The sequence below is a fragment of the Pocillopora damicornis genome, chromosome 5, assembly GCF_964200805.1.
Source record: "Pocillopora damicornis chromosome 5, jaPocDami1.2, whole genome shotgun sequence".
NCBI lineage: Eukaryota > Metazoa > Cnidaria > Anthozoa > Scleractinia > Pocilloporidae > Pocillopora > Pocillopora damicornis.
The window spans coordinates 11,525,712-11,596,751 of NC_142674.1; the positions used below are offsets into that span (position 1 = coordinate 11,525,712).

Genomic DNA, 71,040 nt, shown 5'->3' on the forward strand with positions numbered 1-71,040 from the left:
AGAGTTTAAAATTTGGTTTTCTCTGTTCTGTAGAGTTTTGCTTCTCGCTCTTTTTTTTCCTACCTGTTTTTATTTCGTGTTTATTTCGTGGTGACGCATGACATAACTATTTTACCAGCGTCATCGGTCTGTGTAACCGATTGCTGTCAAAATTGGTCCTTTAAAAGCTCGGGAGAATTTAGTATTACAAACAGTTTGAAATTTGGTTTTTCTCTGTTTTGTTGAGTTTTGCATGTAGCTTATTTTTTCCGACCTGTTTTTACTTGTTCTTTTGTTTTCTTTGTTTTTTTTTTTCTCAGCAGTTATTAACAATTAAGAAGCGTTTGGCTATTATCTTTGACCGACAGCAAATATCATTAAAAAGGCCTACAATGCAACTGAATACAGTGCATCATGGTAAATGCCGTCGGCAGAATCGAAATAAAATGGATAAAGATCGTCCACAAAAATTGACAGCGAATCATCAACATTTTAACAACTGAATTGAACATTTAGTAGGCCTAGAATAAAAAGTAGTTTATTAAAACCGTTTTTCCCTTCTGGACAGTCTTGAGTTCATTGTAAATTAATTTCAACTCACTGCCAAAGCTCATGGAAAACATATTTTTTTGTTTTAATCATTACCTTTTAGTGATACCGCTAAATCCTAAGATCTCCTTTCTTTTTAATGCCAAAATTAAAAACTACTTTTGAATTTGTTTGCCATAATCGTGCCAAAAAAAACATCTCTTTGGGCATCATTATTATTTCAAATGAGTCAATCAAATAAGAGATTGTTAACGCTTGCAACCATCTGGCGACGAATGACATAACTATTTTCCTAGCGTCATCGGACTGTAAAACCGATTTCTGTCAAAATTGGTCCTTATAAAAGCTCTGGAGATTGCAGTATTGCGAACAGTTTAAAATTTGGTTTTTCTCTGTTCTGTCGAGTTTTAATTCTCCCTTTTTTTTCGTACCTGTTTTTATTTCGTGTTTTGTTTTGTTTTGTTTTGTTTTTGCAGTTACTGGCAATTGAGAAGCGTTTAGCCGATTTCAGCGACCAGCAGCAAATATTTGTAAAAACGCCTACAATGCAACTAAATAAAGAGCATCGTGGTAAACTCAATCGGCAGAATTTAAAATGGGTGAAGATCGTCAACGAAAATTGACAGCGAACCATCAACAATTTAACAATTGAATCAAACAACTAACAGGCCTAGAATGAAACTCGTTTTAGTGATCTAAACAATACCGTAAGAAAACAACTAATGATGATAATGTCTTTCTCACCTTTTTTCTTCTGTTGAAAATTTGATTATTTCCAAAGTAAAAGGAGAGTCGCTAGATATAAAGCCACGATCCCCGATGACACAAACAATAAAAAGGAGGGGTATAAGGAAGTATTTCACAATCCAATAGCTTTTATCTTTATATGTTTATGACCTCACCTCGATCGGAGCCAATAAGAGCACATCAAAATTGTCTCATCGCAACCATCTGGTGTAGAATTAAGTGCGTGTTAACAAAAAATAGTTTATTCAAACAGTTTTTCCCTTCTGAACGGTGCCAAAGCTAATGTTTTAATCATTATTTTTTAGTGACACCGCTGAATCCTAAGATCTCCTTTGCTTTTTATGCGCAAATTAAAACTACTGTTAAATAAATTTGCCATAATCGTGCCAAAAGGAAACATGTCTTTGGGCATCATCATTATTTCAAATGAGCCAATCTAAGAGATTGTCAACGCTTGCAACCATCGGGTAGCGAATAACGTAGTTATTTTACTAGCGTCACTGGACTGTTGTAAACGAGACGTGTCGAAATTGGTGCTTTTACTAATTCGGAGATTTAGCATGACGAATAGTTCAATATTAAGATTATCTTTTTTCTTTCGAGTTTTCCCTCTTGCTGTATTTTTTTCGCACTTGTTTTCATTTCGTGTTTTGTTTTGATTCGTTTTGGTTTTTTTTTCAGCAGTGACGAATGACATGAGTAACGTCATCAGACTTTTTAACCGATTGCTGTCAAAATTGGTCCTTTTAAAAACTCCGGAGATTTCAATATTATGAAGAGTTTAAAATTTGGTTTTTCTCTGTTCTGTCGAGTTCTGCTTCCCGCCTGTTTTTTTTTTCACCTGTTTTTATTTCGTGTTTATTTCGTGGTGACGAATGACAATTATTTTACCGGCGTCATCGGTCTGTATAACCGATTGCTGTCAAAAAAGGAGCCTTTAGAACCTCTGGAGAATTTAGTATTACGAAGGTTTTAAAATTTGGTTTTTCTCTGTTCTGTCGACTTTTGCTTCTCGTTTTTTATTTCGTACCTGTTTTTATTTCGTGTTCTTTTGTTCATTTAAACAGTTATTTACAATTGAGAAGCGTTGAGCTATTTTCAGCGACCGACAAAAAAAATTTAAAAAACCTATAATGCAACTGAATAAAGTGTATCATGGTAAACTCAGTCGGCAGAATCGAAATAAAATGGGTGAAGATCGTCAACGAAAATTGAAAGCGTATCATCAACAATTTAACGACTGAATCAAACAACTAATAGGCCTAGAATGAAACTCGTTTTAGTGATCCGAACAATACCAGAAGAAAACAACTAATGATGATAATGTCTTTCTCACCTTTTTCCTTCTGTTGAAAATTTGATTATTTTCAAAGTAAAAGGAGAGTCGCTAGATATAAAGCCACGATCCGCGATGACACAAACAATAAAAATGAAGAATTTGAAGAGTATTTTGCATAAGGATGTAATTTAGAATCCAATAGCTATTATCTTTATATGTTTAAGACCTCACTTCGAAGGGAGCCAATAAAAGGACATCAAAATTGTACCATTGCGACCATTTGGTGTGGAATTAAGTAAGTGTTGACTAAAAATAGTTTATTTAAACAGTTTTTCCCTTCTTAACAGTTCTGAGTTTATTGTAAATTTATTTCAGTTCACTGCCAAAGCTAATGAAAAGCTGAATTTTTTGTTTCAATTATTATGTTTTAGTGACACCGCTGAATCTTAAGGTCTCCTTTGTTTTTAATGCGCAAATTAAAACTACTGTTGAATAAATTTTCCATAATCGTGTCGACAAAAAACGTCTTTGGGCATCATCATTATATCAAACGAGCCAGTCAAGTAAGAGATCGTTAACGCTTGCAAGTAATTATTTTACTAGCGTCACTGAACTGTTGTAAACGAGAGCTGTCGAAATTGGTGCCTTTACTAACTTCGGGGATTTAGCATTACGAACATTTCAATATTTATGGTGAAACAGAGAATTAACTCTGAAGTGTAAATTAAAGTGCTATTTAAACCCATGAATAACCCACAGGGCGTTAGCCCTAATAAAGGGAAACAGGGAACCACACGAGGCAAAGAAAGAATCTTTTGACCTCGGTGGGAATCGAACCCACGACCTTCGGATTAGATCTACCGTTACTCTGCCGACTGAGCTACGAGGTCGCACAGAGAAAGTCGGGGACGATTTAGGATGGTGAATCGCGGCGAAGAGAAAGTAAGGGTACATATGAATGTAATAGTACTCAGTAGCTCAGCTCAGTCGGCAGAGTAACGGTAGATCTAATCCGAAGGTCGTGGGTTCGATTCCCACCGAGGTCAAAAGATTTTTTCTTTGCCTCGTGTGGTTCCCTGTTTCCCTTTATTAGGGCTAACGCCCTGTGGGTTATTCATGGGTTTAAATAGCACTTTAATTTACACTTCAGAGTTAATTCTCTGTTTCACCATTTGTGTTCCCAGTGCTACGCGGCACAACATTCACATTCATTTCAATATTTAGTTTATCTTTTTTCAGCCGAGTTTTTCCTCTTGCTCTATTTTTTTCGTACTTGTTTTCTTTTCGTTTTCGTGTTTTTTTTTTCAGCAGTGACGAATGACATGACTAGCGTCATCAGACTGTATAACTGACTGCTGTCAAAATTGGTCCTTTTGAAAACTCTGGAGAATTCAGTATTACGAAGGGTTTAAAATTTAGTTTTTTCTGTTATTTCGAGTTCTGCTTCTCGCCTTTTTTTTTCCGCACCTGTTTTTATTTCGTGTTCTGTTAATTTGGTTTGTTTTTTTGCAGTTATTGGCAATTGAGAAGCGTTTAGCCGATTTCAGCGACCGGCAGCAAATATTGTTAAAAACGCTTACAATGCAACTGAATAAAGTGTATCATGGTAAACTCAGTCGGCAGAATCGAAATACAAATGGGTAAAGATCGTAAACGAAAATTGACGGCGTATCATCAACAATTTAACGATTGAATTAAACAACTAATAGGCCTAGAATGAAACTCGTTTTAGTGATCCGAACAATACCAGAAGAAAACAACTAATGATGATAATGTCTTTCACACCTTTTTCCTTCTGTTGAAAATTTGATTATTTCCAAAGTAAATGGAGAGTCGCCAGATATAAAGCCACAATCCGCGATGACACAAAATAAAATAAAATTTGGTTTTTCTCTATTCTGTCGAGTTCGGCTTCTCGCCTATTTTTTTTCGTACCTGTTTTTATTTCGTGTTTATTTCGTGGTGACGAATGACATAACTATTTTACCAGCGTCATCGATCTGTATGACCGATTGCTGTCAAAAATTGGCCCTTTTAAAACCTCTGGAGAATTTAGTATTACGAACAGTTTAAAATTTGGTTTTTCTCTGTCCTGTCCAGTTTTGTTTCTCGCTCTTTTTTTTCGTACCTGTTTTTATTTCGTGTTCTTTTGGTTTGTTTCGTTTTTTTAACAGTTATTTACAATTGAGAAGCGTTGAGCTATTTTCAGCGACCGACAGCAAATATCATTAAAAAAGCCTATAATGCAACTGAATAAAGTGCATCGACAGAATCGAAATAAAATGGGTGAAGATCGTCGACGAAAATTGACAGCAAATCATCAGCATTTTAACAACTGAATTAAACATTTAGTAGGCATAGAGTGAAAAGTAGTTTATTTAAACGGTTTTTCCCTTCTGAATAGTTTTGAGTTCATTGTAAATTAATGTCAACTCACTGCGAAAGCTAATGGAAAACTTATTTTTTGTTTAATCATTACCTTTTAGTGACACTGCTGAATCCTAAGATCTCCTTTCTTTTTAACGCGAAAATTAAAAAAACTACTTTTGAATTTATTTGCCATAATCGTGCCAAAAAAAACATCTCTTTGGGCATTATTATTATTTCAAATGAGTCAGTCAAGTAAGAGATCGTTAACGCTTGTTACCATCTGGTAACGAATAACATAACTTTGTTACCGATTGCTATAAAAATTGGTCCTTTTAAAAACTGCGGAGATTTTAGTATTACAAACAGTTTCAAATTTGGTTTCCCTCTGTTCTATAGAGTTTTGCTTCTCATTTTTTTTTTCGTGCCTGTTTTTATTTCATGTTCTTTTGATTTAGTTTGTTTTTTTGCAGTTATTGGCAATTGAGAAGCGCTTGGCTATTTTCAGCGACCGACAGTAAATATCATTAAAATTGCCTACAATGCGATTGACTAAAGTGCATCTTGGTAAACTCAATCGGCAGAATCGAAATAAAATGGGTGAAGATCGTCAACGAAAATTGACAACGAATCATCAACAATTTAACAACTGAATTCAACAAATAATAGGCTTTCTCACTTCTCGCCTCTTTATTTTGGGTCTGTTTTTATTTCGTGTTCTTTTGTTTTGTTTCGTTTTTAGCAGTTACTGACAATTGAGAAGCGTTTAGACGATTTCAGCGACCGGTAGAAAATATTATTAAAAACGCCTACAATGCAACTGAATAAAGTGTATCATAGTAAACTCAATCGGCAGAATCGAAATAAAATGGGTGAAGATCGTCAACGAAAATTGACAGCGAATCATCAGTAATTTAACAATTGAATCAAACAACTAATAGGCCTAGAATGAAACTCGTTTTAGTGATCCGAACAATACCAGAAAAAAACAACTAATGATGAAAATGTCTTTCTCACCTTTTTCCTTCTGTTGAAAAATTGATCATTTCCAAAGTAAATGGAGAGTCGCTAGGTATAAAACCACGTTAAAAACTCTGGGTTTTGAATATTACCAGGAGTTTAAAATTTGGTTTTCCTCTGTTCTGTCGAGTTCTGCTTCTCGCCTTTTTTTTTCCGTACCTGTTTTATTTTGTGTTTATTTCGTGTTGACGAATGACATAACTATTTTAGCAGCGTCATCGATCTGTATAACCGACTGTTGTCAAAAATTGGTCTTTTTAAAACCTCTGGAGAATTTAGTATTACGAACAGTTTAAAATTTGGTTTTTCTCTGTTCTGTTGAGTTTTGCTTCTCGCTTTTTTTTCGTACCTGTTTTTATTTCGTGTTCTTTTGGCTTGTTTCGTTTTTTTAACAGTTATTTACAATTGAGAAGCGTTGAGCTATTTTCAGCGACCGACAGCAAATATCATTAAAAAAGCCTATAATGCAACTGAATAAAGTGCATCGGCAGAATCGAAATAAAAATGGGTGAAGATCGTCAACGAAAATTGAAAGCGAATCATCAACATTTTAACAACTGAATTAAACACTTAGTAGGCCTAGAGTGAAAAGAAGTTTATTTAAACGGTTTTTACCTGCGGAATAGTTTTGAGTTCATTGTAAATTTATTTCAAGTCACTGCCAAAGCTAATGGTAAACTTATCTTTTGTTTTAATCATTACCTTTTAGTGACACCGTTGAATCCTAAGATCTCCTTTCTTTATAACGCGAAAATTTAAAACTGCCTTCGAATTTAATCGCCATAATCGTGCCAAAAAAACATCTCTTTGGGCATTATTATTATTTCAAATGAGTCAGTCAAGTAAGAGATCGTTAACGCTTGCCACCATCTGGTGACGAATAACGAAACTCCATTACCGATTGCTGTCAAAATTGGTCCTTTTAAAAACTCCGGAGATTTAAGTATTACGAACAGTTTAAAATTTGGTTTTTCTCTCTTCTGTCGAGTTTTGCTTCTCGGCTTTTTTTCGTGCCTGTTTTTATTTCGTGTTCTTTTAATTTGGTTTGTTTTTTTGCAGTTATTGGCAATTGAGAAGCGTTTAGCCGATTTCAGCGACCGGCAGGAAATATTATTAAAAACGCCTACAATGCAACTGAATAAAGTGTATCATGGTAAACTCAGTCGGCAGAATCGAAATACAAATGGGTAAAGATCGTCAACGAAAATTGACAGCGTATCATCAACGTTTTAACAATTGAATCGAACAACTAATAGGCCTAGAATGAAACTCGTTTTAGTGATCCGAACACTACCAGAAGAAAACAACTAATTATAATAATATCTTTCTCACCTTTTTCCTCCTGTTGAAAATTTGATTATTTCCAAAGTAAATGGAGGGTCGCTAGATATAAAGCCACGATCCGTGAAGACACAAACAATAAAAAGGAAGAAAATGACGAGTATTTTGCAGAAGGATGTATTTCAGAATCCAATAACTATTATCTTTATATGTTTATGACCTCACTTCGAAGGGAGCCTATAAAAGGACATCAAAATTGTCCCATTGCAACCATCTGGTGTGGAATTAAGTAAGTGTTGACTAAATATAGTTTATTTTAATGGTTTTTCCCTTCTAAAGAGTTCTGAGTTGATTTTAAATTAATTTCAACTTACTGCCAAAGCTTATCAAAAACTGAATTTTTTTGTTTCAATCACTATATTTTAGTGACACCGCTGAATCCTAAGATCTCCATTGTTTTTTGTTATGCGCAAATTAAAACTATTAGCAACTGAGAAGTATTTAGCTATTTTCAGCGACCGACAGCAAATATAATCAATCAAAGGGCTCTTGGAGCCAGCTCATTCATGTTATGGCTTAAGTTTGTATTGATATCTTGGACTGTTTGAATAAGGTACAGCTGAATTCAGTTCATGTGAAATTTCAAGACTTTTGGGCAGTTGTGTGAGAAGAAAACGTGTTCATTTGTCGTGATGGGAATTGGAAATAAGGTTATGTGGGCTGGAGGTGGGATGGGCAGAGGTCATTAGGCAGACAGTGTCCTTTTTGTTGGTGCGTGTGTGTGTTTGTGGGGCGGAGGGTGGGCTGGGTGGGCATGATCAGGCATCAAATGTTGCTCAAGCAGCAAAATATTTATAACCCTCATCTTTCATGATCATTTGCACTATTGCGAAATATTCCTTGCTCGTTTCTTGATATCTTTTGTTTTTAATAAAGCGGTCGTTGCATTTGGTATTTAACAAAGCGGCCACAATTGTTCTTAATAGAATTTCAAGCCCCCATATAGTCTGATTTTCACATATCAATATTTGCGTAATCCCCAAACAGATGAGAGATAAAACAGTCAGAAAAGTAATCAAATGGCCAGTCACAAAAGCCACGCTTCTCTTTTCCCTATAAAAATTCGCCAGTTCCTCATGTAAGCCAATAACAATATAAGGCACATATGTGAACATAAGTGCGCGAACACCTCTAAACGTTAAAAATATATCAAGTCGAGGGAACAGTTTTGGTCCCGGCCCTCATTTTTGTCAACAAAGTGAACAAATATCGGTTAAAAAGATGAAACGTATGGACCACGTGCAAAGCTGTCAATTGTTTCTCGAATATTGCGCGTGTTAAATATTCGATAGTGACATTTCATTTACATCTACATCCACTTTTATTAAGTTGGTAAATTCTATACAGACATCACACCAACCAACTCGCGCGCAAAGTGAGAAGACTCTAGGAAGGCTTGAAATTATTTTAAGAACGTCTGTGATCAAGAAACGGGCAAGGAATTTTCCCCAATAGTGCGAATGATCGTAAAAGATGATCGCGGAAAAGCGATTGCGTGACACTCGGTAAGTTTTAATGATATGTTATCACTTATCAGAGGCAAAAATAGGTCCGCAATGCGTACGTGTGTCTAGTGCTGGGTTTTCGCGGTACTTCCGTGGGGTCTTGTTTTGTGTAGGTTTGGTTGCAAGTTCAATTCAACAATTTGAACAAGAATTGATTAAAATAATTTTAGCTACAAGGTTAGGTGGCTAAAATCTGGAATACAGAGTCTGGAACATAGACATCAGGGATGAACAAGTTTATTGTAAAAAACAGCCTGCATTACAAAAGGAACCGTAACTGTATGTATTTGATACAATAAGAAAGAACAAAACATGATTCAAGTTAGGAATTGTGATTTTTTTCTTTTACATCAGAAAATTTAATGAACATATAACTGTAATATAAAAAAGAAATAGAAAGTTAACAACAGGAGAGTATGAAGAAATGCGAACAGCTCTACTACTTGATAATTACTTAAGGTTTCAACTGAGACGGGTTACTGTTGTAATTGAAAATTTTAAGTGGCAACATCAGTAATCTGCATTAAAAGCCTCGAGTTCCTGTTGAAACTTTCTCTTCTCAATGTATAAGCATTAAAAAGACTGTTCATAAATGTACTTCAGTTGCAGTTTTCAATTGAATGTACAAACTCAATCAAATATATATCTAAATACTTTTAAATACAAAAAGTTACGTGGGAGAAGGGGAATGCTATAACAGAACATTGTCCCAGTGATAATAACATGAACATTTTTATCTTTAGTGAAAGATACAACAATGGCTTTCGTATCCTGATAAATGGTAATATAGAGTGGATGCATTCTGATCTTTACCATTATTTTGGTTCTTGCTGCAGTTTAGTTCTCTCAGCAACACTGACTGTAGCCACAACTTTAGTTTTCTTATGAAAGGTAACAAAGAGCATTGGTGTATTTAGGAATGCTTCAACAACAATATCTTCACTTAATGACTGCTTAGTGTCAATTTTAAACAACTGTAAGGCACTGAGCAAAGTATCATTAAAAAATGTTACAGTGGTGTTGATATCATCATGTCTCAGCAATGCTTGCAAGTGGTACTGACTGCTGCAAGCAGACACTTTCTGCCTGAGGCCACATGTTTCACACTTTACTACATTCCCTGGTGTTGCTGGAAGCTTTTTGTTACATTTGCAACATTGGCGATAGCACATGAAATTTTGAACACCAAGGACTTCAGCATTTGTTGATGTTTGGGTGAAGTAGTCTGGCAAATCACCTGGTAAAGCTACTTCCTCTTGGAAGGGATCAGCTGGTGAAATGGAACAGTCATGCTTTGGTGTAGTAAGGGAAATGGAGTAATTGTCATTATCCTTCGTCACTTTAAGGTTACAGAAGTTATATGTGTTGTCGTCTGCAACTTCTGTAATCAGGTGCTCCCACAGGGTTAGTTTGATTGATCCAGATCAGATGTAGTACAGGGCACAAAAGCAATAATCATAAAATAAACATACCTGGATATGTGTTGCATATCACATTTCTGCAGATTACCCCTTAGATGTCAATCACAGTGCATGATTGGTATCTAAGGTGTACATTTGAGTTAATTTCATTTTTTTTGTACTCATTAACTATGAATATTCTCTTTAAGACAAAAAGAAAAACACATGGAAGTTACAGTGAAGGTGACAAGAAAACCATGAAGGTCTATTTTTGAATCAATGCACAGATTGCTTTGTGATCAGAAAAATAAGTTTCTAAAATGTGTACATGGATTTGTGATTCAGGTAAATTAGTGTAGACATAGTCTATAGTGGTTCTGTTATCAATGGTAGAACATGATACCAGTTGTCTGGAACTGTGATCTCTTATAAATAGATTATAAAGAGGAATCTTGTCTTTTTCATTTAACCAATTGATATTGAAATCACCAATGAAAACTTTGAAACCTGAAATATCAAGGGTAAGAAGTCTGATCAATGCTTCACACATTTTTCTAATTGGTACTCTTGGTGACACTATCTGATCGTCATAATTCAGATTTACAAATGTCACTGTAGTGAACATTAACAAGTCTATCATTATTTTCCGGTCGTTTTTGACCAAGGAATATACCAGGATATGGTAATTCTTCAGAATACTGATCTTGAAATATGCTTAATGGTTCCTTTCCTTCCCTTGGTGCAACACTTAGAATACATTGACTCCCATTGTCTTCAACAAAATCTGTGTTAGTTAACATAGTGTCAGTAACTCCAGCAGGTATTTCTGCTTCATCCTCACTCCACTGATCTTCAGTCTCAATAACTTCACTAGAGGAACTACATGTATTATTTGTGGTATTACTAGTACTGTTGTGAATATTTTGCAGTTCTTCAGTTTCATTTTCAATACTTCTGTCATCAAATAGAAAGTTTGATGTGCATTCTTCTCCCCAGGCTTGATTAACGGTTATTCCTTCTTGTCTATACAGGGTACTGTTAGTGACAAGCCAGTTTACTGCTTGGACAACTTTATGAGGTCTTATGTTAAGGGACAATGCTGAACTTTTGTATTGCAATCTTCTTTTTAAATTTACCTTAATTGTACCTGTTTCTGATGGTAACCTTGGTAACATATTCACAGTCTCAGACACTTCTGCTAGTACATTTACAACATTTCCATGTATTTTGAATTGTCTAGCTCTTGGTGCCTGCATTAATTTTAAAAAAGCAAGTCTTGGAGCTAAAAGTCTGCTTTCCAATTCATTCAGGTCAAAAAAGTCTGGTTTCGTTGCAAATTGCATTCCATTTAAAACAGCAGAAGGGGGAACTTTATGTTTTACTAAATAATTATGGCATGTTCTACACAACCAGTCCATATTTTGCACACTTTTTCGATTAGATAAAAATTTTCAGCTGATGAAGGATATTCCTTTCTTATTTTATCAGCAAGAGAAACACTGTTTTTATACCATAACTGATCACAACAGCTACAGACATATACAGGACCATTGGACACCAGTTCATGAAACAATGAAATGAAATAGTCCACATTTTTTTGGTTTGTATTGTTACCTTTTTCAAGAGTTGTTCCTATTTTAATGGGACATTCTGTACCTTGATTTTCGTCAAGATAAGAATTTTGTTTTGCAGTTTCGCATCTATGGCTGGGATTATTTTCATTCAATTTCCCCTTGTGACTGCTTTTCTTTTTTTTTGCAATAATATTCCCTCGTGTAAGCTCTGCAGTTGCGTTTTGTGCTTGCATCATTAAGTTTGCTTCCTTTAGATGGTAAATTTATTCTTTCATCAACCTTCTTTCTTTTTCGATATTCCCTCATGTAACTGCTGTGCTTCCTTTTTGAAGTGCTGATATGTGAATTCCCAGAGACAACACTTTCTTCTATCATATTTAAATCACTATGACTTTTCTGACTTTCTGATGAGCTACTGCCAAACATACAAGGCACTGTTGACACATAGTGTACTTCACTTACATGACCTAAATATATTGATGTAACTGGCTCTTCTAATAACTGAACAGGCTGTACTATAGTTGTGTGACCAAAATTTTCATGGGATTCTATGATGTGAATTCTCAAATAATGTGACTCTGCAACTGCTTGAACAATGAGTGCATCACACCATGTACCTCATAATGACATGTTGGTCAAATATTCATTCCATCAATTCTGGGTATTGCTTTCAATGAAACGTTCTGGGTTTGCTCTTAGATAATCAATACCAGTTTGCCTAACATGCAAGTGATGGCATGGATCACCATATAACTGATGAGAAACAGCTCTAAAAAAACAGTCACCAGCACCCCCAACATCTAGGGGTCTCAATCCCAGCTGACGTAACCGAAAGTTTAACAATATGGTGGAACCAACTGATACTGTAGTTTCAGTGTTGACATTTACATGTAGTTGAGGGCCTGGATTTAATTCAATATCACCTGAAGTCATAAGCTTCATTCTAGATACAGAAAATCTTCTAGAATGGCTGCTTGATTTCTTCAAAAGGTTATTTACGGTTGGTTTGCTTATATTAACAAAGCTGGTGAAAAAACTGCAACACAACTTATAGTCAGTTGCAAAGATGTATAACCTTAAAGACTTAGGAATATATTTCCTAATGATGACCTTAAGTTTATACCTTGTTTTTCTTTTTTTCATAAACTGCACAATCCGTTTCATCCAGACCCTCGACGGCTCTCGGTCTCTACGTCGTTTCTTTTGTTTTTGGTCAGCTATTTTGAAATGTGTATCAATTCCATCTGTTCCACGTGAACACAACATATCCACATCAGTTGTTTTCAAGAAATCGCTTACATTACGTTTAAACGCATTTATACTGCTACTAACATAACTTTTTCTGTTCATATATACCACAGCTTTCGCAGATGTTTCGTCAGTCAAAGGAGTCTTTCCTTTAACATCAGTCAGGTTTCTCGCTCTTCGATATACATTTTGTGTAATCTCCAAACGGGCAGGCTCAATAATCCCCACAAGGGGCTCAATTTTCCCCACAAGGGGCCCAATTTTCCCCAAAAAGAGCTCAATGTTTTCCTTTACGGCCTTTTCTTTTCCCCAAATGGGTCTCACGAAGTTGAAGTTCTTTCCTTTACGCATCGTAAAAAACACCGCTGCATGACTGTGTTGGCGTGGAGAGCATCGATCGAACACTTGAAAACATCCTTTAAAGTCTTTTACTCGACCACATTGACTCAAACTTCGAAAGCTGTGGCATACTGAGAAACCAACGTTATAGAAGTTCATCATAAAGTTTACAAGAGCAAAAGGACACTCACCAACTTTCCGAAGTGTGATCCACAAGTGTGAAATTCCTCCTTTCCTCAAGGCACGGGTAAAAGCACATGATGGTCAAAGATCAGAGTCATCGTCATATTTTCGTCCTCGAATTCAATTGCTCCCGACTCTTCCTTGCGGTTTTCTTCTTGAATCCAAGTGGTCAACCGACAGTTTCCGAAATTATAACGATAAAATATCGACATGGTTACACATTCCACTGGTTGAAAATCAGTGTATACTTCATGTTATCAGTCACGTAAGGTAAACTATGAGTAAAACATCATATTTCGTGCTCAAATGTGGCGTATATAAAGTGCTTTTCGAATTCCGTACGCTCTTCTATTGTGTCTGCGTGCTAACGCACTAGACACAAAAACTATATAGTAAATTATTTTAAAAAGGCTTCTAAGTCAAGGATTAAACATACCCTAATTAAAAATTTAACCCTGGGTTAGCACTTATCAGCCTTCGAACAACTGGGCCCAGTGCTTCAGCTCATCAAACATTAGTTTTTCGAGCAGCTTGTTTATAAATCTAACATACCTTCAACCTTTAAAGAAAAAAAAAGAAAAGAAAAGTTTGAACTTTAGAGTTAAATAGTTGCAATGTACACCTCAAGTCTTGTATCTGAAACAGAATGCAAAAATTTTTCCATGGTACTAATTAATCAGAACATCCTAATGCAGTACTTATTAGGACATTCTTGCATCAACAATTTCCAGCAAAACACCACAGTCTGCAGCTAGGGGAAAAGGAGAGAAATTAGGGGGGATGGGGACAATAATGGATATAGTCTGGGTTTGATGGAGGAAGTGAGGACAAAATTTATTTGTCCAGTTCAGTCAACCCTGTATTAAGCTGTCACCCACGGGAATATGGCGTCTAATACAGTGCGAGTGCTCAATACGGTGTCACCTAAGACAGGTTTGACTGTAGTTCGTGAATTGACTGATTGAAACAGAAAAAAAAGAAAACAGTTCTGACATGAGAGACGTGGAGGGGGGAAGGGGGCGGGGATTTGATGATAACGTGGGCAGAAAAGGTGGAGGGGGGGTGGGGAGAACAAACTTTAGTTGTCCCAGAAACAATTTTCCTTGTGACAAAACTTATTTCAAAGAGGGAAATTACTTTGACGGATATGGCAGGTGTAAGGGTTTTTTTTTCGATGACCATAGCCTATTATCAACGTTCTCACGTATTACATCGTTAGAAGTGTATTTTGACACGCACGCTACTCAGCTAGAGTTGAGCTTCCGATCTGCTGTGTGGCGCGCGTACACTCACCTTCATGTTTGGGACAAAGCCTTTCTTGATGAGAAACGAGTATTCGTTTAAGCGCTCAATATAAATGCACTCCTTTTTCAATGTACGGTGTTCTTTCGCCATGTTAGTCTTTTCATTCACGTTTCACAAAGGTTTCAGCTAAATCGGCGAAGGGAGAAAAGCCATTTAGCAATAAATCAGCGAATGACTACCGTTTGAATATGCGCGCAGTACAATTTCTTATCCAGTCCTTCTCTGGCGGGTAATCCATAATGGCGGACGACATGAGAGAGATTGTTCTTATTAATTCTCTATGGATAAACCAAAACGGTTGCTTGTTATTTAAAAGAACGTTTACATTCAGTTTCTCAATTGAATCTCTTTTCTCATTGCTCCGTAATAGCAGAGAAGAATTCGAAAGGGAACAAGCGAAAATGAGAACTAATAGAATTGGACGATCCTTCGTTCTTTGCGGGCGAAACGGATGGATTTGTGTACCTTGAAGTCATAGAAGATTATCATCCAGAAGAGCTAGCAGGAATTGGTGCAGGTGGACCAGCTCAGGAGAAGAAAATAAAAGAACGGCCGCTGCAGAAGGTAAGTTGCTCAAAGTGCTTTAAAACATACCGCATGGTTAAATTTAGAAGATACAAATGTTTGATTCACTTCAAGCACGTGGGGAAATTACCCTTGTATTTTACGAAAAATTGAGAAAAATAATCTTTTTAAATTTTTTTGTTTATTTATTTTTTATCTTAACTCATCTTCAATTTTTAAATGTTGAGGGTTGTCCAATACATCCATATTGGGTTGAGTCGTTCACAAATCGACCCACCAGAAGTTAATTAGTTGTTAAGTCATCTTGTGATACTGGAAATCTGAATAAACCGTGCCTCTTAAGGTGGAAATGTCTTACTACAAGTCGATTTTCAAGATGCTTAATAATAATCCTCAACCTGACTCAAATGGAATGACTTGTCTCCTGAGTCAGATTGGGTGTATTAGACATGAGAATCAAAACTAAGATAACTGCCAGTTATACCTTAAACGAGAAAAGAAACAAACAAGCAAAAAGAAAACAACAACAACAACAACAACAACACACACCACAAGAACTACATGGAAATACAGCAATTCATCGAAATCATTTTGAGAGCAGTTTGTCCTAAATTTTTTGAAGACAGCAGACTGCATTGTCCCAAGGGCTCATGCATTTTTTCAGTCTTTACCCATCCATGCACAATTATGTATATCTAAGAACAGAAGCTTCTTTTTGGTTTTCTCTAGAAGTTTGGCTCACAGGGAAAAAAATCATCCATTTTTTTTTGGGGGGGGGGGAAGTAAGAGTTTCGGAAACAAAAGTTGCAAAATCTGCCATGTGATACTCTTTGTCTTTCATTTTCCTGCAATTTGATCGGTTACTTTAAAGGGGAAGTACGGTCTAGAAAAATTTTACTTCTATTAATAGAACTTTTCCACAGGAATTCGAAAATAGTTGCCGTTTTGTCCAGTTTGCTTTGCAATTACGACAACAGCGCTTTGAAGTTGCTCTTATCTACCACTTTCGCGACTAGAAAAACGCCATCTTGGATATGACGTCAGCTATGACGTAGCAATAGTCAAACCTTGTTGTTCATCGCTTTGACCTGGTTGACTTGATTGACCTTTCTGACGAGTATTTCTAATGAGGGTTTAACTATGGTCAACTGTCTTGTAGTTAACTGCCATAATACTTACAAAAATACAAAAGGGAAAGGAGTAAGCTTCCACAAGCTACCTGTAAATGAAAATTTAAAGAAAATTTGGCTGGCAAAAATAAAACGCGAGGACACTCTGCCGAAACCCGAGAACTGCTACGTCTGCTCAGATCACTTTATCAAGGACGCCTTCAAGCGGAATATTCAGGTATGAATATTTGACCTTTGCTTCAAACTGAAAGCTATGTTTACCTTTCCCATACTCGAATTGTATTTTTTTCTTTAATTTTATTTAAAAGAACCACTGTAATAGCAGCAAAACAAATTAAAACTCGCATTGGTGATTGACCGCGTGTAGTAAATTCAATCGCGACCATGAGGCGCTTTGCCGTTTTCTCCCAAGAATTTTTCCCAAGCATTTTTCCAAAGCAGTGTTTAAAATTATCTTATAAGGCACGTGAATATTTGTTTATACCAGAATCACGGTAAAAAAGGTCTTCTAGTCACTCTGTGTAAATAAGAAGACAATGAGGAAAACCATTAGTGTGTTTAATGTTTGTTTGTTTTCCTTTCTTGTAAAAATACAGTCCGAGCTCCTTGGATCTGACGGTAGCAGGAAAAAGAGACATTTAAAAGATGATGCAGTTCCATCTGTTTTTCCCTATGCGCCTCCACCAAAGAAAATCCGACAAACAAGCGTTGGTAGGGCGAATCGCCAGAGCCGACAGGAGGTGGGGTGTGAAATATTAATGATGCCACTAACTACTGTTTTGTGATACCAGCCTATAAATGTAATCAACACCGTACATTCTGCATTTCATCGTAGGTCTTGAACACCCTTCTCGATACACTATCTACCTCCTGTGCTGCTTCGCCCTCTTCTCCAAAGCTTGAAACAGAACCTTCGGCGAATCAACTTTCTTCCCCAAGCTGCGTAGAATCTCAGTTTATCCGGACCGACGCTACATCTGCAAGCGCAGAACACCGCGAACCTGAAAAAAAGTTTACGACGTGTGGAACACAATGGCTTGCTAGTGAAACAGGAGACGCGCTGCTTCTTCAAGATCACAACTATAGTTGTGTTCCACCATGGAATCCGCTGCCTTTATTCTCTAAGCCTGGGTCCCTTTGCACGCAGCCATTTACTTCGACCCCGATCAAAACTTCATCTAGCCAACCACCTCGGCTTCTGGAACTCTCGATTAACCTGGAAGAAGATACTGACGTAACAATAGATGACGATGTGAACGACAATTCCCTTCAAGTCAGCTTTGATGATGACAATATCAACAACAGTTCCATTCAAGTCAGCTGTGATGAAGAGGCTGGGGAAGACAGTTCGTTTAACATCAGCTTTGAAAAAGTGGACCAGGACACCACCCAAAGCGATTTGGAGACTGATCCGCCCTTTAGTAACCGTCACGATACCATTTATGAGAAAATGTGTTCGTCTCCCAAGTACATAGTATTTGAGGAAGAACTGCTTAAGTTATTTGGTCGCTGTGTTGAATGCGGTGGCGAGGTTCTGGAAAAGGAGCTATTAAAAAAGGGAAGTGCTCATAAAGTAACGACACTTTGTAAAAACTCCCATTCGAAGGAGTGGGTTTCCCAGCCACTTGTTAACAGGGCGGCCGCGGGGAACGTATTGCTTTCAGGTGCTATACTTTTTACAGGAAATACGTTTTCGCGTGTTTCCGAAGTTGCCTCTGCAATAAATCTTGCCTTTCTGAGCAAATCGGATTATCACAACCGGCAGAAGAAGCACCTTTTCCCTGTTATAAATGATCGTTGGCAGCAGGAAAAGGCGGCAGTCCTCGCCGATCTCTTAGACAGGAACTCAGTCACTCTCCTCGGGGATGGACGTTGTGACTCCCCAGGCTATAGTGCCAAAGTTTTCACTTCAGTTCTGTTCTCTAATTTGAAGACGGTTGGGGAAAAAATCTGTTATATTACCTTTCTGGATTTTTCATATTTTTTCTGTAAGACACATGTATTAGTTCATTGCACCAAATGAAAGTGCAAAATCTCCTCTTTCTAAAAGTGTTAGTTTTATTGTTTTCTGCCATATTAAAAAAAATTTGGTGGCCTAATTAGTAATGTCATGTCACAAATTTAGTCAAAAAACCCCCACCCCCTCAGTCCCCTAGGGGTTAAAAGGGCTGAAAACACTGCATTTGTTTCTTAGGGTTCGCGTCACACGAACTCGTAAACAACTAAAGCGTTTTGTTTGCATGAATTTTGTGAAAAATATTTATTCTGTCGGTGCTTACTCAATTAAGTATTCTAAGTAACTATTGCTACGTCATAGCTAGTATTCCACCACAGGGATATCATTGGTGCAGCAGAAACAGTGAGTTGAATCACAGCAGTTGCATTGGTGGAGGTCTCTTTTTTTGTGTGTATTGTTTGTTTACTTGGTTTCACAACTATTTAGAAGAATCCTTTTTTTTTTTTGGAGAGGGAGAGAGAGAGGAAAAAAAATTTTTTTCAACATGTACATGTGTCTACTATGATATACACCTAGCTCGTTTATGTGTAAGAAGACTTTCCCACACATTATAGCAAACAGTTTCTGTTTCTTTAGAGCTGATCTTTGACCTGAATTAATGTTTAAGTATGAAGTGATTGGTTAAGAATATATGAAAGTCATATATTTGAACTGCGGATAAAGACGTGAATGAAAGTGATCCTCGCAGTGATGTGCACTACTTAGGCAGTAGTGAAAGTAAGGCCTGAAAAAAATTCAGGCCTGTACGGGATTTGAACCCATGACCTCTGCGATACCGGTGCAGCGCTCTACCAACTGAGCCAACAAGCCAACTGGGAACTGGTCATGATGGTGGTTCTAAATAAACCCGTGAAGTGATGAATAGACGGTTAAGAATATATGAAAGTCATATATTTGAACTGCGGATATAGACGTGAATGAAAGTGATCCTCGCAGTGATGTGCACTACTTAGGCAGTAGTGAAAATAAGGCCTGAAAAAAAAAATTCAGGCCTGTACGGGATTTGAACCCATGACCTCTGCGATACCGGTGCAGCGCTCTACCAACTGAGCCAACAAGCCAACTGGGAACTGGTCATGATGGTGGTTCTAAATAAACCCGTGAAGTGATGAATAGACGGTTAAGAATATATGAAAGTCATATATTTGAACTGAAAACAATTCAGGCCTGTACGGTTCAGACCTTATTTTCACTACTGCCTAAGTAGTGCACATCACTGCGAGGATCACTTTCGTTCACGTATTAAGTGATTGTTGAATAATTGTAAATATGACTTTTGTAAAAGCACTTTTCAGGAGAGCTGTTGAGCTGAAAGTATGTGTATGATGTACCTCTTGAGAGATAGATCTGACTGACTGAGTGACTGATGGTTAAATTTTGCTCTCTTAAGAACTAATGTTATAGTTCTTCCTTCTATATGTAGGCATTCTATATCTTCCTACGGTTGGTTAGCTTGTGCAGTTGGTTAGCCTGTGCGGCAGGCGGTAAAGGGAACGATTGCTTTTTAGCGGCAGTGCTTTCATTCTCCGCGAAACTCTACCTTGACAAAAGGCTTCGGAAGTCACGCTGCTTCAACCAACCATGCGTTGACCAAGGTGTGGGCTACAAGTCTCAACTGTAATGGAAGCTCAACAGAATGTGGATAGCAAGGTTCGAACGCCCTTGATGCCCGAATTCTTTATTTACCTCTAAATTTATTTTATTGCAGTTATTTACTTATTTCTAAATCTTCATTGTCTAAATCTTTGTTTTGTTTCCAATTTGAGTTAATGTGTGAGGTTCACCTGCCGAAATCAAAATATAATTCATTTAAGTTAATGGTTTTTTATTTAGGAAAAAAAATTGACTCTGTTCTCCAAATGCAGTTTATATGAGAGGAGCAGTTTGTTATTGTTTGTCGTCCTCAGTTGTATCTCATTTAATAATGAACTGTTGTGTAATGATTTAACCGCAATGTAAGTATTGACTTTAGCGCAACCATCTCATGTGATCCTGCGTTCCTAAATTCGTTCTCTATGTTCGTTAACAGCTTTACATTCACCACAGTGGACGGACAGCTAGAGCGAGCAGGGAAGGTCTGAGTGTCGTTCTTGTTGGCCCAGAAGAAATGGGATCGTACAAGAAAATTATGAAGACGCTTAATGGAGGTGATGTGTCTTTATTATGTCCAAAGTATCTCTTTAACAGTCAAACTCTAAAAGGTTATTTGCAAATTCCCCTTTAAGGTGTCTAAATTTCCTTTTTAGTTAGATAAATCTTTACGCCCTAACGTTAGTATGCATATTCTCCGTGCATACTGTTCTCTATATATTTCTTAAGGTGTTAACATGGAGATTTCGTCAAACAATCAAAGAGCTTCTCTAGTTGGTGATCATTTCTCCTGTTCTCGTGACTTTTAAGGGAACCTGCATTTTTAAAGCAAATACTGCTAAAAAGACTCTAAATATATCAACTCAAGATATTTGGTACTTAAAATCATACCTCTAACCTTGTTATTGGTTTTTTTGCGGCCTTCAAAACTGGCCTTTACGGCAAGTTCGAACTACCCGCGTTCGCCATCTTGTTAGGTTGCGCTATGCGTTTTGGGTTGATGACGTGTAATGGTTGCTCCGTTCTTTCGTAGTTGAGGTTATCCTGGGGTTTTCCTTGGCAAAATGGCTAATAGCGAAGCATTCGAGTGCATTAGTCAGGTAAAAACCAAGCAGGATCCCCAGGTTTGCTTTTTTAGCTTGTCAAAATAAAACAGTTATTGGCGTGCATGGATTCATGCAAGTAGGTGAAGATGAAAAAAAAAACAAAACAAAACAAAAACAGAGAAACATGGCAATTATCTTGTGAGTAGCCCTTTGTTTTTGCATAAGAAAAAGGCCCAATATGACAGTCGAACTTGACAGCGCAGCATTTTTCGCACAAAGAATTGTTCACGCGGTTACCGATCTTCTCTCCTTCATTCTCAATTCTTTCCAACCTTCCCCCCTCTCCCCTCCCCTCCCTTTCCATTTGTCTAAACTCCCCCTCTTATGAAAGCCATCGAACCATATTCACAGATTAAGGCGCAAAAAGTCAAGTAATGACTGGATACTTGCCTCTGCCAAAGCCATGGACATTGAAGTTGACGAAGATTTGTATCTTTTTTGATGAGATGATTCATTCATTTAGATGCACATTCTTGATCGTTACGCTCCTGTGTGCGAGCGTATGGTCTGGGACTAACTAGACTAGCAGCTTCAACATTTGTCTTAGGCGGTTTGGGCTTGAATGCATTTAATGTCAGAAACATTTCAGTGAAACGACCGGAACTGGTGTTCTGGAACTTTATTGTCTTGAAGGTTTGATGTCACATTTTGTAAACTGTCCTGTTCAGTTTATTTTCCTTAAAAGAGTTTTTTACAGACTGGAAGATCTCGGAGATCAGGGAGAAAGGAAAGAGCGACAAGTAAACCTGAAGCAATTGAAAGGTAATCAACCTTTAATTAAGGCAGACAATGGTTGTACTGACAGTCCCACCAGAAATAATGGATCTTGCAGGCTGAAAATATCTTAGTGAAATCAAAATGGGTTACATTTAGCTTGTAGTAGTAGGGTGGGGTGAGGATTATTGTTCCCATGGTTCTTACGTTTGAGTTCTATGTGAAAGTATGAAAAGGTAGTAAACAGTCTTGATTTCCAGCCTTATGTGGGTTAGCGTTAGCTTAGGCTGTGTCAGGTGCTCCTTTCGTTTATTGGTGAAATTTTTATACAAACTATATCAGCGCCGTTTTATTTTACAGCGGAACTTACTGGTTTGCTGAAGACACCTCTGATTCCTGCTGGTTTTAGTGGAAAGTACCCGACTAAAACTGGATCCCTTATAATGCCAGGGATCAAAGGTATTAAGTGAATAGAGAAACAAGAGTATTTTGAGGGACAAAATGATGTGTTGCTAAACACATCGTTATGTGATCTTTAGTGAGAGTATTATTAGTGATTTAACAGAGCTAGTGTCAACTGAGGCTCCTTTTGTTTTGTTTTGTTTGTTTGTTTGTCTTTTATATTCTATTTTCCTGCTGCCATCCGTTGGTTTTCTGGTCCGTATGTTTTTTTTTTAATGAGATAACTGCTTTTTTCCTTTCCTAGTCATGTGCCAATTGTTTAAATGTTCGTTTTATTTCGGTATTCACAGCCGACACGAATTTGGAAGATAATGAAAAAGTGGCTGTTGAAGATGTAAGAAGAAAGAAAAGAAACAAGAAAAGCAAAACGTAACTTGCATTCTTCAAACGAGGTCGACAACTGATCGTGAAAGAAGAAGGGAGATTAAAAACACGAAATGGAGAAAGATTCTTACTTGTAACAACTGGACTGGAAGAGAAAGAGTTGATTTGAGCAAAGTTGACTAGTCAGTGGTAGAATAAACTAAAATCTCGTCTTAAAGTCTTTGACCCCGATGCTATATGGATACAATGTAACTTGAAGCAATGGCGTTCGTATATCTTCGGGACACCACCCTTCTGACTCGCGGTATAAAACGACTGGACAAAGCAACTAGTCACAGTCTGACAACACATGTCCACTTTGCGCATTTTCTTGATTTGTGATTTGAATTGATTTACAGATGTTTTGTTCTTAACTCAGTGGCCCGAATTTAAAAGTTAGGATTGTTTCAGTCACATATTGCCGTTGGTCATATGAAAATTTCAAGAATGGGTCGGAAAGGAACTGAAAACGCTGTTTTAAAGGGAAATTATTTTTCGCATGCTTGACAAATTTTGTCCACAAACCTTTCGCTAGTTCATATATATAAAAAAATTTTAAAAAAATATGTAGATGTGTAGTAAGCAGGAGATTCAGTAAAAGCCGATCTACCGCCGTTTGTTGAGCAGGGTCACGTGTTTAGGTTTCATCTTACGCCTTTTCTGGCACATTCGCTCATTACATCATCGGCAGCTACTTAAATGTACTGAGACCCCAGAATGTGAGAGAAATCGTTGGAAGGCTGTGCTAAGATTTTAATATTAAGAGGGCCAAACTACACGTAGGTGTGCATGACGTTACTTGAGGAGAGGTGAAGAATAACCCTTTTCCAATAAATAAGTCATTTGCTGAGAATTCACTCTAAGACTCGTTCACACTAAACTTCCCTCGAATATTTGCCGTTTAGTTTCTGCGTGAATATTGTTTTAGTATCAATGCTATGAGAATATGTGTGAAATTGGGTGAAATTGGCGATTTGACGTGAGTACGCGCAGGGCTTAGTCGTATGTGAAATCTGATGACCCGATTCTACCTTGTCTCTCTCGGTCCTGATGACCGATCAACATCCCAAACTGTAAGACTGGTGTGGTTAGGTGGCTTCATTTGTGATCTTAATTCCATTAGGACAAACTAATCCACAAAGCACCAGTTTTAACTTATGGCTCGGTCTACACTGTGCGCTTTTATGAGCCGTGATGCTGTGCTGCATTGCCTTCCTTCTTTACGAGCTATTTCATTTCGAACGCAATTTGCATTGTCACGGTAAAGTGAATCTTTTTGTGTTTTTTTTTTTTTTGTTTTGTTTCTTTTGAAGGCTCTACTTCCTCCACTCTGTCGAGTGCGGGCCAGATCTCAATTCCCAGACAGATGCCGGATATCGCTAAGGTTTTTTATGACATGATTGACAAACGGCATCCGAAATGAAAAGAAAAGTGCGAAAATGAGAGGCAACTAGATCTCTACACAATTCTTCATTTTAACACTTGCACATCAAGGCGGTAAAAATCTACATTTTCTATGATAATGATTATATTTTATATTATTATATGTATTACACCATTATGCGAGCCAAATGCAGCATGGAGACAAAACAGGTTAAGTCAACCCTTAATTTAGTGGATCACGTTCTGCAGAGTCGTAATCCATCGAGCTGAATTCAATTACTTTGGCCTGCTGGTCACTGGACTTGTAATGAGCTTGCAAATGTTACAACTTGAATATAATAAAACCTATGAAGAGTTAACAATAATCCCCACACAGAACTTTCAAACTGGTAATGTTCTCTTACTTGGACAATCGGGTCTCTGATAGGCAGTCTAGTTACACTTCTTACGCTCTCATTATTCTTGCTGGCAAATGAGATTCTCGATAATGGATAAGTTATCATTCTCTTAAATGCGGCACGGAATTTCTTCTTAAGGTATATCAGGAGCCACGGGTTAACAATGCTGTTTGCATGTCCACACCAATAGCATAACAGCATAAAATAATATGGCAGCGATTCCCGCACACTGAAGTCAATGGCCAAAATCATATGATACGCATGCGCTGGAAGCCAGCAAAGTGCAAAGGCAACAACGACAGCGATCGACATATGAATAACTTGACGCTTGGTAGCGTGGGCCCGAGTTGTTGCGTGATTGTTGATGGCAATGCCCGGCAGCTTGTGCTTGTGCAGTGTGTGACAGACGTGTCCATAGAGAATGCACATGGTAACTAGGGGCAACAAGTAGATGGTGACTACGATATAAAGAAAGATACCTCTCAAAGCTGCTTGAGTCTCACCAAACTGAGTAAACTTAAATTCTATCCTGGAGTTCTTAACTTTGATTGTAATCAACCATGGAGTCATCAGACACATTGAAGTGATCCAAATTGTGGGAACCAAGATCTTTTTGTTCCTAAATCGAGGGAACTTTTGCATGGGAAGGTCAATCCCGAAGAAGAAATCAAAAGCCACGCCTGTTAAAGAGAAGACGGACGCTGTGACCGCCACGAAGAAAACAAACATGATGAGCTTGGCAAGTAATTCACCAAATGTTCCATCGATCCACAGATTGTCCGAAATGATGAGTTCCATCGACTGAGGCATGACAACAGCTGTTGCGAGCAGGTCGGCCACAGCGAGGTTGACGTACATGAAGCTTGCTAATCTTCTTGTTTCTGGCCTCTTGTACAGAATATAGATCACCAAAATGTTTCCAACTAAGGCCATTGAAATGATTGCAGTGTATAAGATGGCGAAGGTGAGTTTAATTCTTGATGGATACGAGAATGGAGGCTGCGCCGTGGAGCCTGAAGAGAATGAAGTGCCATGGTTAAAGCAAAAATAGAGGAAATAGGTCTGCAACGCGCGCGTACACCGAAAGGCGACATAGATAGTGACAGTATGCAATAATAATTATCGGAAAACATCCATTAAACCCAGGCTTTCTCCATCATTGAAGAGTGCATCACTTCTGTCATAAGGGGATATGCACTTAATTGATGGAAAATGTCAAAGCTGTTTGTGCTTTGTGTTTTTCACAAGTATTGCAGTAGCAACAATGGTAGCGTTAGCTATTTTTAGGACACTTCCAGGCGCCATTTGTGAAGGTGGCTTTCCTACCGTTATCAGCCTGCGAGGACGTCAACATTTTTGGATCTGTAGCTTCCTAGTCTCTGTTGTTTGAAGAAGTCAGCATAAAATATCTGAATACTTGGTTGACGGGATAACCTCAGCTCTAAAAAAGCTGAGTCTTTATTTCACGCAACGTTGTGTTCTTTGAATATTGGGTCTGCCAGGAAAAAAGTGAATTTCAGGTTATCATTGTCAAAATTACAAAAAATCTAGATGTTTAGCACAAAACGGCGCAGTTCAGCCAGCTTGCTTAACAGCCTCTTTCATTTTCCTTTTTTTTTGTTGTTTGTTTTTGTCTTGTTTTGTTTTTGTTTTTTACTAAAAAATTGATGTTCGATAAAACCTACAAAAAGATTGGCGTAGCTGGGTCCCATTTTAGTACTCATGGCCACGCCATTAGTTTGTTTGTAGTAGCTACCACCAAATGAAAAGCAATTGAGTGTGAGTACTAGTTCGGCCAGACGGAGTAGTGTTTCAGAACTAGGTTTCTTAACGGTGCGTTGATCGAAAAAATGTTTGAGGGCCCGGAGACCTTCGTCTTTGGGAATGACAGTGTAAAGAGATGTTATATCCATGGTGAAAATAAGTTTGTTTTGGTCGAGGAAACTAAAGTCACGAAAAATTTCAAGTGCGTGTTGGCTATCCTTAATGTAAGATGGTAAAGTTTTGACGATAGGTGCCATAACTTTGTCTAAATAGCTGGAAATAAGTTCAGTGGGACAACTGCAGGCAGAGACGATGGGTCGACCTGGGTTGTTAGGTTTGTGGATTTTAGGTAAAAAGTAAATACACGAAGTTCTAGGAGTGGTAATGAGGACCCAGCTACGCCAATCTTTTTGTAGGTTTTATCGAACATCAATTTTTTAGCCAATACCACGGCCCAAAACCTGAACTCCATTGACGATTGCATCGGCGCTACCTCCTCTACCAAAGAGGAGCTCACTCAATTTATAACCGCCGTCAATTCCTTTCATCCGGCTCTTAAATATACCTGGCAAATTTCCGACACTTCTTTGGCTTTTCTAGACATCAAAATTTCAATTGAAGGCAACGGCTTATGTACTAGTGTTTACTACAAACCTACAGATTCACATAGTTACTTGTTGTATTCATCCTCACATCCATCACACGTCAAGAACTCCATACCTTTTTCACAGTTTCTCAGACTTCGTCGTCTATGTAGTGACGACTCTGATTTTTCCGAAAAATCAGAAGCAATGTGCCAGTTTTTCGATAAACGTGGCTATCCTGTTTCTGTCGTTCAAGCGGGCCACCACCGTGCCCAACAAATCGATCGACAGGCAGCACTACAAACGGCCGAGAAGGAGAACACTGACCGCATTCCATTTACTCTTACATTTCACCCTCACAACCACGCAGTTAAATCTATCATTCTTAAAAATTTTAAATTACTCCAAAACGATTCAGAGACTGGAAATATCTTTTCGCAACCCCCACTTATTTCATTCAAACGTGACAAAAACATAGGCAACTTTTTAGTCAGGAGTTCATTTCAAACCAATGACCAATCTGGAACTTTTAAATGCGCTCGCTCACGATGCAAAACTTGTCCTTTCATTCATAACGTAGAGAAAATATCGGGACCCAAAAGATTCATTAAGATCATTGATCACTTTACGTGTACCTCCGCCAATATTATTTACTGCATAACTTGCACTTATTGCAATAAGTTATACATCGGCGAAACAGGAAGACGACTGGGTGACCGATTCCGAGAACACCTTCGCGATGTGGAAAGAAATGACAAGGACGCATCCAAACCAGTCGCTAGACACTTTAATCTTCCTTATCATTCTAAACAGCATATGGCAGTTTGCGGCTTTTCCTTACATCTAGGCAGTTCGGATAGCCGTAAAACACTAGAACAAAAATTTATATTCCAAATTGGCACCCTTAATCCCCACGGAATCAACGAGCGCTTTTCATTCAACTAATTTATTCCTGTTTTCTCGTCACCATATTCCCACCAATGGCGTAGCTCCACTTTCTACATATAAATCCACACACAACCCACAATTCCTCTAATCGCTCTGACGAAGGGCTAACACTCGAAACGTCAGCTTTTTTACCCTTTACGGTGGCTAATTTACGTTTTCAACTCAGTTGTTAACACTAAATTACCTGCTAAAATTGTGTCAATCGGTTATTTCGATCATGAGGGGAAAAATCTGAGATTCGAGCTCAGTTAAAGAAATGAAAATAGAAAATAAAAACTTAGCTAAGAAACCTTACTCCTAGGAAAGGTATTTGCCACCCAAATTATCGAATGATGGAAGCGCAAATTTTGTGTCAACCTTTTTTTCGTCATCTAAGCTATTTTGAAAGATGGTTTCGGCGGATTTATCGCATAACGAGAGAAAAAGATGATGAAAATCACCTGGGCAATAAAAATAATTAAAAAATAATCAAATTGACAAATAAAACACAATGCTTTAGCTTCCCTTGTGCTATTGAAAACCCAGTTTGACGTGGTGAAATTCGTTCCTAAAAGAGAAAACTAAGATTTGTAACTGCTTCCGTTGAAGCTAGGTGTTATCGCTTCCGAGAAAAGCTGCGAAATATTTTCTGGTTAGGTTGACGATCCATGATTAGTTCTTTTTAGACAGAAAATTACAGTTAGCGTTTCAGTTCAAGATAAGACCCCGCGTGATCAAGATCGTTTTTGAATAGAAGACAAGTTAGACTGTAATCCTCGATAAAGTAATCAAGACCCGCGAACGTTGGTAAGCAATAACTTGTTTTGTGATTATGTTATCTAGCTCGTAGTCGTTACTCAAAGCGAAATTTATCGCTCGTTTTTACTTTTCTTTTGGTTCCTTTAACTGCCACGTGCTGGTTTCCAAAATCGAAATTATTCTTAAGCTATGATCACAATACTTAGGTGATTTCTTTACGTAATAATTTCAGTTGACCGCTTCGATATAATAACGCCCCAAGGAATAGGAAAAGGAATAAAGAAAGAAAAGATCCTATTTGGTTTGGTGTTTATCGCATGCGCGTGTATCAACCCGGGAATCGAGTTTGCAACTCTAGCTTGAAAAGAAACATTTACAAGATTGACTAAAGAAAAAATGGGAAAGTGGTTTTCCACCTTCAAAGATATATTGATTCAATTATAATCCCGTAGATGCAAGAGTTCGCATTCCACGTTTACATCTCGTCCCTTTGGCTGCTAACATGGCTAAAGCATGATAACTTAATTACAACGACGTTTGCCCGTAGAGGGCTTCAAATAACAGAAAGAATCTCAAAAAGACGCCGTGTATTTCCAGTCAGAAGACAATCATGAAAGAATAATAGCCAAAAGAGGAAAAGTTTTAAGAAATTACGGGTTCAAACACGAGTTGAAAATGACCTTTCTTTTTAATTTTTACGCGAAACAGAGGAGGTTGAAACGTTAAGGAAAAAATGGTGGGGCAAGCAGTCATACCTGGCAACTTCAAGAGAAGATATAAGCAAAGCCCATACGATTCTGGCGTCTTGATTTACTAACTCATTGTTATCAGGTGTACAGTCTCCAATCGACTGCTGATGTCTAAACTCGAAGTAGTTAAAATTATCACTCACGCTCAAAAGAGTATAATTTCAATTGATGCCGACATCGTGTTAAACGATAAAAATAGAACTATATTTAATCTGAAATACTGCAAGGGTTTCCATATATGGGTGTTAGGAAAAAGAATGGAAATATTATATTACTTTAAGCCATTCGATACAAAAATTATAATAAGACGGGTTGATTATTTCTTATTCCTTTTGGTGATCTCATCTAAGTACAATTTCTTTCACCTTTTTTCTTATTGCGGTTGTGAATTTGGTACGGAAACGGTTGCTCCCTTTCTACGGTGATTAGATCTTGTTGTACTATTTTGTGATAAGCTATGTTTTTAATTATGTCAATTTTCTAGTTGTAAATCTCTCTGGTAAAAGTTAACCTCGCACAGGAATTCCTGGAAACTCCTGCTTCTTATACTATTGATTACTTTCAGACTGGTTTTTTTTTTTTAAGTCAAATTCACGATTCCAGAATATTTCTCAAATTTTAAGTTAACACCTTCAACACCTCTTTTTAAAAAAGTTGATTCTGATTGTAAATAGCTTATGATTTTTCATCTCCGCACTGAATTTGTAATTATATAACTTATGCGAATAGCACGTAGTTTTCTTAGGGGCGGTACCTTGGGTACGCCCCTTCTTCTCCGAATTTTCTGTTTACTCTGTTGTTAAATAACAATCCTCTAAGGCTATTTTCTCGTAAACTATCTTTTCAAGCGTAATTTCAATTCTGCCAATAGGTTAATTACAATTTCTATATTATCAATCTTGCCTTCGTTCTGGCCGGTCTTAACCCTAATATTAAGAAATTTAAGGTAGAAGATGATTTTGTGATTGCGTAAACAATTTGAAAGTGCATACTTAGTATGCAGGAACTTTCGTAAGTACTCTATCATGATTCACTGGTTGAAACGGAGCGATCGCGATGTAAGAAGATTGACAGCTTAGAAGTGTCATCTTTGGTGTCACCTTTATAAGATGATGCGCAGCATCTTTCAATCAGAGAATATAGCCAAGTAGAACAGTGTGGACTTATGTCGAAAGAAATAAGTTGAACTTTGGTGAATAAGATCAATACTGGGCTGGTTCCCGAGAGTAAGAATTGTACTAAGAGTTCAACCAGTAATAAAGGAAATTCAACTGGGTGTTAGAGAGTAATTCTTCTAACAATCGTGCACTGTCTCTGAAGAAGAAAAGATTCTCTATCTTCGAAATTTGCTCAAAACAGTCAGGAACAACAACGAAGGTCCTCAGCTGCTTAAAGATACCGCTGACTAGTATGCGTTTTATCGCAAGTTGTGAGAACGTCGTCCCCAGGTTCCAGACCTCGCCAATTCTTCCCTTTCCTCCCCCCCCTCCCCCCCCCCGACTGTTCTCTTAATCCCCTTGAAAAGACTCTTCTACAGCCAGCGCTGAAGAGTTTTATTACAGTTTTTATCATAATGAGGGGCTAGAAAATAAACTAACGAGAACTCCCCTTTTAGGCTTGGATAAGTATAGGAAATCGTATGAACGCGAGTGCATTTCGTGATTTATGGGCATGAGTGATGTTTTGAAAGTTCTCAAAATTGCACGAGCCGTAGGCGAGTGCAATTTGAGAACTTTCAAAACATCACGAGTGACCATAAATCACGAAATGCACGAGCAGGTTCATACGATTTTTTATTTATTTAATTCTCGACAAAATTACTCCAACATTTTATCGAGTTGTTCGTGCTCGTATTCTTCCATTTTTGGGTTTACTTTTCGTTGAGTCGCCCATGTTTGCCAGACATTTAACCAGGTCTGTGTAGCTTTCAACGTGTTTTTGTTTTTCGCATTTTCTTTAAGTTGCTCAACGATGTTTTGGTTTGACAAAGCAAACCGGCTGTCAGCCATTTTTTTTATAATTTGGTGTTCAAATTTGGCGCTTCCCCGGTGTTTCCATGGCAACTTCTCCGTATTGCACTCTATAACCTCTATTGCACTCTATAACCTATTTATGCATTCATCATTGACCAATCAGAAACGCAATATTTTGTTGAGTATATAATAAATCTATATATTAGAAATAATAAAAAAGTTGCGATTGTCTTTAGCCGGCGTAGTATTATATCAGAGGTAAGATAAATCGGGGAGAAAGCTGCCATGGTCAGTCAACCTGGATTGAAACACTTCAGCAATACAGTGGATCAGAACATTGATAACAGAGGCATTTACAACTTATCCTTCTGTAACATCTTAAAATTATCGAATCAGTTAAAAAATATTGTTGTTTCCTCGAGCGCCGGTGTATTTTATAATTGCGAAACATCGAAAAATCCTAACTGACTCCTTTGTTATCATGATGACAAACTCGAAGGTTCCCCTAGACAAACACGCAGTTCTAAACAGACCGATAAAGCATGCGTCAAAGACGCGACCAGCCATAGCTTCGTCCGTAAGTGTGAAAAGTTGAGAATGTGGATAACTCATTTAGTGATATACATGAAGATGCTATTTCATAGATGCGGCCATCGCTTAAGTCTGAGGACGTCATCCAAAAGCTTAATGAGGATACAGAATGGTTTCAATCTCAACTGACTTGTTAATCAATAAATAGCCATAAGATAAGCCTCTAATCATTTTATTGCAGATATTAAGTAGAGTGTTTTATATTATGTTAAATACAACTTGTTGTGTTTGGATAGTGTACAAAATTAAACGCTCATACGTGCTCTCATTTCGTCCGGTTTTTAAACAAGCATTCCATTTACCATGGTAAAATTGTTTCCATCTACCACAGTATGAACCCTTTACATGTCGTTTTATTTTTCTCATACGAATCGAAAACACTAAAGAAAATTATTAATTTGAATTAACTAACACTCTATTAAGACGATTCTCTCCGTTTATGACAAAAGCATTTCATACTAGCAGCAAAACGGTAAATGTCAATAACAATGCTCTCGCTTGTTTTCAAATAAAGGTAACTTGAAAGTTAAACAAATCACTAGAAATGATGAAATATGTAATTTAAAGAAGATACTTCGTCGAGGGATAAGTGCTAGTTAATACCTCACGACTAATTCATTACCAAACTATAAAATTTTTACCAAATTTCATATCTCCATTAGGAGATCTCTTACCAGGTCTGCTATAGACAAATTTACTAAATGGTTTTACAACACAACAATGAAAATCTCGCCAAGTACAGCTATCGACATAAACGAGCCGTTTTCAAGTTAGTTGTTTTTTGTTTCTTTCTTTCTTTCTCTTCTGATTTAATCGATGACGGAAGTTTAATTCATATCTATTCAAATTTCCTTATTGTGAAACCGATTAAATTATTTATTACTGGCATCCTTTAAGAATTTATTAATTGTTTTTTGTGCTTTTATTATTATTATTTCGTGAATCAAGGACAAAGCTTTCACATATTCTTCTAATATTAATATTGAGAGAAATTTAACTAACACAAACCTAGACTTAGTTTAGCACCGAGAAGTGACGATTATGTACCCTAACGACGGTCACTGGCCCATTTTCCCAATCTCTTAGCTGGGGCCTTCTTTGCAGCTTCCTCACTTGGTCCTGCATCTTCATTTCCCAGATCTTCAACCCTGGAGTATTTTGCCTTGTCATAAGCGCCCATGTCAAGAAGTTCCAAATATGTCTTAAAAGAAAGTAACAAATGGGGTTACACTTTAGCCGCAGAGCGTAAAAACACTGTAAAGTTAAGCTGAAAAGTGCGATCACTTCCCCAGCGTACTGAGAATCTCTGTGTTTTAAAATCGCGGGTATAATTTTGCGAGTTTTTTATTTCCTCTCGGAAAATAGAGGAGTTGCAAGTAGGTGGATAGAACTGAGCCGTTTTATGCCCTGGGGACGATCACAACCGACGTAAATATCAGAAGGAGCCAACAAGTTGAATTACTCGTAAATGGCCTTGCGGGCTGGAAAATGTCTCTTGCCAGAAGTATGAATGGTCTCAGTTGAAGCTTTCATAGACTGAATGGAAATAAAACCAATGCTAGGAAATATTGCTTCCAATATATGGGGACAAGGTAAGAAGTTTGAAAAGTTATAACTGAAATGCATGAAATATTAGGAAGTTGTCATTTCTAGAAACAAACCTCCTCACGAATGTATTTGTCCATTCTTTGTCGCAGGTTTTCAAAAGGAGGACGGAAGTCAGGGTTTCGATTCCAGCACCTTTTCATTATATCATACCTGAAATTTAAAAATGATGATCTACTCTTAACTACTTACTAATGGACTATGCGAAGAATACCAATAAGGTCCTCCTACAGGAAACTATTTTGAGAATAGCATGGGCAATGTTTCAGACTTGTTTTGAGACGTCGAACATATCTGCACTACTTCACTCGCTCTGATGTTTTTTCAATACATTTTGATGTCATAATTGTCCACGCCGTATTTCAGCTGAATGCGGTATGCTCCTGGTTCACATTCACATAACAGAAAGCTTCTCATTGCAGCTTAATTGTTTTATTGCCAAGATTTCAGCGATGAGAACGCTAAATGTATTGTCTTCGATCTAAGGTTATTTTTAGGAACACGATGGTATTATACTAGAAAAGTGCGACTCACAGTTTGTTGTCAACATGATCGGGCTTTGGCATCTGATATCCTTTTGTGACTTCTGCAACTACCATGCCTTCAGACCATCCGTCGTACGGAATTCCTCCTGTCAATGCATAAGGACAAGTGTATGTCACATTCCTGAATGTCTCAACTCTACAATGACTGTGGCTGAGACACATTGTTCCTTCTCGACCTCTATGTATGAGGGAAGCCATCTGCATGTACATTTACATAGCTTGATGATGCCCAAATCAAAATTTATTGAATACAGTACTGTAGTTTAAAGTTTCCTTTTTTCGGTCCGAGTTGATGCTAGTCTCTGATAATTGAATAATGCTTAAGCCATCGACTTGCCGTTTGCTTTGCATTTATTGAGATTAACAATCAAAATAGCTTGCTACATATCAATCTATATATATACATATCTTTTATATATACGTATATTTATATTTATGGCCAAGTAGTATGTTAAAACAAATCTTTATTAAAATAATAGTAACAAAAATAGCATTACTTCTATAGCGCTTGCGCATTGCTGTTCTAAGCGTTAAATGTATTGACTGAACATAGCTTGGCTTACCAAGGGTAACTATCTCATACAGAACGATTCCATAGGACCACCTGACGAGAGTATATCAGAAATATTCTTCAGTTAGTCGCTGAGTGAATTTTGGAATTGTAATTATAAAGAGAAATCCAAAGGTGATCGGTTTGTTAGGTTGGTAGATTGATATACATTACTATACGTACACATCACTCAAGGTGGAAAGTCCAGCAAGCTCTCCCAGCAGAATCTCTGGCGCAGTCCATTTGATTGGCAAACATCCCTGGAAAAACAACCTATAAATGATTTCCGTACAAAACACATGTCCCTTCTTTTTCAAAGCCATCTTTAAAAAATATGAAGCTACGTAACGTAAATATGTTAAAATGTGAAAAGAAAGCTACGTTTGTCGTTCCCTTATCAGTCAATCCAATGTTAGCATTCGTAAAGCTGTCACGGAAAACATAAAATGTAACTTCTTTCGCGAGACTTTCTACGAAAAAAAGTTAGTGAAATTGACAAATCCCGATGCCCGGGCCAGAGTATTTATTCTGTTAAATACTAACTCTTTTTTGTTTTGCTTTTTTCTGTAGTTTTTGGGACTTTTTTTGTAGAAGTGAGCTGTGAAACCCTGTTGGTAGTCGAGGTACATTAACTTTATGCAGAGAACATGCTGACGCTTACAACTTGTTTCCAAAAAACGCCGCACTAAAGCGACAAAAAAAATGTTTTCTACCTTTTTGGCATTTCCATGGCCATACTTGAAGCTTTGATATGCCATACCAAAGTCCGTCACTTTGCAAACATAGTTGTTATCGAGGAGAATGTTTCGAGCCGCCAGGTCACGATGGATAATCTACCAGAATATAAGGAGTCAGAATATGAAAGCTAAGAACCATAGGTTTTTATACTGCTGCGGCGAATCAAACATCTAAGTATGTTCGAACGAAAAAAGGGCTCAATGTAATGCTGACAAAACCAAGATTTCTACTTTCTTTATCAAAAAAATTGGATTTTTTTACAACAGCGAAAATAACGATAATGATGACAATGATAAAGATTATAGTCATAACCATGCTAATAATCATAATAATTATGATATAATAAAATGAAATTTAGAAATGGTAAACCAACAGAGGACCCTTTGTGTTCCAAAAAAGGAAAAGACGAGATGGTTTTCTCTTTACCTTTGTTTCCTTTTACAGATTTCTGGGGAGTTCCATTTGTTTTTTTTTTAAGTGTCGCAGTAAGGTTTTATATACATACATACATATATATATATAGAAGGCCCAGAAGGCCGAAACAGTACTGTCTGCAGTTAGATATAGCTCTTTGGCATACAAAGCTTTGCTTTCATGTCCAAATTGAGCACTCTACTAGGATGAGTCATTGCTGCTAGCATTATGCATGCTCACTAGTTTATCTAGTTTGAGCACTCTGGCATGGCTTAGATGATACCACATGTGTGAGATCACTTGGGGTGGCTATATAGCCTTACCTCCATCCTAGCATCAGCACTGCACTGATGAGGCCCAGAAGGCCGAAACAGCACTGTCTGCAGTTAGATATAGCTCTTTGGCATACAAAGCTTTGCTTTCATGTCCAAATTGAGCACTCTACTAGGATGAGTCATTGCTGCTAGCATTATGCATGCTCACTAGTTTATCTAGTTTGAGCACTCTGGCATGGCTTAGATGATACCACATGTGTGAGATCACTTGGGGTGGCTATATAGCCTTACCTCCATCCTAGCATCAGCACTGCACTGATGAGGCCCAGAAGGCCGAAACAGTACTGCCTGCAGTTAGTTATATATATATATATATATATATATATATATATATATATATATATATAAATATATATATATATATATATATATATATTATACATATATATGTATGTATGTTTATAGCGCAGATTATTTACACGACTCGCCCCTAGCCAAAATGAACCATCAGCGCATACTCGAGCTTTGACAGCTGCCTGAGTTTGTCTTTTTTTTTGGCTTAATTTTTTACCATTCCAGATAATCATAGCTGGAATTTTTTGAGGCTCGGCAACCGCATAATGAACCTTATTCTAATGTCTTTTGGCTCATTTTGTTGACATCTGCAGTGACCTGCTAATGTCAACAAAGAGGTTTATCTACTTCAAAAGCACTCATAAATGTTGGCCAAAATCCGAGCTATTGAAAAATAAAATGTTTAAATCTGTGAAAGATTTTTCTGAGTTAGAATTGACATGTGACAAGTATTCCACTTACCCCTCGCGTTCCAAGGAACACCATGCCGGCGGCGATTTGTTTGGCAAACAACACGAGATCGTAGTTGTTCAGATCCTGAGCTCTTCCCTCACCAAGATAATACCGATCCCTCACTCCTCGGCATTTTCTCAGGTAACCAAGTAGGTCACCACATGGCAAGTACTCCATGATGAGTATTGGGTGAACTTAGGTAACGTAAAACAAGAGAAAAAGCAAATAAACCCCATGTCAAGGCTCCTTACTCTATATCAAAGATACAATTGCTTATGGCTTTCTCCATAAAGCAGTTCAGCTCACACAAAGGACTCATTCTTTTAGGATCCAACTTCATCAGAATTTACTTTCAAAAATTTGCTATAGATTAAAGGGAGAAAGCCAAGTAGCTCCGTTGACGAGATTTCAAGCTATCCGACCGAGATCTTAATGAACTGTCGATGGATATATGCTTTCGAAGAAAAACAGTCTGGTTCCCACAAAAAAAAAAACAAAACAAAAAAAAAAAACTTGGCTCCATTCACATTGGCTCCTAATTATGGAGCTCATGTTAAGAGTTCCTTAGAGGGTTCATTCAGCATTTGCAGTATCATTAATAACATATACCTAGAAAAGATGCTGTACGCTTCGTACTTACTTTGTGTAGTAACGCAGCCCATGAACTTTACAATGTTTGGCGAAACGTTTTCACCGATAAGTTTCCCCAGCTCAATTTCTCTCATCAAACATTTCCTTCCCTCCTCTCCAGCAGTGGCTACAGCAAAAGAATACATTAATGGAGACACGTTCTGATTAATGCATTTGTTCCATGCAAGTTCAAGCCAGAAAGAATCCGGTAGAATTACAAACCTCGCATCTTCTTATTACCGTTTGGATGATAATTTTCGCAGCTAGCAGATTGTCCAACTCATTGACCTCGGCCACAGCTGAGTTGACTGTGAGTATAAAGGCCGAATTGGAACCAGTTGAGGTTTAAATCCTACCAATAGTTCTTTTTTTCTTTAGTTTTACCATCAATGCAGATGCTTCACATCTTTCGTCCGATAAAAGTCTTTTGCCAGCGAAAAGCGCCGTGTAGTCAGTCTGTTAGACTGCCCACTCCAACCCGGGATAATCAGTCACTGGTAAATGGGAATAGGTCCAAAGGGAGAAAAAAACCCTACTGGATTCAGCAGCGGATCTAGAGGGAGGATCCAGCGTATCCGCAACACCTTCCCACCCCCCCCCCCGGGGTGAGTGGGGTGTGGCGGATACTAACCCATACTAACCCCCTTCTAACCTATGCCTGTGACCTTTTACACTACTATTATTGCAGGATCACTTTTATGACCAAACTGGTTGATTATCTTCTTTGTTTGTTTGCTCCTTCCCCCGCCTTTCTTTTTTTTTCTCGCGCGTAACCTTGAGCGAGGAAGAGGGGGGTGTGCGTTGGTTGAGAAGAAATTTTGGACCACCCCTTCCTCCCCCTCTGCCCAAATAAAACGTTTTTATAACCGCCCCTGAGAACAACATATGTATCAATGTAACGAATAGAAGGAGGCTTACGCGTAAAACATTTAGCAGCCACTGTCCGATTTCCAGGTTGTCCATTGGGTAAACTCAGGAGAGCTCTCCACACGGCTCCGAACGCCCCTCGTCCAATGACGTCTTGTAGCAGGACACGGTTCACCGCAACCTCCCACTCATCTACCTGTGCATTCAATGGCTCCATCTGAATTGCCTGCTCTTGGTCAGGACTAAATATTGGAAATTAACATTGTATACTTTCAGGTTCAAAACAAAGAAAAGTGATAAAAAGAAAATAGAAATAATCTCTCTTGCCGATAGTGAGAAAACAATATTGTTACTAAACCAAGACCATAAATTATCACAAAATATATCAGTAATTATTGTTATTTAAGTACACTTTGTCAATCGGATGAAGGTCAACAATAGCCCCGTCGTTTGTTAAAATCAATAAAGAAACAGTTGGTTTTAAAATCAGAAAATTTTACGTGGATTCCAATTTTTACTTCAAAGTACTAAATCCATTGATTAATTTAACCGAAAATAGATGGAAGGTACTTAAGAGATAAAAAAATTGAAACAAAGGAATTAATGAAGCCGACTCTATCAGCACTTGATTAATGTTAATAATGCATCATAAACACGATAAAAGTAAAGTCACTGCGATATGATTTTTGTTATCGTCATCATGCAATGGGGAATTTTTTCGATGAATTTGATGAATAAAAGGTAAAATAGTTGACTTACAGAGCCATAGCTGCAATTCCAAATAATGAATAAAAGGAGATAGAGAAGGTAAAACTGTGCATTAATTTATTAAATCGAATATTCTAATAAAATTTCTGTGAAGTGGTAGAATATTTTGAATTTGCACAAATTAGGAGTGACGCGATACTTGCTGAATTTAAAATTATTATCAATACATATACGGATGTGAAAAAACTCTACATTAGCATTTTTTGGCCGCAGGAGAGTAATTCTTGTAAAAATATCTCTACTCTTAGGCTCGTAGCTCAGTGTTCCCCATGCCCTTCAGTAGACATGTTTAATAGGTTTAAACATTTCCTTCTATTACTTTCAGACAAAGAAATCTGAAATAACACAGAAAAATGGACGTCACCTGTCCTTCGACGCTTCCAGAAATGCCAGGCAATTAGCGAAATGGCAATCGCTGCCGCCACTGTTCCACCAATGTAATACCACAAAGTGTTGAAACTTTGCATAGCTTGTGGCACTTGCTTCGCTAATTGTGTGAGATAGATAAATGACCATTAGACAAATCTCGACGGTAGTAAAAGTACAAATAAAATTCAAGTTATTTGGAAAAGCTTTGGAATAGCTTAGCACAGTATTTAACTCGTGATTGACACCTGATCTTTGAAACGAAATACCTGAAGTTTAGAAAGCAATGCAAGATAATTTCATGTAAATGGTCAGGTGACCCATATTTGTTTCGTCTTTAACTGACAAACAGCTTTAATCTATTTGGAAATATATTTTTTAATCAGTAAAGTTGTATAACACCAACTTACCTTTGACGTTTATTTTTTCAGAGGAACGGGAGACAAAATCGAGCTTGTTACGTGCCTCACAAGAATAGACACCACTGTCCTCCTTCACAACTTCAGTTATAGTAAGTTCACTCATCTTTTTATCGAGTCTTGTATTAATCTGTGCTCTTTCTGGTGGTGAGTCTCCATCTTTTTTCCAAGTTACATTTATTGTTTCTTCGTTGACGTTGCAGGACAATGTGAGGTTGTCTCCTACTGTGAGTGCTCGATACTGATTTGAAACAACTTGAGCAGAGGCTTTTCCTACGTTAAGAAAAAGGCAATTGATTAAAATCCTGCTCCACATTTGTCACCCTCACCGTCAGCAGCAGTTCAGTGTCAGCGTCACGTAATTGGCATCGCCATGGTTATCGTCGGCGTCATCAACACGGTCAGCGTCAGCGTCATCATAATCGTCATCGTCATCGTCATCGTTATCGTCATTATCATTAAACTTACCCTAAATACGCAGTGTTACAGAGGAACTAGTTTTATTTGCTTTCTTTTCCGTTGTCGTTTGGAATAGCTTTGCCCATTATTTAACTCGTGATTGACACCTGCTCTTTGAAACGAAATACCTGAAGTTCATAAAGTGATACAAGGTAATTTCATGTAAATAGGTCAGGTGACCTATGTTTGTTTCATCTTTAACAGATAAACAGTTTCAATCTATTTGGAAATATATTTTTTAGTCAGTATAGTATTTTTTTAAGACACAACGGTAACGCCAACTGACCTTTGACATCTATTGTTACAGATGACCTGGCAACAAAACCGAGCTTGTTACGTGCCTCACAATTATACACACCACTGTCCGCCTTCCTAACTTCAGTTATAGTAAGTTCACTAATTTTTTCATCGAATCGTGTATCAATCTTTGCTCTTTCGGGTGGTGGGTCTTTATCTTTTCTCCAAGTTACAGTTGTTGTTTCTTCGTTGACGATGCAGGTCAATTTGAGGGAGCTTGTTACTGTGAGTGGTGGATACCAACCTGGAACAACTTGAGCAGAGCTTGTTCCTACGTTAAGAAAAAGGAAATTGATTAAAATGCTGGTCCACATTTGTCACCCTCACCGTCAGCAGCAGTTCAGTGTCAGCGTCATGTCATCGTCATCGCCATGGTTATCGTCGGCGTCATCGTCACGGTCAGTGTCTTCATCATCGTTATTGTCATTATCATCAAACTTACCGTAAACACGCAGTGTTGCAAAGGAAATACTGGTATTTGCTTTATTTTTCGCTTTACACTTGTAAGTCCCTTCCATCCCTTTTGTGACGATTAAAAATTCCAGGAATGATTCTCCTTCGTGATTGAATTGATTGATACCAGATGGCAGGTCAACATTATTAAAAACCCAGACTAATGTTGGTGTTGGCACACCTGAGGCTCGGCAACTGAAGTTCACAGAGTTTCCCTCGGTAACAGACTGGTTTATTGGAGGCTCTATAATCTGGGGAGATACTTCAATTTAAAAAAAAATCCAAAGTTAGCAAGGTTCGCGTAGTCCAGTTCAGCCCCATTTATCCAATCTTTGATAAAACGAGGAAACAACAACAGCGACAAAATATCAAAACAAAAAACGCAATGTTCAAGCCTATTTTTGACCAAGGTCAATTTTTTTCAAAGGTTTTCTTCGCGTTCAGCATAAAAAGATATTGTTTGCCCTTAAGTTGTCCCAGTTGTCCCAATAACATTCATCCTTTTCTTGTTGGTTGTCGAGTGTGATGTTAAAAACACATATGTTCAACGACTATCAGTTTCCTTTTTTAACAGTTTATATTGAATTCGAAAAGTTATTAGGCGATGATGATCAAAACAATGTAAAACATTTGCATTCTTAAATCAAAAAAAGGAAAGGAAATGTGTCATTTGACGTTTCCAAATTGCGTGTTTTAATATGAGTTCACGGATAAAAATGTTAGAGTGGACAACAGGATTTACAATTCCTTAATAGCGGGAGGTGTTTTTAGTTATTTCTTTGGTCACGGATTTAGCTTCATTAACAATCTGGGTGTGTGTAAGTCAGAATCAACTGTACGTGATCAGGTACCCTTTTCTAAAGAAAAAGAGTACTAATGTTGGTAATTTGAAACAAGTTATAAGAATGTTCCTTTAAAATCTCCTTCCAACCTCAATCCTTAATATTTAGGTAATGATACATTCAAAGCCAAGTTGATGAACTATCTTTAACACTAATGAAAATGTATCATAAGATCATGACTTCTTAGTTCCTTGGTCGTCGACATTCTTAGAGGAAAAGGATGAAAAGAGAAAGAAAAAAATAGGTCTATTTAAATTTGGCTTAAGCTCAAAAACAAACGCTTTGTTAAGTTACAAGTTTGATAAATGACATAAACTACAATATAGAGTTTACCTGTGACATCGATCCAGAAGGAAGAGTTTGCTTTTCCATAATCATTTTTAGCTGTACATTCATAATAGCCTTTATCTTTAAACGTCGCTCGTCTAATAACTAAGGTGTTGGTTTTATTAAGTAGCACTCCATCCTTGGTCCAGTTGACATATACTTGTGGATCACCTTTCAAATAACACTCTTTTGTAAATGTGGAGTTCAATGCAATGGTGAGATTTCTAAGCTCATCAGTAACACGGGGTGGAACTGCAAAGTAAGCATATAAATACAAATTACAAAATTAGAAGCCACCCAACGGGCCCCCCTCCCCCCACCCGCAAAAAGAAAAAAAATTAAACAAATTAATAAATAACAATTTAAAAAAGAAAACGATGAACAATTTTTTGATCATATCAAACAAATGCTTTTAAAAACCATGTTAGTCAGGCTAAATTACTAGCTTAGGCATGAAACCATCATATTTTTAGAGCAGGAACAAAAGAACAAGTGTAAAGATTTTCCAGTTCTTCGCAATAAATATCTAATCAAGTTGTGTGAAGAATTACTGTACACTTGACGAACACACCTTTCACAGAAATGTCAATGTCTTTGGTGTCAAAGCCTGCTACATTCTCTGCCTTACAAGTGTACCACCCTTCTTCCTCCTTTGATATCTCAGAAAAGAAGAGAGACAAACTCTGTCCTTGAAATGTATTATTCTTGAACCAGGTGATCTGAGGTTCAGGCCGACCCTCCACAACTTTACAAGTCAAGTTCACACTGTTTCCTTCTATGATGAGATTGCTTGCTCCAGAAATATCCACTTTTGGTCGAACTAAGAGGTAAATAAATAACATGTCCTTGGAAAATCGGAGGTATTCCAATATCATTTACACTGAACACGTTAAACGCCGTAACTAAATAAGCATTTGAAAATGACACTAGCGCTTGATATGAAATACAATCATCTGTCAGGTCTATATACTCCTATTATCTCGGACCAGTTTACGAAAGACAGAGGGCGCAGCTATTATTGCTAATCCCCACATAGAGAGTTATAGGAGCAATCGATAACCTTATCATCCTACAATCTTGGTTCGCGAAAACGCTGATAGCTTGCCACAGCATTTAAAGAACCGAAAGCATTCCATTCACTTCACTGATGTTACAAATAGTAACAACACACTCGCCATCCATAGCACTGCATCTTTAAAACAAGAGCCCGTGGTTCACAAGATTCCCAGTGAGTAAGGCAAAGTTTACATCAGCGGAACAGGCAGACCTATGCAAGTAATGGTTAAACGAATAATATGGCAGATCGAGAAACGATATGCTAAGACAAAGGCCTCTGCAGTTTCAGACACCTGGAAACCACTTGCGCTGGACTGAAGTAGAGTATATTGATTGTGATCCTATTATTAGACACGCAGGGTAAAAGAGGCCATCCACGTAAGACTTCGCATGTTACAACATAAATTGGACATTGGGGTAGACATCCCAGAAACATGGATGCGGACCACAAGAAACACAACATAATAACTTTGCGACAGTGGACTCCGAAAGAACATTTGGTCAAAGTGTGCCAACCGAGGCCGGTGTGGGATTCTAGCCAATCACTGTCAAACAGAGTGTTTCATAAAGTCATGCATATCTACCGACCTTATTGTACGAAAACACGATATGCAGTCAAAAAGTCGCCATCCACATCCAAAGTAACTTAATGGCGAGACAAATGATTATACTGTATTCAGAAAGTGAATTCATCACTAGGACCAACCGAAGTCGTTTTTAAGCACATTACCAGTTTGAAAAGAAACTATAACCTTCATCAAAGGGCGCTTACTTTGAGTTATGACGAGGAGACTATATTGTTGATAAATAACTTAAGTATAATTTCTTTTAACATGACACCCTACTTTCAAACAACTGTAATCAACAAACACATTCACGATAAAATGTCGCCTCACATGGCTGCGGATATGAACAGCAAAAAGGTTTTGAAACTGAGTAAATTAAATGCATTACATTTGAAGAACTGACTTTATGACTTTCTATATATTATCTCATTGGTCACTCACTTATAACTGACACTAGTATGTTTCTATCTTTGCTTGTGACCCTCTGTGGTCCTTTTGTTTGTTTCATGGTACTGGTGAATGTTCCATCGTCTTCAGGCTTTACAAAACCAATACGCAGGCTGCCGTTGGATACTTGAGTGAATCGTTTCGGGTCTAAAGACTTTCCTCCTTTCTTACTCCAAGAAATCTGTGGACTCGGTGTTCCATCAGCACTACAGCTTATAACGCCAGACGTGTATGCAATAAAGGTTTGTTGGCCCAACGTCTTCTCAGTAAATCTTGCTGTTGAAAGGAGTAACGAAAAGCACTAATACAATAGCTACACTTTTAAAAGGTCAGAAGTGTACTTGTCTTACATGACATTGTCCTGCATGTTAAGCCTATTTCTACAAGATAAAAATATGTGTTTTCATACCATTAATGTAGACAATGTAATATTGAACATATTCCAATCTCTGGCATTCATATATTCCTCCATCAGACAGCTGCACATCATCAATGAACTGATTACCATTGTCTTCAGCCCTGATCCTTTCAGAAGTAGAGTTTGTTATTTCAAGCTTTCCCCCATTGATGACCCATCTAGCATAATTGGTTTTATTGTGTATAGAGCAGTGAAGCTTTTCTTTGCTACCAATATCAAAATAGAGTTCATCTCTTTTCAACACTTTCTTGTTTTCTGCAAAAAAGTGGTTCAGTTTAGATGTTGTCAAACTAAGTCAAATCTGTTTTAATCAACACCACAAGAAGAGAGAAAAATTAAATATATTTACCTGTACTAAAGCTTACATTGAGAATTTTTTAACTTTGTTACATTACTTTAAACAAAGTCACGTTAGCCATTATCAGAGTAATGTAACCTTTGAACAGAATAATATTGCATCCAAAAAAAGGTATGAAACCCATTAAAAAAATAGGTAACCCTCAACTGAAGTCAGGTGATCTTACGAGCAGTCATATTACCTTCATGAGAGTCATGTACACCCTAGCTAACGTCATTTCACTTCAAGATCAAGCTGAATCAAAAGTAGGTAAGTTCCTTAAAAAACTGTGATGCTGCGTCGATAGAGGAGTATAACACCCGCCATGACGAAGGGCCTACGCTCGAAATTCAAATTTGAAACTCTTTACGGGGACAAATTTATATTATCAACTCGCTTGATAAAATCAAAATCATCTAAGTCATTTTAAGCCGACTCATGTTACCCTTAACCAAATCATGTCATCCCCAGACGAGGTCATGTCGCTATCTTAGGCGTAAATTCTGCGAACAGATATTGGCTTGTCCACGAGTCATAGGTTAGCAAAATGTCTTTAGAAATGGTCTTCTGGTCATCCGTGTATCTCAATTTACTCTGATTTCCCTTTACTTTAGAGGGTCAATGGGAGGAAGAAAGACAACCACGAAAACCAGAATCACTAATCAGACCTAAAAATTTAGTTGCTTACTTGGTTGACACAGCACGTGAGAACCCTTGTCATTCGATTGACATTGAGATGGAATATTTAACTTTCCATCAATGCGATCACATGATGCAAGTTCTGACTCCTCTCCGGTGCAAGAGACATCGGACATTGCATAAGGTATTCCCTCATCCCCTACGTCTGACCCAATGAATTCCGCCAAAGCCTCTTCAAAGCCAAGTTGACGACAAATAACTTTAGCATCATTAAAATCCCATTCATTCTTGCATATCTTCGCCCATTTTCCCTTGTAAAATACTTCCACTCTTCCTCCATACTCCACATTTGCGCCATTCAAGCGAACAGGAACTTATGAAATTACAAAAAGTTCAATCCATAAAGATGGAAAATACTAATTGTCAAGAATCAAGAACCACGAAATGATAAATAGTTCATGCTAGTGTGGCAAAGTGTTTTGTCTTCAGTGAAATTCTGGATGCAAATTACTCAGTACTCGTACGTTGGATGTATCGTTCGTTGTCGTATGTGGTTTACACGTGCTTCAAATTGTAAAACCAGATAGTCTTTTTTTTAATTTTGGCAGATTCAAGACGTGTTTTCTTGGCCTTTAAAACGTTTACTTTCGGAGAACACAATAGGGTGATTTAGATTCATTTTTTTAAAGCAATTCCTATAGAATAATCAAGAAAAAGGCGTGAAGTTTAGTATAAGTGGAGTGAGAAATTGTGAAATTTCCTAGTTGCACGAAAGAGAGAGAAAAAAAGGAAACTAGAGGGATGAGATGGTTTTAAGGAAACTTACTGAAGGTTTTGGAGCTCGAGTTCGTGAAACCCAAATGCATGACTGCGCAGCTAGCTTCTTATTTCGGCCGTAATTCAACTATAATCTTGTTAGGGTGTAAACAGTAGAAAACAACTAAATTATTGGCGTTAGATACCTTTTGAGAACCTAAAAGATACCCGACGACGAACAGTCATTGATCTCGGGAAAGTTTTAATCTCCGGAGTGTGAGTAAATCTATCAAGTTACCATCTTTGGGGGTCATGTGGATATTAAATGAGTGCAATTTATTATTACCTTTACAAATTTGTTGTTTTTTTCCCAAGTTGCTTTGACATGTGGTCGGAATGGAACAATTGTAGTGGGTGGACATCTTTGAAGCATTGCCACGTTCTGCGAACCATGTATAGTAGCCCATGGCCATGCAGGTTTGGATTTCATCTGCGTCATCCCATTGACTGGTACAAAGCTTTTGCCAGCTGCTGTTTGAGAATATCTCCATCGTACCGACAGATGGGTTCTTCTCCGTTTCAAAACGCAAGGGAAATTCTTCAAAATATTCAACAACGACAAAAAAAGGATTGATAACTAAGGATAAAAATAAACAACGTGGACTACTTTAGCTTAGGTAAATTCTTGTGTTGATGATGTCTCCATATAATTACTTAGTAACAGTAGTCCTTGCATTGTTCAAAAGTTTCTTTTCAGTTTATGGTGGAATAATTTCCTGCTAAGCTAACATGATTTTCTTTCCTCGTAGTTATGAACACTACTGAACTAGTAGTGGAAATAAAGCCTGAAAAAATTAAGGCCCGTACGGGATTTGAACCCATGACCTCTGCGATACCAGTGCAGCGGTCTACCAACTGAGCTAACAAGCCAACGAGGAGCTGGCCCTTATGTTGGATCAAAATAAACCTTCGAAGTGGTGAATAATGGCTGTAAACAAATGAAAATCATATGAGTGCACCGCGGTTGAAGAAACGAACAGAGAATCAATCCTTGCAGTTCTGAAAACTACTGAACTAGTAGTTAAAATAAGGCCTGAAAAAAGTCAGGTCCGTACGGGATTTGAACCCACGATCTCCTACAGGCCTGAACTTTCTCAGGCCTTATCTCAATTACTAGTTCAGTAGTTTTCAGAACTGCGAAGATTGATTCTTTATTTGTTTTTTCAACCGCAGTGCACGCATATGATTTTCATATGTTTACAGCCATAATTTTCTTTGCCAGCAGGTCAATTAGTAACTGAGGTTCTTGCATTGTTAAGAATGTTTCTTGTCAGTAGATGATAGTTAACATCACCGGCTTTGCTAACAAAGTATTGCTTATGGGCAGTTCAACGACATTCGTAATTGCCATTGCGCAGGTGATTCAAACTTCTTATTGAGCGGCCACGAAAACTTGTGCTAAAAATTTAGTACCTATTGTAGTACTAATTTTAGTAAATATTTGTTTTGTTTCTTCCAAGAAAAGCATGGTGAATTCCATACATGTACAGAGTTCGTGCATTCATTAAGGATTTCTGACTTAAAATGAAATCCTTACTTTTAATAACTTGTGCATTTCACATATGTTACCTGGATGATTATGTGATTAAAATTCAAATTCAGCAGTTCCGTTCATTTGTTGTTGCTCTAATTTTTATTCCTGTGTTTGTTCATTTTTGTTTCAACTACGAAATCAGAAAAGCTGCAGTTTGTATGTTACCTTCATGGCAACTGGACATGTTACTACACTCTCTCAGCAGTGCTCTGATCCCATCGCAGTGTTTCCCACCATATGCTGGTTCTGGATTGGTACATTCTCTCTTTCTTGTTTGTATACCACCAAATGGCTTAGAACAGATACTCCAGGAGTTCCACTTACTCCAGCCACCATCCACTAACAATGTTGTCAACAAAAACAGTTGAGAAACAAACACAGACGACATGTTTGAATCATTTAACAAAATACAGTTTGTAAGACAGTGGCGCAGTCTGTATTTCTACCTTCCTCTATAATTACTTGAATGCTCAAGTTAACATTTAGTTGCAGCAAGCTCATTAATTTGGTATTTGGCGATTCTGTAGGGTTGGCATTGAACTTAGAAATGATGCCTTAGCCAAGCAGAATATCACCGTTAGACTGTGTTTTCTTGAAAAACTTATTTCCTTGGAAATGATTAAAATAGTAATTTACATACAAACAACGGGGCAACATACTCGCAGATGTGCATGGAACGGCTACCAGTGTGAGCAATAGAACAGCCTGAGGATTCATGACAATCTTCGTGGAAAATTCAAAGTAAAAGAATAAAAACATTAACGACGAAGAAATCGGAAACTGGAACACTTAATAATAGAAATTTAATTAGTCACGCTTCGATTAGCTGTGTCACTTGTTCGTCAAAACATTCCTAAAGCCATATGTAGTAAATTCTAATTAGACAAGTTCAACTGGAATTTTATAACCAATTTGTTCGGTATAAAAATAAAAGTCACATCGAAAATAACAGAGAAATTTCATAACGAAACTTGTTAAAGCACATCAGTGTAAAAGTTCGACGCGTTTCAAATGAGCATTTACCTCTGGCGCTACATACTTCTTAAAATAAATCCTCCGTTACTCTTCTGTTGAGATAGAAAAGGCAATAGGGCTCATGAGAATTTATATAATTATAATGATGATGATATTGGTAATAATGAAAAAAATATCATTTATGAAGATGATATAAATAACAATGATATATAGACATATAATAATCATGTAGCTTTAATTTTTTCCTAGCTCGACGAGCAATCTTCAAGTTAGCATATTATTCTTTCTGTTCATCACAATTTAAACTTATGACATCATTATTATTTAAAAAAAAGCCAATCAAGTAATACATCTTTAGTGCGTACAACCATCTGGTAACAAATACCATGATTAGCTTACTGACGTCACTGGACTGTTTTTTTTCAGCAGTTATCAGCGACCAACAACATATAAAATTAAAAAGCCTTCCCAAACAAAGTGGAGATTCGCCAGATATAAAACCTCGTTCTGTGATGACACAAACAATAAAAAGGATGAAGATGACGAATATTTTGCATAAGAATGTATTTCAGAGCCAATAACTATATTCTTTGAATGTTTATGACTTCACTTCGAAGCGAGCCAATAAGAGGACAGCAAAATCGTCCCATGGCAACCATCTGGTGTAGAATTTAGTGTTAACTAAAAGTAGTTTATTTAAACAGTTTTTCCTTCTAAACAGTTTTAAACTAATTGTAAATAAATTTCAGTTCACTGCCAAAGCTATTTCTTAGAATGAAAAGTAGTTTATTTAAACTATTTTTTCCCTTCTGTACGATTTTGAGTTAATTGTAAACTAATTCCAGCTCACTGCCAAAGCTGATGGAAAACTTATTTTTGTTTTAATCATTACCTTTCATTGACACCGCTCTACCCTAAGATCTCCTCTATTTTTAATGCGCAAAATAAAACTACCGTTGAATTTATTTGCCGTAATCGTGCCAAACATTTCTATAGGCATTATCTTCGTTTAAAATACGCCAATCAAGTAAGAGATTGTTAACGCTTGCAACCATCTGGTGACGAGTAGCATAATAATTTTACTGGCGTCATTAGACTGTTGAAAAAAAGTTGTCAAAATTGGATTCTGGAGATTCTAGTATCACGACCAGTTTACCATTTCGTTTATCTTTTTTCTGTCAAGTTTTGCTACTTGCAGAAGAAAACAAATCATATGGTAATAATAACTTTTTCAACTTTTCCTTCTGATGAAAAATTGATCATTTCGAAACGAAGTGGTTCTTTGCTAGATATAAAACCTCGTTACGTGGTAACACAAACAATAAAAAGGAAGAGGACATGGATTTTGCATAGGAATGCATTTTAGAATACAATAACTATTTTTTTAAATTTTTACGACTTCACTTTGAAGCGAGCCAATAAGAGGACAGAAAAACTATCCCATTGCAACCATCTGGTGTAGAATTAAGTACGTCTTAACTAAAAATAGCTTATTTAAACAGTTTTTCCCTTCTAAACAGTTCTGAGTTTATTGTAAATTAATTTCAACTAACTGCCAAAGCTAATGGAAAACTTATTTTGCTTTTATTTGCCACATTCGTACCAAAAAAAGCATGTCCTTGGGCATCATCATTATTTCAAATGAGCCAATCAAGTAAGAGATCGTTAACGCTTGCAACCATCCAGTCACAAATAACATAATTGTTTTACTAGCGTCACTGGACTGTTGTAACCAATAGCTGTCAAAACTGGTGCTTTAAAAACTCAGGAGATTTAGCAAATTTACGAACGATTCATATTTAGTTTATCTTTTGTCTGTCAAGTTTTGCTTCTCGCATTTTTTTTGTTTGTTTGTTTTTTTTTTGCGTAACCGTTTTCATTTCGTGTTTTGTTTTGTTTTTTTTTTGCAGTTATTAGCAATTGAGAAGCGTTTAGCTATTTTCAACGACCAACAACGGATAAAATTAAAAACCCTACGATGCAATTGACCCAAGTCCATCATGGTAAATTCAATCGGCAGAATAAAAAAAAAATGGGTGAAGATCGTCAACGAAAATTGATTACACAGCGCATCACCAACAATTTGACAATTGAATTAAACAACTAAGCCTAGAATGAAACATGTTTTAGTGATCCGAACGATACCAGAAGGAAACAAGTGATATCATAATAATACCTCTCTCAACTTTTTCCTTCTGTTAAAAAATTGGTCTTTCCCAAAAAGTGGAGAGGTGCTAAATATTAAACCTCGTTACGTGATAACACAAAAAATGAAAAGGAAGAGGATGACATGGATTTTGCATAAGAATGCATTTCAGAATCCAATTACTATAATCTTTAAATATTTATGACTTCACTTTGAAGAGAGCCAATAGGAGGACATCAAAATTGTTCCATTGCAACCATCTGGTGTAGAATTAATTGTATGTTAACTAAAAATAGTTTATTTAAACAGTTTTTCCCTTCTAAACAGTTCTGAGTTTATTGTAAATTAATTTCAACTCACTGTCAAAGCTGATGGAAAACTGATTGTTTTGGTTTAATCATTATGTTTTAGTAACACCGCTGAATCTTAAGATCTCCTTTGTTTTTAATGCGCAAATTAAAACTACTGTTGGACAAATTTGCCATAATCGTGCCGAAAAAAAAAAATGTCTTTGGGCATCATCATTATTTCAAATGAGCCAATCAAGTAAGAGATCGTTACCGCTTGTAACCATAGGGTAACGAATAACGTAAATATTTTATTAGCGTCACTGGACTGTTGTAAACGAGACGTGTCGAAATTGGTGCTTTTACTAACTTCGGAGATTTAGCATTACGAACATTTCAATATTTAGTTTATCTTTTTTCTGCCGAGTTTTCCCTCTCGCTCTATTTTTTCGTACTTGTTTTCAATTCGTGTTTTGTTTTGATTCGTTTTAGTTTTTTTTTCAACAGTGACGAATGACATGACTAGCGTCATCAGACTGTATAACCGTTTGCGGTCAAAATTGGTCCTTTTAAAAACTCTGGAGATTTGAATATTACGAAGCGTTTAAAATTTGGTTTTTCTCTGTTCTGTCGACTTCTGCTTCCCGCCTGTTTTTCTTTTGGTAGCTGTTTTTATTTCGTGCTTATTTCGTGGTGACGAATGACATAACTATTTTACCGGCGTCATCGGTCTGTATAACCGAGCGGTGTCAAAAATTGGTCCTTTTAGAACCTCTGGAGAATTTAGTATTACGAACAGTTTAAAATTTGGTTTTTCTCTGTTCTGTCGAGTTTTGCTTCTCGCTTTTTATTTCGTACCTGTTTTGATTTCGTGTTCTTTTGTTTTGTTTCGTTCTTTCAAACAGTTATTTACAATTGAGAAGCGTTGAGCTATTTTCAGCGACCGACAAAAAAAATAATTTAAAAAGCCTATATGCAACTGAATAAAATGCATCATGGTAAATGCCATCGGCAGAATCGAAATAAAATGGGTGAAGATCGTCAATGAAAATTGACGGCGAATCATCAACAATTTAACGATTGAATTAAACAACCAATAGGCCTAGAAACTCATTTTAGTGATCCGAACAATATCAGAAGAAAACTGACTAATCATGATAATGTCTTTCTCACCTTTTTCCTTCTGTTGAAATTTTGATTATTTCCAAAGTAAATGGAGAGTCGCTAGATAGAAAAAAAACAAGGTTAAAAACTCTGGAGATTTGAATATTACCAAGAGTTTAAAATTTGGTTTTTCTCAGTTCTGTCGACTTCTGCTTCTCGCCTTTTTTTTCTTTTTTTTTTTTTTTCGTACCTGTTTTTATTTCGTGTTTATTTCATGGTAACGAATGACATAACTATTTTACCAGCGTCATCGGTTTGTATAACCGATTGCTGTCCAAAAACTGGTCTTTTTAGAACCTCTGGAGAATTTAGTATCACGAACAGTTTAAAATTTGGTTTTTCTCTGTCCTATAGAGTTTTGCTTTTCGTTCTTTTTTTTTGTGCCTGTTTTTATTTCATGTTCTTTTGATTTGGTTTGTTTTTTTGCAGTTATTGGCAATTGAGAAGCGTTTGGCTATTTTCAGCGACCGACAGTAAATATCATTAAAATCCGGCCTACAATGCGATTGACTAAAGTGTATCATGGTAAACTCAATCGGCAAAATCGAAATAAAATGGGTGAAGATCGTCAACGAAAATTGACAGCGAATCATCAACATTTTAACAATTGAATCAAACAACTTATAGGCCTAGAGTGAAACTCGTTTTAGTGATCCGAACAAGACCAGAAGAAAACAAATAATAGGCTTTCTCACTTCTCGCTTTTTTATTTTGGGCCTGTTTTTATTTCGTGTTCTTTTGTTTTGTTTCGTTTTTAGCAGTTACTGACAATTAAGAAGCGTTTAGCCGATTTCAGCGACCGGTAGCAAATATTATTAAAAACGCCTACAATGCAACTGAATAAAGTGCATCATGGTAAACTCAATCGGCAGAATCGAAATAAAATGGGTGAAGATCGTCAGCGAAAATTGACAGCGAATCATCAGCAATTTAACAATTGAATCAAACAACTAATAGGCCTAGAATGAAACTCGTTTTAGTGATCCGAACAAGACCAGAAGAAAACAACTAATGATGAAAATGTCTTCCTCACATTTTTCCTTCTGTTGAAAAATTGATGATTTCCAAAGTAAATGGAGAGTTGCTAGATATAAAACCACGTTAAAAACTCTGGAGGTTTGAATATTACCAAGAGTTTAAAATTTGGTTTTCCTCTGTTCTGTCGAGTTCTGCTTCTCGCCTTTTTTTTTCCGTACCTGTTTTATTTTGTGTTTATTTCGTGGTGACGAATGACATAACTATTTTACCAGCATCATCGATCTGTATAACCGATTTTTGTCAAAAATTGGTCCTTTTAGAACCTCTGGAGAATTTTGTGTTACGAACAGTTTAAAATTTGGTTTTTCTCTGTTCTGTTGAGTTTTGCTTCTCGCTTTTTTTTCGTACCTGTTTTTATTTCGTGTTCTTTTGGTTTGTTTCGTTTTTTTTAACAGTTATTTACAATTGAGAAGCGTTGAGCTATTTTCAGCGACCGACAGCAAATATCATTAAAGAAGCCTATAATGCAACTGAATAAAGTGCATTGGCAGAATTGAAATAAAATGAGTGAAGATCGTCAACGAAAATTGAAAGCGAATCATCAACATTTTAACAACTGAATTAAACACTTAGTAGGCCTAGAGTGAAAAGAAGTTTATTTAAATAGTTTTTCCCTTCTGAATAGTTTTGAGTTCATTGTAAACTAATTTCAACTCACTGCCAAAGCTCATGGTAAACTTATCTTTTGTTTTAATCATTACCTTTTAGTGACACCGTTGAATCCTAAGATCTTCTTTCTTTTTAACGCGAAAATTTAAAACTGCCTTTGAATTTATTTGCCATAATCTCTTTGGGCATTATTATTATTTCAAATGAGTCAGTCAAGTAAGAGATCGTTAACGCTTGCCACCATCTGGTGACGAATAACATAACTCCATTACCGATTGCTGTCAAAATTGGTCCTTTTAAAAACTCCGGCGATTTAAAAATTTAAAATTTGGTTTTTCTCTGTTCTGTCGAGTTTTGCTTCTCGCTTTTTTTTTTCGTACCTGTTTTTATTTCGTGTTCTTTCAATTTGGTTTGTTTTTTGGAGTTATTGGCAATTGAGGAGCGTTTAGCCGATTTCAGCGACAGGCTGCAAATATTATTAAAAACGCCTACAATGCAACTGAATAAAGTGCATCATGGTAAACTCAGTCGGCAGAATCGAAATAAAAATGGGTAAAGATCATCAACGAAAATTGACAGCGTATCAGCAACGATTTAACAATTGAATCAAACAACTAAGAGGCCAAGAATAAAATTTTTTTTAGTGATCCGAACCCTAACAGAAGAAAACAACTTATTATGATAATGTCTTTCTCACCTTTTTCCTCCTGTTGAAAATTTGATTATTTCCAAAGTAAATGGAGGGTCGCTAGATATAACACCACGATCCGTGAAGACACAAACAATAAAAAGGAAGAAAATGACGAGTATTTTGCAGAAGGATGTATTTCAGAATCCAATAACTATTATCTTTATATGTTTATGACCTCACTTCGAAGGGAGCCAATAATAGGACATCAAAATTGTCCCATTGCAACCATCTGGTGTGGAATTAAGTGTTAACTAAAAATAGTTTATTTTAATGGTTTTTCCCTTCTAAAGAGTTCTGAGTTGATTTAAAATTTTTTTTTAATTTCAATTCACTGCCAAAGCTTATCAAAAAATGAATGTTTTTGTTTCAATCACTATGTTCTAGTGACACCGCTGAATCCTAAGATCTCCATATTGTTTTTTTTATGCGCAAATTAAAACTATTAGTAACTGAGAAGTGTTTAGCTATTTTCAGCGACCAACAGCAAATATAATTAATCAAAGGGCTCTTGGAGCCAGCTCATTCATGTTATGGCTTAAGTTTGTATTGATATCTTGGACTGTTTGAATAAGGTACAGTTGAATTCAGTTTATGTGAAAGTTCAAGACTTTTGGGCAGTTGTGTGATAAGAAAACTTGTTCATTTGTCGTGATGGGAATTGGAAATAAGGTTATGTGGGCTGGAGGTGGGATGGGCTGGGAGGGGTAGCATGCGAGACTACTTCCGTTCACGGTCTACAATGCAACTTCCGTCCATGGAATACAACTTCCGTCCACGGTCGACAACTTCCGTCAACATCACCAAGATACCTCAATCATTGCTTTCAGCATGAATGAGCTAAAAAACTTACAATGTAATTAATCAAAGTGCATCATGGTAAATTCAATCGGCTGAATTGAAATAAGATGGATGATGATCCTCAACGAAAATTTATTATACACAGCTTTTATCAACAATTCAACAACTGAGTTAAACAACTAATAGGCCTCGAATGAAACGTTTTAATGATCTAAAGGATACCGGAAGAAAACAAATAATGTGATAATAATACCTTTCTCAACGTTTTCCTTCGGTTGAAAAAAATTATTCCCAAACAAAGTGGAGAGTCGCCAGATATAAACCTCGTTCTGTGATGACACAATTAATAAAAAAGTAAATAAATAACAAAAAGGAAGAAGACGACGAGTATTTTGCACAAGGATGAATTTCAGAATCCAATAACTACTTTCTTTGAATGTTTACGACTTCAATTTGAAGCGAGTCAATAAGAGGACAGCAAAATTCATTTTGTAACGTAGGAAGGTCAGACTCTAAGTCCCTCTTTCTTCAGAGAGAGAGATGAAAACAAAGAGTGATGAAACCGAATAAAATTTGAATCAGTGTGAATGGTCACGAATGAAGCTTGTTTGATTTAAATTGACAGGTAGCCCGGTTCCAGATCTCACAACGTTAAGCCGCGGCTGCACGAGCGATTATTTACTTGCAATGGTGATGCGATTTTCTCTAAATTTGTCGCGTCGCCAGCGCGCGGTGCAAACTACCCGTGTAGCCACCCTCGTGCAAGTGCTGGGATGGCGACAGCTATTATATCGCTGAAAAAAATCGCGAGAAATTCGATGAGTTGAACTTTTCGTGACAAAATCACAAACTTTTTCACCCGTTTAGCCGCCACCGCGCGCCGGCGACGTGACAATGTTAAGAAAAAATCGCATCACCATTGCAGGCAAAAAATCGCTCGTGTAGCCGCGGCTTTAGAACAGGGTCTTGGTTTGCGCTTGTTGCGACGAAGTTTTTCATCCTCTGGAAAAAAAGTACAAAGAACAAAAACCGAGATGAATTTGAATTCTTTGAGAGATGAATAACTGAACGCCTCTGAATGTTTTATGTACCGTGAACAGAGCATCTGATTTTCCAGACGGCAAGATTTGCGAGACAAGATAAGAAGTCTATCGTCTATGAATAAAGGGGTAAGTTTCTAAAAAAACTGTGGTGCTGTGTCGGTGGGAGAGTATAGCAGGTAATTTAGTGTTAACAACTGGGTTGATAACGTAAATTAGCCACCGTAAAGGGTGAAAAAGCTAACGTTTCGAGCGTTAGCCCTTCGGCTCGAAACGTCAGCTTTTTCAACCTTTACGGTGGCTAATTTACGTTTTCAACCCAGTTGTCAACACTAAATATCAAACGACATTTTCCACCGACGATCTTTATTACGTTACGGCTTATCCTCGAATGCATGTCGGAACATATTACTGGGATGCACGTTACTCGCATTTATTTTCATCGATGTCGACACATTGGTTTCGACAATAAATAATTTTGAAAGGAAACCCAAAAAGTAACCATCTAATGACAACGCAAATGCTTACAAAGTATTTAAACCGCGAGTGAGTTAGTTTTACAACATAGGGCGCGTGCTTGCCCTATACAAGTCCTGTTGAGCCGCCATGAATAAATCTTTATTTACGCACAGTGGATGGGTTTTTGTTTCTTTTTTTTTTTGTTTCATTTGATGAAGATCACAAAAAGGTGATCGGCATTCTATTAAAAGCAATGGCTTTGTTTAAGTTATCCATGAATGAAAACAAGACACAAAATGATGCTAAGTAGAAAAACGTCCGGGTGTAATGAGGACTGATACTCGCTAAGTAATGTTGTCGAAATTTAAGGTTAAGTCCGTCAGCGGTGGGAGTTTTCTAACTCATTTTCAACACAATCGAGCACAAAGTTGCACACTAGCACAGACACAGCCATCCCTTACAGAGGTTTATGAGGCCGAAATAAGGTGTCTTCGGGAAGAGAACCACAATTTGAGAATTTAGCGCAACTCCATTGCAACTCGGCTGAATGAAGTCGTAGCTCAGCTTCAACTAGCAAATGCTGAAGGAATGCTGCTAAAGCAGAGAATTGCAGAGACTGAAAATGTTTTCTACAACACCGAAAAGGACTTCTGGCAATTATCACCGGCAGCCAGAAATAATAAGAAAAAACGAGTCAGGCAACTAGTGGCTCAATCGGTGGAAGGACTGGAGGAGTTTGAGCCCATCAAGGTAAGTAACAATTTTACTTCTTCGTGAAAAATAGAACTGCGACATTGACCAACAGCAAAGTCGCGAAAAAAAAATCATGCATCTATGTGGCGATCAATCTATCTATCTAGCTATGTTCATATGAAAGCAAATTTTAAAGGGAAACCCCTGTCTTCTTCTTCAGATTAAGTTCACTGTACAAGGACGTGAAGTTGTAATTCCACTTGGACACGATGCTGGTGACGAGAGAGAAAACTCCACTTGTCGGACGACGCAGCATGTACTTGTTGCGAAAGATGAAGGCTTGATTTCAGACGAGGCATACCATGAGTTGAGGATGGCCTTACCAGACGAGGAAAGAGAGATTCTTCCGCCAATCAGTGTTGTGAAACAGGAGAGGAACAGGCAAAATGGGATCAATGCCTTGCATTCAATAGCAGAGGTCAGTGAAAACAAATGTAACTTATTTGAACTACATGTACCTAACTACCAAAGCCAGGCATGACTATAGTGAATAAAATCTGACCAGTGTAGAAATCACAAAGATTCAATTAAAAATAAAAAATCATAGTTGGAATCTCAGACTTAAAGTTAGGTGTATATCACCAGAATGAAAAAAAAACAAAAACAAAAAAAAACAAAGACCTCCATGGCTATTCTAAAAAAAAATCAAGACTTTATTCTAATTTAACACAGGCTAAAAAAGGCTTTATTTTGCATTACTTTACATATCACAGTGCAATGGCAAGCAATAACTAATACTGATAACAACGAACATAATAATAGTAACAACAATGTATTATGTCAGGAAAAGACCTCCGAGCAATCTTAAACAAACTGGATCATAAACCAATCTTTGAGGGGACAAGTCATCAAAGAAGGACATACAGAGAAGTGAAGAAATTATGGAAGGTAAACATTTTCTTGTGTTAATTTGGTCACTAGGACCATAGAGTTAAATTTTAGTCAATATCTAAGGGGCATGACTACAATAAATTATATTAAAATATACTATCTACATACTTGCTCTCTTTGTTGATAAAATAGGGTTTCAGTGATCTGGTGGAAGCAGTGGACCCAGAACCAGGCCAAGAAAGCTACAAAACACCAGAACAGTTCAAGGACCATACAAGCAAATGGGCTGGATTCTTTTGAGAAGTACACCATGATGAGGTAACTGTGTTCTTTGCAAGTATTGCTTTTATTGAGAGAAAATAAAAACGTAGAGTTGAAATTCTTGGCAATATAATTAAACATTGATCTTTTCCTGGCATGGACAATTGAACAAAACCCAGCCAAAAATCAATCGAACTCAGTGGAATCCAATTGTTAGATTGCTGTTCAATCAAACATAATTGAACTGGAAATTTTCAGCGAGTTCAATAATTTTATTATTGAACTCAATCACGCCAATCAAACTAAATCAATGTGATTAATCCAGTTCTTTTCCTTAGCCATGCTTTGAGAAAGTGAAGTCCTTAAATTAATCTGTGATATAATAACACTGAAACCACTAAATTGAAAACAAGGTACTTACCATTATATATTTTTCTCCAAATTTTTCCTTTTAGGATGTGACTCCATACATACATGGTAAGATCCATTTCTCTGTTGTGGTGATAATTTCAATGATTTCCAATCCTAACAGTAATTGTAAAAGAACTTATTAAACCCTGACAAAAAATCTATTTTGTTTTGCTCCAGCTATAGTCTATCATGTCCCTCAGTTCCTTGAAAATTCAACAAAATCAAAACAAAAAACGCGATGTTCAAGTCTATTTTTCACCAAAGTCAATTTTTCCAGAGGTTTTCCAGTTCAGCATAAAAAGATATTGTTTGGCTGTTAGTTCCAATAACGTTTTTTCGGTTGTTGAGCGTAATGTTAGAAACATAAATGTTCAATTATTATCAGTTTAATTTTTTTAACAATGATGATCAAACAATATAAAACATTTGCATTCTGTAATGAAAAAAAAAAAGGAAATCTGTCATTTGACATATCCAAATTGTGCATTTTAACATGAGTTCACAGAGAAAAATGTTAGAGTGGACCACAGGATTTGCAATTTCTTAACAGCAGGAGGTGTTTTTAATTATTTTTTTGGTCACGGATTTATCTTCATTTACAATCTGGTTGTCTGTGAGTCAGAATCAACTGCATGCGACCAGGAACCCTTTTCTAGAAAAAAGAGTACTAATGTTGGTAATTTGAAACAAGTTATATGAATGTTCCTTTGTAATCTCTTTCCAACTTCAATCATTAATATTTAGGTAATGATACACTCATATCCAAGTTGATGAACTACCTTTAACACTTATGAAAATGAATCATAAGATCATGACTCCTTAGTTCCTTGGTCATTGATATTTTTAAATGATATGGATGAAAAGAGAGAAAAAAATAGGTCTCTTTAAATTTGGCTTTAACTTCAAAACAAATGCTTGGTTAAGTTACAAGTTTGATGACTGACATAAACTACAATATAGAGTTTACCTCTGACATCCATCTGGAAGGAAGAGTTTGCTTTGCCATCATCATATTTAGCAGTACATTCATAATTGCCCTTATCTTTAAATGTCATTTGTCTAATAACCAGGCTGTTGTTTTTACTAAGTAGCACTCCATCCTTGGTCCACCTGACTGATACTTGTGGATCACCTCTCAAATAACACTTTTTTGTAAATGTGGAGTTAAATGGTGTGTTCCTTTGGGAGGATATGGATTAGGATTTGTGGTCCAAGATCACACAGATCACAGTGCATCAAAGGAATGGAGCTTTAGGGTGCAATGGTGAGATTTCTAAACTCATTACTAAAACGGGGTGGAACTGCAAAGTAAGCATATAAACTCAAATTACAAAATTAGAAAAGCCACCCAGCCAAACCCCCCTCCTCCCCACTGCGAAAAGTAAAAATAAATAAATAAAAAGAATAAATAACAATATTTATAGTTAAGTAATAGGAGCAATCGATAACCTTATCATCCTACCAGCGAAGGATCTGGGAATGCTCTGTATATAACACATTCACAATCTTGCTTGCTACAGCATTTGAAGAACTGAAAGCATTCCATTCACTTCACTGATGTTACAAATAGTAACAGGACACTCCCCATCCATGGCACAGCATCTTTAAAACAAGAGCCCCTGGTTGAAAAGATTCCCTGAGAGTAAGGCAAAGTTTACATAAGCGGAACAGGAAAACCTATGCAAGTAAGGTTAAACGAGTTATATAGCATAAAGAGAAATGACATGCTAAGACAAAGGCCTCTGCAGTTTCAGAAGACACCTGGAAACCACCTGCTCTAGACTGAAGTAGAGTACATTGATTGTGATCCTATTATTATACATGCAGGGTATAAGAGGCCATCCACATAAGATTTTGCCTGTTACAACATAAATTGGAAATTAAGGTAGACATCCCAGAAACATGGATGCTGACCACCAGAAACACAAAAACATAATAACTCTGCGAAAGTGTACTCCAACGAAACATTTGGTCAGAGCGTGCCAATCAAAGCATGTGTGGGATTCCAGCCAATCACAGCCAAACAGAGAGTTTCATAAGGTCAAGCATATCTACTGACCTTATAATGCAAAGAAGACACAATATGCAGTCAAAAAGTCACGATCCACATCCAAAGTTAATTCATGGCGCGACAAACGATTATACTGCAGAAAGTGAATTCATCACCATGACCAACCAAAGTCATTTTAAGCACATTACCAGTTTGAAAAGAAACTATAAGCTTCATCAAAGGGCACTTACTTTGAGTTATGACGAGGAAACTACATTGTTGACAAATAACTTATTGAGAATAATTTTTTTCACATGACACCCCACTTCAAACAACTACAATTCACAAACATATTCATTGTGTGAATTGTAACTTACCAATAGCAATAGCAAATCCACAGCCAGAATGAACATCTGGTAGTCCAACTGATCTCTGAGGGCCAAGCAAAAAAATACCAATCAACATTTCAGAATAGAAACGGAGATACATAGCCTTCTTTGTTATTGTTATTTCAACAAAAGGGAAGTGATCAAAAATTTCTCTGGCTGGGGGTATATTGTCATTCATAAAGTCTGATTGATGAGATGACAAATTCTTTCAGAGATGACAAATTCATCTAGAGATGGATGATATTGTCTCTGAAAGTACTTTTTTCAAGACTTCATTAGCCTGGAAAAATATGTGCATTTTCCCTGAGAAGGATATTAGGATATTAGTATTCTACGCATACTATTTCAGAATTTCCTAAATTTATTAGGAAGGAAATAAAACTTTTACCACAGAGAAAGTTCAATACACCCACATTCTAAAATAATGGGATACCTGGATCTAACTGGATAACTGGATGCTCTATTTGGCACCACTTTAAGTGAAATCTTTGTGTAAAAATTCTATGGAAACACAAACTGTATAACAAGAAACTCTTCTGTCATCTCCACTTTATACTTTCTTTGCTTCCCAAGAGTACAGGATTGGTTTGTTAAAAGCTGAGTTTAGATAGCTAATGGTCAGTGTGAAATCTGATTTCATATCTGAAAGCTTTCAAATGAACTTCAGTATACATGTACAATTCCTTTAGTCTGCAATTTGAAGATTGGATGCCCTAATCATTCTAAAAAGGCTTTTAAGCCAAGGATTAAACACACCCTGATTAAAATTTAACCCTGGGTTAGGACTTATCAGCCTTTGAACAACTGGGCCCGGGATTGAACAAGATTGAGTTAAACTGAGTTGTAATTTCAACAAGAAAAAGTTGTGATCATTTTTACACCAACAATTCCAGGCAAAGCTGCAACATTTGCAATCTGCTTTACACCAGTAAGGAAACCACCAATACCTGGAGAGCAATTTAATTTAACTGTATCAAAGGAATAAGAAAAATGCAGCAAATACAACAGTATTATATTTCAAATGTTTAGAGTACTGTACCTTGAGTTCCAGTCCAGTGCTTCAGCTCATCAAACATTTGCTTTTCAAGCAACTCATTTATATATCTAAGATACCTTCAATTTTTAAAGAAAAAAAGAGAAAAGAATAGTTTGAAATTCAGAGTTGAATAGCTGCAATGTACACCTCAAGTCTTGTATCTGAAACAGAATGTAAAAATTTGTCCATGGTACTAATTATTGAGAACATCCTAATCCAGTACTAATTAGGACATTCTTGCATCAACAATTTCCAGCAAAACACCACAGTCTGCAACTAGGGGAAAAGGAGGGAAATTAGGGGGTATGGGGACAATAATGGATATAACCTGGGTTTGATGGTTGAAGTGAGGACAAAATTTATTTGTCCAGTTCAGTCAACCCTGTATTGTGAGAGATTATTCAGCGTTAATTGATTTCCGGTTGACTTTTTGCGATAAGTGACAGATGATTGAACAATAGGATCATATTATATATTTAAAATGAGAGAGACCAGAGCGTGGGACAGAGAACAGTGAGAGAGAGCGGGAGATTAAGTTGATTTTATAAAATAAACGTGAAGTTTCGGAACATAGCAGATTCTTTAGTCTCATTTCCGACACAGTGGCACCTCCGACGGGACGCGCGAAGCATGGAGGAACTAACCAAAGAAGCAGAGGCTAAATTGCAGATGTTGCTGTACACTAATGGAAAAACACGTGGCATTGTGGAAAAGGGAAACATAGGAGCGGTCGCACGACATCGCGACAACCTACAAGCATTAGTAAAAGAAGTAGACGCGCTTAAACTAAAGGTTGAACAGACCATGTTCATGGCCGGGAAAAGTGCAGAAGACGTTGGAAGTTGGAGCAGCAGCATTGAAGAACCGATCGCCGAAGCTGACGAAGAAGTTTCGCGACTAGAAAAATGGCTCGTGGAGACGAATGGAGAGATCGAACATCGAAAGCACAAGGACGAAGAAGAAAGGAAAGCCCGTGCTCGTGAAGAGGAGCTTAAATTCGAAAGAGAGCAAATGGAGATGAAGCTAGAATTCGAACACCAACTGGAAGAGACCAAGGCAAAACAGCAACCTGTTGAGAAGGTTAATCAGACTGAACAAAGGACAACAAAGCTACCGAAACTACAGATCACAAAGTTTAATGGGACCTATGAAGCATGGCTGCCGTTCTGGAACAAATTTCAAGCTGAAATTGATAAAGCAAACCTTGCATCTGTGACCAAGTTTGCATACCTAAAAGAGCTGGTAGATCCAAAGGTTCGAGCGGAGATAGACGGACTGCCTTTCACAACAGAGGGCTACGAAAGGGCAAAGAATATCCTCATCGGCGAATATGGGAAAACGAGCGAGATCGTGAATGCGTACGTCCAGAACATCGCGAATTTGCCTGTCATTACAGGAACACAACCTGCGCCTATCCACGAATTTTACAAGAAGCTCGTGTACAATGCGCAATCTTTGGAGACACTGGGCAAATTGAAAGACGTCACTGGAAATGTAAGGAGTGTGCTCGACAAACTAAAGGGTGTAAAAGCAGATCTAGTGAGAGGACAAATGGACTGGCTGGACTGGGACTTCCCACAGTTGATAAAAGCTTTGAAAAGTTGGAAGGAAATCAACCCCATTGGGAGCGGCGCGGATAATGCGGGGAAGCAAGGTGCTAAATTCCACGATCGCGAGAAAACATTTCACGCAAACGAAACTACGCCAACACAAAGAGGGTCTACTGTGACGCAACTGACCACAGAGCTGTGAATTGCGACAAGTTTGTGACAGTTGGAGACCGCAGGAAACAATTAGGACTGAAACAGCTTTGTTTTAACTGCACCGGAAGTCGACACCGTGCTTCTGAGTGCAAAAGCCGTTCTGGCTGCCAGATCTGCAGTCGAAGACATCATACGTCGATCTGTGACAAACATACATCGCGAGACCAGCTGATATCCACAACGAGCGCAGAAAGGAAAGGAGTGGTGTATCCTATGGTAACAGTTGACGTGAACGGTGTTAAATGCCGAGCATTGTTGGATACAGGAGCCGGAAGTTCCTACGCTTCATCAACGCTTCTGAACTGTTTACATTTGCGCCCTATCCGTCAACAATTCAAGCGCATTGAAATGATGTTTGGTACTTCAAACAAAGCGATAGACATCTATGGCCTACAAATTCGAAGCGTTGATGGTAAATTCACCTTAGAAGCCGAAGTAAACAAAGTCGACCGCAATGAGTTGTTGACATTGGAAAACCCAAAATGCGCAGAAATCGTAGCTCAGTTTTCTCACTTGAAGGGCGTAACCACAAATGATAACGACGAGAAGGCGATGTTGCCTGTTCATCTGATCCTTGGAACAAACGAGTACGCTAAGATCAAAACAGGGGCAAGACCAAGAGTTGGGCGCTCGGGAGAACCAGTAGCAGAATACACGAAGTTCGGCTGGACGATCTTGTCACCTGGAACAGAGTTGGATCTCAGCAACATGTTGTTAACGCAGACCTCCGCAATTGATTACGAAGAATTGTGCAAGTTAGACGTCTTGGGGTTGAAGGACAATCCAAGTGGAGACCAGGAAATCGTTTACGAAGAATTCAAAGAGCAACTAACTAGGAGTTCAGAAGGCTGGTACGAGACGAACTTGCCCTGGAAAGGAAATCACCCCCCCCCCCTACCGAACAATCACACTGGAAGTTTAAAACGTCTCAAAAATCTCGTGCGGAAGTTAGAGATACAAGGCGAGCTGGAGAGGTACAACGACATTATCCAGACTCAACTGAGCCAAGGGATCGTAGAACACGCTGACGAGGTGGTCAAGGACGGAAAAGAGTTCTACATTCCTCATAAAGCGGTCGTGCGCGAGAATGCAGAATCTACAAAGATACGCATTGTTTATGATGCTTCTGCAAGAGCTAATGCAAGAGTCCCCTCACTCAACGAGTGCCTCGAAATCGGCCCTCCACTACAGAACCAGCTTTGGAACCTGCTGGTACGAAATAGATTCTATCCCGTGGCAATAGCTGGCGACTTAAAACAAGCATTTTTGCAAATTCGCGTCCGAAGAGAAGACCGAGATGCCTTACGCTTTCATTGGATAAAGGATCTGGCAAGCAAACAAGTAGATACCTTGCGATTCACTCGAGTACTTTTTGGTTTGGCACCGTCTCCATTCCTCTTGGCCGCAGTTATCAAAGAACATCTACAGCGATACAAAATGGTGAACCCGGAATTAGTAGAGGAGATAGAGCGCAGTATGTACGTGGATGATTTAATCAGTGGTGGGGAGACAACAGAACGAGCGTTAGAAATCAAGATGACAGCCACGACCATCTTTGGTGAGGCGACTTTCAAGCTGCACAAGTGGCATTCCAACGATCGGGAACTAGAAGTTGAAACTGCGACTGTAGATGAAGAAAGTCAGAGTTACGCCAAACAACAACTGGGAACCAGAAAGGGCGAATCAAAACTGCTAGGAGTCCCCTGGGACAAAGAAAAGGACGAACTTCAAGTCAGCTTCCCGATTTCAACCGCTGAGCCGACAAAAAGAGGTATTCTTGGAAAAGTCGCAAAAATCTACGATCCACTCGGTCTGGCTTCACCCGTGACCCTCTCTGGAAAAATGCTCTACAGAGATGCCTGCGACACGAAGATCGCATGGGATAGGCCCTTACCAAGTGACTTACAAGCCAAAACAGAAGGAAAGGCCAATCTTGCATTGTACGCGTGCAGTCTTACCCGAGGATTATTCCTGGAAGTACTACCAAACCTGGCAACCAGTGAATTCCTAAGAAGTCTAAAACGGCTCATCGCGCGCCGTGGGCGTCCGAAGAAGATATATTCCGACAATGGCAAAACCTTTGTTGGCGCCGAGAAGTGGCTCAAACAAGTTATGCGTGACGAGAAGACACAAGATTACTTAGCACATGAGAACATCAAGTGGCAATTCAACCTCAGCCGCGCCGCTTGGTGGGGAGGACAGTTCGAGCGCCTCATCGCACTGGTAAAAACAGCTTTAAACAAGACTATCGGATGCGGAATGTTGACCTGGACAGAGCTGTGTGAAGTGGTACTGGATGTGGAGATTGCTTTGAATAATCGCCCTTTATGTTACGTCGAAGACGACATACAGTTACCCGTGCTTACCCCTAACTCACTGCTATTTCTTCGATCAAACCAGCTACCAGAACTGGAACCACACCATCTAAGAGAATTCGATCTGCGTAGAAGAGCTAAATATTTGCGAAGGTGCAAGCAGGCTTTGTGGACCAGGTGGACTACCGAATATTTACGAGGGTTGAGAGAACGACACCGGATGAAACACAAGGGTCAAACCACGCCCTTGGCCAAAGGAGAGGTAGTCATCATCAAGGGCGAGGAACGAAATCGCAATAAATGGAAAATTGGAATCGTGGAAGATCTGATTCCGGGACGAGACGGAATCGTTCGAGCTGCCAAACTTCGAGCGGGGAAAGGAACACTTGAACGGGCGGTACAACACCTTTACCCACTGGAGCTGTCCTGCGATCGGGAGAATGTACAGGCTCCTCTGCAGCTCAACCCTTTAGCCCCGACATTCAGGCCCAGGAGGGATGCAGCGGTAGCCGCTCGTTATCGCATTCAAGATGCGAACATTGATGCCGATTAGAGATATTTAGGAACACTGAACTGATATACTGGACTAACTTTCTGTTTCGTTCATTGAATTTCAAATTTTATCAAGCGCGCCATTCTAGTGTTTTTCTCCGTTGAGAAAAACAGGGGAGTGTGTGAGAGATTATTCAGCGTTAATTGATTTCCGGTTGACTTTTTGCGATAAGTGACAGATGATTAAACAATAGGATCATATTATATATTTTAAATGAGAGAGACCAGAGCGTGGGACAGAGAACGGTGAGAGAGAGCGGGAGATTAAGTTGATTTTATAAAATAAAACGTGAAGTTTCGGAACATAGCAGATTCTTTAGTCTCATTTCCGACAGTATTAAGCTGTCATCCACGGGAATATGGCGTCTAATACAGTGCGAGTACTCAATACGGTGCTACCTAAGACAGGTTTGACTGTAGTTCGCTAATTGACTGATTGAAACAAAAAAAAAATAAAATAAAAAAACAGTTCTGACATGAGAGACGTGGAGGGGGGAAGGGGGAGGGGATTTGATCATTACGTGGGCAGAAAAGGTGGGGAAGAGGGGGAGAACAAAATCCAGTTGTCCCAGAAACAATTTTCCTTGTGACAAATCTTATTTCAAAGAAGGAAATTACTTTGACGGATATGGCAGGTGTAAGGGGATCTATTTCGATGACCATAGCTTATTATCAACATTCTCAAGTATGACATCGTTAGACGTGTATTTTGACGCGCACGCTACTCAGCTGGAGTTGAGCTTCCGATCTAATGTTTGGCGCGCGTTCACTTACCTTCATGTTTGGGACAAAGCCTTTCTTGATAAGAAACGAGTTTTTGTTTAAGCGCTCAATATAAATGCACTCCTCTTTGAATGTACGGTGTTCTTTCGCCATGTTAGTCTTTTCATTCACGTTTCACAAAGGTTTCAGCTAACTCGGCGAAGGGAGGAAAGCCATGTAGTAATAAAGCAGCGGATGACTCCCGTTTGAATATGCGCGCAGTACAATTTCTTATCCAGTCCTTCTCTGGCGGGTAATCCATAATGGCGGACGACGTAAGATTGTTTTTATTAATTCTCTAAGGATAAACCAAAACGGTTGTTTGTTATTTAAAAGAGCGTTTACATTCAGTTTGTCAACTAAAACTCTTTGCTCATTGCTCCATAATGGTAGAGAAGAATTCGAAAGGGAAGAAGCGAAAATGGGAACCAGTAGAATTGGACGATCCTTCGTTCTTTAATGGCGAAATGGATGGATTTGTGTCCCTTGAAGTCATGGAAGATTATCATCCAGAAGAGCTAGCAGGAATTAGTGCAGGTGGACCAGCTCAAAAGAAGAAAATAAAAGAACGGCCGCTGCAGGAGGTGAATTGCTGAAAGTCCTTTAAAACATACCGCATGGTTAAATTTAGAAGATACAAATGTAAGATTCACTTCAAGCACGTGGTGAAATTACCCTTGTATTTTACGAGAAATTGGGAAAAATTATCTTTTTAAATTTTTTTTGTTTATTTATTTTTGTTATAACTCATCTTTAATTATTAAATGTGAGGGTTGTCCAATACATCCAAATTGGGTTGAGTTGTTTACAAATCGACCCACCAAAAGTTAATACGTGGTTAAGTCATCTTGTGATACTGGAAATCTGAATAAACCGTGCCTCTTAAGGTGGAAATGTCTTACCACAAGTCGATTTTCAAGACGCTTAATAATAATCCTCAACCTGACCCAAATGGGATGACTTGTCTCCTGAGTCAGATTCGGTGTATTGGACATGAGAATCAAAACTAAGATAACTGCTAGTCATACCTTAAATGAGAAAAGAAACAAACAAACAAAAAGAAAAAACAACAACAACAACAACAACAACAACAACACTCACCACAAGAACTACATGGAAATACAGGAATTGATTGAAATCATTTTGAGAGCAGTTTGTCCTAATTTTTTTGAAGACAGCAGACTGCATTGTCCCAAGGGCTCATGCATTTTGTCAGTCTTTACCCATACATGCACAATTTTGTATATCTAAGAATATAAGCTTCTTTTTGGTTTTCTCTAGAAGTTTGGCTCTCAGGGGAAAAAAAGCAACATAGTATTGTCTTTTGATTTAAATCTTCAGGATAATTTGGAACAAACAGTTACCACACCATCCACACAACTTGAAAAAAGCACAAAGAATGACCAACAGACAAAGGGAAAAAAGAAGAGGAAAAAGAAAAACAAGGCCCAAAGTAAAGCCCAGTCAGAAGAGCAAAACAGAGTAGAAATAGTCACTGACAATAGACTGGTGGAAGATCTTCCAGGTAAGATTTAATTTTAGGAATTATGGATGGGAAATGCACAAAACAAAGTACAATTTTACTCCAATGATTGTCCTTGAATTTTATTATTAAGAAGAGAATCAAACACATTTTGTGTAGATAATGTTTTCTTGGAAAAGATATGATTTTCTATAAATAATGGTAATTGAACTAAGTGGAGTTTCTGCTGAAATCATATGCGTGATTTCAAACTCAAACGAGCATGCAGTGTGAGTTTGAAATCACAAGTATGATTTCAGACCGAAATTGCATGACACGAGGTTCAATTACCACTTTATTACATCCATTTTGAAATCACAGGACTTGGTAAGTTCAAATATTTTATTGATGCAGTACTGAGCCGGTCTGAAATGAAATTCATCCATTTTTTGGGGGGAAAAAGTAAGAGTTTTGGAAACAAAAGTTGCAAAATTTGCCACGTGATACTCTTTGTCTCTCATTTTCCTGCAATTTGATTGGTTACTTTAAACGAGCCTTGAAATCTGATTGGTTGTTTTGTCTTTAGTGTAGTCTCCTCATTAGTTGGAAAAAAGATGCAATTTAAGGCAAAAAATGGTGCAATTTGTGAGTAAATCACATCAACTAGAGCCAATCTCATTACAGGGACCACCAGTGATTTCAAAATCAGTGTAATAAATAATGTAATTTTACTGATAAGTTTTTTATTACTGTATTGTTATTTATTAATAAAGTATTAATTTGTTTAGATTATAAAGCCTTTATAAACATATTTCATATCCATACGGGTACAAATTACCCATTCGGTTCAACTGTAATAAAATGATATTTCTCACTAACACTGAGTTTAAGATGCAATCATATTTTATAGCTAAATCATTTATTTTGAATGAACTAAACTTTAGAGCCCATGGTAGATATGAGTGCTTGGGAAGTCCTTGGCGTTCCCAAAGAAGTTCAGAGAGGACTCAGTGAACAAAGTTTTACTACACCAACCCCTATACAGACTCTCTCCCTTCCACCTGCAATATTCCACCACAGGGACATCATTGGTGCAGCAGAAACAGTGAGTTGAATCAGAGCAGTTAGATTGGTGGAGGTCTCTTTTTTTATGTGTATTGTTTGTGTACTTGGTTTCACAACTATTTTGAAGAATCCTTTTTTTTTTTTTTTTGGAAAGTGAGAGAGAGAGGAAAAAAATAATTTTTCAACATGTACATGTG

At 37.6% G+C, this 71,040-nt stretch overlaps 6 protein-coding genes, 2 long non-coding RNA genes and 1 pseudogene across 8 annotated transcripts in view; 4 read left to right on the top strand and 5 right to left on the bottom strand.

Annotated features, from left to right (window-relative positions):
• LOC149045235 (uncharacterized) overlaps positions 1–1,377 on the bottom strand; it is a 20,895-nt gene extending 19,518 nt beyond the window's left edge. The window contains exon 1 of the long non-coding RNA XR_016187194.1: positions 1,273–1,377. This is a non-coding gene — a long non-coding RNA (uncharacterized LOC149045235). The remainder of the gene's footprint in view (positions 1–1,272) is intronic.
• An 8,225-nt stretch (positions 1,378–9,602) lies between these two features.
• LOC149045236 (uncharacterized) lies at positions 9,603–10,211 on the bottom strand (the record flags this gene model as incomplete). Its single annotated transcript, XM_089205873.1, has 1 exon — positions 9,603–10,211. A coding segment is annotated over one exon (609 nt), but the record flags the coding sequence as incomplete, so codon positions are not given.
• Positions 10,212–12,006: 1,795 nt separating this feature from the next.
• On the bottom strand, positions 12,007–14,926 carry LOC149045237 (uncharacterized; annotated as a pseudogene).
• A 1,290-nt stretch (positions 14,927–16,216) lies between these two features.
• Positions 16,217–18,859, top strand: LOC149045238 (uncharacterized). The gene is made up of 4 exons (XM_089205874.1): positions 16,217–16,708; positions 17,088–17,231; positions 17,327–18,427; positions 18,809–18,859. The coding sequence occupies exons 1-4, from the start codon at positions 16,502–16,504 to the stop codon at positions 18,857–18,859; spliced, it is 1,503 nt and encodes a 500-aa protein (XP_089062000.1). The 5' UTR covers positions 16,217–16,501.
• A 3,401-nt stretch (positions 18,860–22,260) lies between these two features.
• LOC149045239 (uncharacterized) lies at positions 22,261–23,356 on the top strand. Its single transcript, XR_016187203.1, has 2 exons — positions 22,261–22,377; positions 22,671–23,356. It is a non-coding gene; the product is annotated as an uncharacterized LOC149045239 (long non-coding RNA).
• Positions 23,357–24,133: 777 nt separating this feature from the next.
• On the bottom strand, positions 24,134–25,878 carry LOC149045240 (prolactin-releasing peptide receptor-like). The gene is made up of 2 exons (XM_089208094.1): positions 25,851–25,878; positions 24,134–25,537 (listed from the first exon to the last, which is right to left on the bottom strand). Exons 1-2 carry the CDS (start codon positions 25,876–25,878, stop codon positions 24,420–24,422), a joined length of 1,146 nt encoding a protein of 381 aa, XP_089064220.1. The 3' UTR covers positions 24,134–24,419.
• A 6,149-nt stretch (positions 25,879–32,027) lies between these two features.
• LOC149045241 (fibroblast growth factor receptor-like) lies at positions 32,028–49,118 on the bottom strand. Its single transcript, XM_089205875.1, has 22 exons — positions 49,070–49,118; positions 48,706–48,769; positions 48,212–48,385; positions 46,799–47,050; positions 45,746–46,069; positions 44,712–44,975; positions 44,297–44,578; positions 42,805–43,053; positions 42,240–42,485; positions 41,054–41,326; positions 40,601–40,882; positions 39,847–40,128; positions 39,435–39,705; positions 38,354–38,544; positions 37,446–37,562; positions 36,815–36,999; positions 35,285–35,404; positions 34,755–34,831; positions 34,585–34,625; positions 34,011–34,107; positions 33,533–33,629; positions 32,028–33,072 (listed from the first exon to the last, which is right to left on the bottom strand). The coding sequence occupies exons 2-22, from the start codon at positions 48,761–48,763 to the stop codon at positions 32,920–32,922; spliced, it is 4,035 nt and encodes a 1,344-aa protein (XP_089062001.1). The 5' UTR covers positions 48,764–48,769; positions 49,070–49,118; the 3' UTR covers positions 32,028–32,919.
• Positions 49,119–57,841: 8,723 nt separating this feature from the next.
• On the top strand, positions 57,842–59,114 carry LOC149045242 (uncharacterized). The gene is made up of 4 exons (XM_089205877.1): positions 57,842–58,003; positions 58,167–58,424; positions 58,791–58,894; positions 59,030–59,114. The coding sequence occupies exons 1-3, from the start codon at positions 57,842–57,844 to the stop codon at positions 58,812–58,814; spliced, it is 444 nt and encodes a 147-aa protein (XP_089062003.1). The 3' UTR covers positions 58,815–58,894; positions 59,030–59,114.
• A 5,750-nt stretch (positions 59,115–64,864) lies between these two features.
• Positions 64,865–67,895, top strand: LOC149045243 (uncharacterized). Its single transcript, XM_089206786.1, has one exon. The coding sequence runs from the start codon at positions 64,901–64,903 to the stop codon at positions 67,553–67,555; it is 2,655 nt and encodes an 884-aa protein (XP_089062912.1). The 5' UTR covers positions 64,865–64,900; the 3' UTR covers positions 67,556–67,895.
• Positions 67,896–71,040: the final 3,145 nt, after the last annotated feature.

Coding starts and splice junctions, on each gene's coding strand:
- LOC149045238 (XM_089205874.1), top strand. CDS start 16,502: ATGGTCAACTGTCTTGTAGTTAACTGCCATAATACTTACAAAAATACA. Junction 16,709..17,087: donor CCTTCAAGCGGAATATTCAG/GTATGAATATTT, acceptor GTAAAAATACAG/TCCGAGCTCCTTGGATCTGA. Junction 17,232..17,326: donor ATCGCCAGAGCCGACAGGAG/GTGGGGTGTGAA, acceptor ATTTCATCGTAG/GTCTTGAACACCCTTCTCGA.
- LOC149045240 (XM_089208094.1), bottom strand. CDS start 25,878: ATGTTGACGTCCTCGCAGGCTGATAACG. Junction 25,538..25,850: donor GTCCTCGCAGGCTGATAACG/GTAGGAAAGCCA, acceptor CATTCTCTTCAG/GCTCCACGGCGCAGCCTCCA.
- LOC149045241 (XM_089205875.1), bottom strand. CDS start 48,763: ATGAATCCTCAGGCTGTTCTATTGCTCACACTGGTAGCCGTTCCATGC. Junction 34,832..35,284: donor GCCATGGAAATGCCAAAAAG/GTAGAAAACATT, acceptor TTGTTTTTCCAG/GGATGTTTGCCAATCAAATG. Junction 34,108..34,584: donor GTATGAGATAGTTACCCTTG/GTAAGCCAAGCT, acceptor ATGCATTGACAG/GAGGAATTCCGTACGACGGA.
- LOC149045242 (XM_089205877.1), top strand. CDS start 57,842: ATGCTGCTAAAGCAGAGAATTGCAGAGACTGAAAATGTTTTCTACAAC. Junction 58,004..58,166: donor AGGAGTTTGAGCCCATCAAG/GTAAGTAACAAT, acceptor CTTCTTCTTCAG/ATTAAGTTCACTGTACAAGG. Junction 58,425..58,790: donor CCTTGCATTCAATAGCAGAG/GTCAGTGAAAAC, acceptor GTATTATGTCAG/GAAAAGACCTCCGAGCAATC.
- LOC149045243 (XM_089206786.1), top strand. CDS start 64,901: ATGGTAACAGTTGACGTGAACGGTGTTAAATGCCGAGCATTGTTGGAT.